We start from the raw sequence: 72,089 nt of genomic DNA on the forward strand, positions 1-72,089 counted from the left end.
GGCGTGAGCCACCGTGTCCGGCCCCGGGGTTACAACTTTCGAAGTGATGTTTGTCCTTGTGAGTTCAGAATGTGGGGAGGAGTACCATTTTAGGTGGCGGAAGGTTATGAAAAGGCACTATTGCATGGTCTTTTAATGCTAATAATAACTGCCATAGAGGTAGATTTATAGGGCCAGTAGGAGTCGCTCCGTACCATTTCTGGCACCTTCCTCCAACACCAATTTGTGTTCTTCGGAGTTCTAGTTATCGTGACGAGAATACAAAAGACTTTTATCGCAAAAGTTTTTTGTTTTTGTTTTTGTTTTTTTTAATTTTTTTTTTTTTCAAGACAGCCCCCTTCCGCCTTGCTCCTGCCCTGTCCCCCCTCCGGAAGCTATAGACACTTCCGATAGTGCGCGAACTTGCAGTGCACGTTGCACGCCTGCCGCAGGTAGGATTGGACGGTTGGATTTGTAGGCAGTTTCTGACACCGAGCTCCCGGCCTCGATTGGTAGGCGATCGCTTTGGGAATCCTCCAGCTCCACGAGGACCAAGTAAGCCTGGTTGGGTTAGGGGAAGTCAGCAACGTGAGTTCTGTCTCTCAGTGCCCGGGCGGGACGTCGCCAGTCCGGAGGTGTTGGGATGCTACCAGAGAGATTGAGGAGGGCCCTTTCCACCCCACCCAGAACTCTCTAGGGGGTGAGGTCACAACTTTGCCGGATTATCTAGGCTAGAAAGTCTTTAAAAGGCACTTGCGGAGGGCTGGCCCCCAGGCCAGGGATGCCGGACCATCACGGCGTGCTTGGCTGGCAAAACGAGTTGCCATCACCCCTCTGTCCCTCCTATCGCTAACTACTGGGTCACACGGCGGAGCCATTTCGCACATCTGGAGTTTTGGGGTCAGGAGAAGCAAGCGGTCCAAGACTGGGAAACTCGTAGGGGTGGCCGATGATCTGGTGCCGCCCTGCGCGTCCCCACGGAGCCGAGCTGGCGGTAACCCTGGGCATTGGAGCCTCCATGAGAACTAGAAATTGGGAATAGTGTGAGAACAAACATCGGAACGCGCACCGATGTTTGCCACTCCTAAACTTCAGTGGTTTTTTATTTCTAGGGCGAACTTTTGGGGAGAGGAAAGGATGCACCAGTTTGCTTCGTTAATTGGCTTTTTGTGGCAGCGCGAGCGTTGTAGGGCACAGTACCTGGCTTGCAAGCCACTCCTATTAGTTTCTCCCTTCACCTGTTTCCCTTCCTCCTCTCTGCTAGTTTTGTTTCAGCTCTGTGACCAGTGTGAAAATACCTTTTGAAGACATTAGCCCGAGGCAAATAGATTTGTTCACTACGTGGCAAAACTAGAGCGTCAAAGCCTAGTTTCTAACAATGAGTTGGAGACCTGAGAATAGCCAACCTATTTTTTTTTTTTTTTTTCCTTCCTATTCTGGGCTCGTGGAAGAAGGGAAAGTGGGGTCTTCTGGTGACTAATGACCTTACACTAAGGAGGCCAATTTCATAGTAGAGTGGGATATAAGAAAAAAGTCTGAAAGTTTAAAACGTGCTAAAAGATTACTGCAGGTAAGAGAAACTGAGTTCAAGGCTCCTGGTGAATTTAGTTTCTAGTACTGAAATGGTATCTTTTTACTGTTATTTAGGAAGGAATATTAAGGAAGTCTTCCAAACTTACTCAAGGATATGGCGTGAGAAAATAATGATTTCAAGTGGAAAAATTAGACCAGCAATTGCCTTCTCTGTGCACTTCCAGGTTTGAGCTTGAGTGGCTCATTTTAGTTTTGTTATTTAGGGCCCTCAAGCCTCAGTAAGTTTTTCATTTGTTAAGACTGAACAGTCATTCATCTTTAGGACCAAAGAAGAACACTAGGGACATAATTGTCCGAAGGATAAATCATTGCCTTAGCTAACCAGTCACATTCTGTGGATTGCGCCTTCATTTCTTGCTGTTGCTATTCCCTCTAACAGTGATATGCCAGTGTCCTGGGACTGACCAGTTAATACTCCCCACTGAGGTTATTTCTGTGGGTTTCCCTCTTTCCTTTTATGTCAGTTCTTTGTATTTTAAAGGAGTCCATATGAAACGACTAAATCTTTCTTTTCCCCACTAAATAGGATCATTTTATGATTTAGACATTGGTTCCAAAACTCTTATCACTATGCTTTTTGGCAAGTTTTTTTTGTTTTTGTTTTTTGTTTTTGTTTTTTTTGAAACAAGAGTCTTGCTCTGTCACCAAGGCTGGAGTGTTGTGGCATGATCTTGGCTCACTGTGACCTCGGCCTCCCAGGTTCAAGCGATTCTCTTGCCCCAGCCTCCTGAGGAGCTTGGATTAAAGGTGCCCACCACCATGCCCAGCTAATTTTGTAGTTTTAGTAGAGACAGGGTTTCACCATGTTGGCCAAACTGGTTTCAAACTTCTGACCATAGGTGATCTGCCTGCCTCGGCCTCCAAAAGTGCTGGGATTACGGGATTATACCATGCCTGGCTGGCAAGTTTTTCATAATTATTTTGGGGAAGGGAACAGGAGCTGCTAGAGGAAGGAGACCTGATTGGAACAGGTGAGACAGAAGTGGCCTGCTGCAGAAGCAGAAGTGTGGGATACATTTGATAAGGATTAAATCTGGATGTTATAAGGGCTCAGTGTGGTGTTCAGTAAAGTCGCCCAGGGATTGCTGTTTTATGTTTTGTGTTTTTAAAAAAGTTTCTAGCATGCGTAGAAAATCAGATCTGCATTTTTTGAAAATTACCTGACAACTGAGGGCAGAGTGTCATGAAAAAAACTGGTTTATGTTTAGAATGGAAGCTGTAACCAGACGCTTTACATCTGCACAGCTTTTCTCCTTTGAGCCACTAGACAAGTGAGAGTGGCTTTTTTTCCTCCAAAAAAAAATACCTTTGTTTTCTTTTTGGCCAGTAGAAATACTCCTAAATGCTATTTTTCCTTACCCACCTGAAGACATATCTCCAGCATGACGCTCTTCTGTAGACTACTCTTCCTACCCTTACTGGTTTTCTACCCTTTATTTTGCTCAGAGTCGCAGTGAAACAAAATCAGGCTGTGCTTACTAAATGCTGTATAAAATGCTGTCAATAGAAAAACAAATTATACTGTCAACAGAAAAACACATTACAAAGGTTGAAGGATGTAGATTCATGGGTTTTTGACATGAAATGCCTTGGCACTTGTCATGTGATAATATGACACTTGTCTAGGATTTACATTGTTTGGACATTACATTTCTTTCTTTTCTTTTTTTTTTTTTTTAAGATGTAGTAGGCCTAGAGCTATTCAAGTTTGCATTTGTACAGAACTGCTGTACAGAACTTGTACAGAACTGCTGGGAGATTTTGTACAGAACGCTGTACAGAATTTGTACAGAACTGCTGGGAGATTCAAAGCATTTAACAAGGCATTTAACAAGGTTTCTAGACAATAAACCAAGTTTTAATCAGACCAAAAGCTGGAACATACATTTTGACTTGCCCAGTTCCACCACTGCCTCTGTTGTTGAAGAAAACAAAAAGACTTGAAAATAATTTCCTGTCCTTGCACTCCCCACCTTCACCCTTTCTCTGAGTACACTCAGTTAAAGCTATGTTTTGATATAAGCAAGGCCCAAGCTATCTACTTCAAAATAATTGTAGTTGGGTAAATACTGTTTATAAAGCAAGGTGGGCATGGTGGCTCATGCCTATAATCCCAGCACTTTAGGAGGCCAAAATGGGTGGATCACTTGAGGTCAAGAGTTTGAGACCAGCCTGGCCAACCTGGTGAAACCCCATCTGTACTAAAAATACAAAAATTGGTTGGGCGTGGTGGCACACAACTGTAATCCCAGCTACTCGGGAGGCTGAGACAGGAGAATCTCTTGAACCTGGGAGGCAGAGGTTGCAGTGAGCTGAGATCGCACCATTGCACTCCATCCTGGGTGACAACAGTGGAACTCCATCTCAAAAAGAAAGAAACATAAAACAAAAACCAAACCTAAACAACAACAAAAACCAAACCAAAACAACAACAGCAAACAAAACAAAACAAAACAAAAAAACAAGGAGCTAAGATGGGAGGTAAACTGACCTGGTAAATTTAATTGTTCAGTACAATGTCAATTATATATCAAAAATATTCTTTAGAGAGAGACCAAGATTTGTGTCTAGGGCAGTTGTATTTCTAGTGAAAGTTTATGATACAAGGTAATGCCTTTGGTAAACCATATAATGTGCCTCATGTAAGTATTTAGTTGAAGTATATTTAAGGACTGACTAGTCTTGTAATTTGGTCTAATAATGATACTATGAAAATGAAGTTAACCAAATATCATAAAGGAGACATTGAGGTGGCCAATTTACAAAACGAATGCTGTGGGCTATAGGACAGATCAGACCTTTGTGACATGCACAGATACCTGTAGGACTTACTTGCAAAACCTCAGCATGTCCAGGGTAGATCAGCTCCTGCTTTTGCTGAGTGTAGCAATCAATCCTAGAGGTTTGAACAACCTTTATTTCTAGCTGAGGAAATGGGCTGTAGGAATCATGCTTTCTTTTTACCACAAGGAGAAAATTCTGGGAGAGGGCTGATAAACCACACAGAAATCTATAAGAAATGGCAGGGTTCTTTTGCTTATGATGTCTCTGGTGAAGCTGACCAGTATGGGACTTGTTTTGAACTGCCGTTAAGGTTTGATCTGTAGCTGTATCACTAGTCTTGGTTTTGACTTTGATAAGAGGAATATGAAGGCTGTTTACATCAATCATGATTTGTAAATAGTGTAAAAGCTATTGGCAAGGATTAGCACAGTGTCTCTAGTCTTCTTTCCTCAGCACTTATAAAGCCCACAGTACGTAAACCCACAGAGGAAGTGCAGAGGTGGCTGCTAGTTTCTGGCCAGAATGTCTTCGACTGAGAAAGCTAAGCTGAACTTCCTTAACACACATCTTTCTGACTTCCCAGAATTGGGATGAGGTGCAAGATGGTTTGTATTTTGTGGTTTAGGGAACTTGTTAGGCGGAGGTGATGGCAGAAGGCGTACAGGGTCATGAGTGTTTCTGCCTGGAGGAGTTTGGCCAGGATCTGTACACCTGGCTTCTCAGCTGCTTGAAACAGAATTTTTAAGATTTGAGAAAATAACTTTTAAGTGGTAAGTAATAAGCCTGCTGTAAGAATTATTAATTTAGTTAAATAAGTATTTAATAATACATTAGTTATGTAATAACAGTCCTGGAAATTGCAGAATACTCTGAAAGTCACTGTTTCCTTCTGAAATGGCCTTGTTATTTCAGACAAGTTGGAAACAGGAGTGTGCTCTGTTCCTTACACTTGACGCTGTTTACCAGATTGGAAATGCAACATTGTAGGGTCCAGGACTCAAAGAGGGTATATTTAGGAAGAAAGAATGCCAGCTGGCTTTTGACAATCTGTATCCCTTATAAGCCTTACCCTTTTCAGAATTATTTTTGCCTTCAATTATAGGATGCAAAAGTGTAGTCTTCAGGTCAGCCTACTGTATCATCCACTCTGTGACTTATTAAACTAGATGTTCATAGTCATAGGCCATTTCCAAGTTCCTGGCACCTCTCCAGGTACTTCAGAGAGGCATCATGTTGGGAAGCAGATCAATTTGCAGTGCTGACTATTCAATGAATCCTTCAAATGCCCAAGTCACCAAAGCAGGCAAAGTGAAGATGATCAGAAATGTGGGTCTGCCTTTTGGCTGGGTTGGGGTAAACTTAGTGTAAAAATTTACCCCTTAGGAACTCTGAAGTTGATAGCTTTTAACCATAGAACCTGGGGTTCAGAGAGTCATTTAGGGCTGACTTAATCTGTATCCTGCCCTTCTACATGACTTTGAATCTTTGGTGAATACCTGCAGGATGCTTGCATTTCTTTGTTACCATTTCCATTTCCCCTCCCTCCAGTCTCCCTAAGTTTTAACATGGGCTTTTACATATACTTAGGATACCTAATGGGGATCACAGAAATGCTTCTGGAGTGATACCTAAACTTCTTGCCAGTTCTATAAATTGGTGTCTTTTTATGACTTATGCCATCTTCTGGAGGACTGTTGCTTCCATTTTACCTGCTTGAGTTTCTTCTGGAGGAAAGGCTTACAGATAAACAAGCCTGTAATGTGAAAACATTAGAGGCCTTTTCCTGTTTACAGCTGGGCTTGTACTTTCAGATTTGATCTGTGCTTTTGAGGAGGGACTTTGGTTGGCATTTTTCTGAAGTAAATGCAAATTATAGAAAAAATATTTTCAATTGTATGCAATGTATTAGTCACTTTCTATTGTGCTCCAAGGTAGGCCTCATTTGTACTAGCATGCTTACATCTGCTTGATGCTCTTTGGAGGTGATTGAATGTGTTATAGTGTGTATAGTCCCATGGAGCAAGGAGGAGTGACTGAACTCTGATCAACCAGAAAAGTAACCATGGGCAGTTGGTACCCTGAAGTTTTTCTAAGGCTTTCTTTTGTGTTTTTAGACTTCTAAGATTAAGTAGCACCCATGGGTTTCTCTTAGTCCCTTGTAAAGAAAATGGATTCCAACTTTGTGCTCTGGCCCTCATCCTGCTTTCCATGGACTCCCAGACTTTGGATTAAGAGCAAAGAATCTCAGAACTCCTGAGTAAAGTTTCTTTATATTCCCTGTATATACTCATAAATGCTGCCATTAGCTTTATGGTAGAGTTTGTTCTATTTTGTTGGATAGAGGGGCTTACTAAGTACATTATTATTATTATTGTTATTATTATTATTAGAGACAAGGTTTTGTGTTGTCACCCATGCTTGAGTCCATTAGTATGCTCATAGCTGACTACAGCCTCTAACACTTGGACAAATGATCCTCCCACCTCAGCCCCTAGAAGAGCTGGGACTACAGGTGCATACCACCCACTTGGCTAAGTGTTTTATTTTAAGTTTTTGTAGATGTAAGTCTTGCTTTGTTGTGCAGGCTGGTCTCAAACTCCTGGGCTAGAGTGATCCTCCTATCTTGGCCTCCTACAGTGCTGGGATTACAGGCATGACTTAGAACACCTAGCTCAAGTGCGTTTTTTTCCTATGATACTCTAATGGAGGCAAGTGCTTTGACAGGCACTCAGGGTTTAAATAAATAGTTATTGTAGATCTGCCTATTTTGGATCTGTCCCTCCCTAAACAAACCCCTCTCACCCATCACTGTGAGTGGGAACAAGCTCTGTTAGGACCAGATCAAGAAAGTGCTTGTGGGAGAAGAAGTAATGCTAATTCACCATGTTTGATACATATTTCTTCTTTTGTGACCTCTCCTATTGAGGGACCCCAACATTCAAATGCTTCTGCTGTCACATAGGCAAATAACTCCCTAAGGGTTCAGCATGTGGCACAATGTGTAAAAAGTGAGAGGAACAAAAAAGCAGATGTAGTAGCTTGAGAGATTAATGGAGAAGAGAGTCCCTCAGCAAGAGTTGATCTGGGAGAAGCACCTGTCCCAAGATGCTTTTGCATGAGGGGTTCTATGGGGAAGCCTGGATTTGTCCTATACTCTCCTTGCTGATTTACTGGCTAGTTCCTTTTCCTCAGTACTTCCCAGGGCCTGCCCTGCCGTCCTCTGCTTTATCCCCAATGGTTGCTTACACCTCACTTGTATCTTTGTACGGGAGGAAGGGCCAACAATGGGAGGCAAAGCTTCATTCAGTTTGGAAGGTTGCCTGAATGACTGTGGAAGTGGAGATGGGGGTGGGTTAAGGTAGAGGGATGGTATCTTCTGTGTCCATTTCCTAGTAAGCTCAGCAGTATTATCAATGAGACTTTTGGTATACTAGAGTCTCCCTGTGGCATGTGGAACTGCACCATTCACCATGTAGTTTCTTTTCATGAAGATTTCAGTGGGGACAGAAGGTACAGGCATGGGAAAAATAAGTTGGATTGCCAAGGCCAATTGGTGTGTAGTAAGTGTTAGAGAACTTTGGTCTACCAAGAGGAAAGGACATTTCTCCTTCTCTCTATATTGCCACTGATGAGAGTCAAGTACTTGGTCACTGAACTTTCTACTCTGAATTTCCAGTTCTCTCCTCTTCTTTCCTCGCTAAGACTCATTTTGTTGTAACTGCAGAACTTGGGAGCGTGGATGTGTGTAGACAAGCAGGAGGGCGATGGCAGCAGATAGCAACAGTGGGTAGTATTTCCCTCTGCAATGCTTCTTATATGATTCTGCTGGCAACCTTGAGGGCATTATTGGAGTGTTCTACTTGATACAGATTAATTTTATGCAAAATGATTTACATGAAAATGATTTTTGTTCTCAGCCTCTCCTTTTCTAGGGACGAGCTCTTTGGTGCTTTCATAAAGAAATGAGAGACATTGATTTGTGTTATATTGGGTGGTTTCTAAGATGCCTTCCATTTTGTCTGTGCTACTTGAGAAGTGTAATGTGTGGACTTTAATAAATCTCAATATTCAGTCTATACAGAGAAGGCAAAGACAGTGGAAGACACCTTGGTGCTAATCATGTCCTCAGTCCAACTTCCTATTTCTTTGTTTCTTTGAGGAAATTTCAGGCTCTTTTCCATTGGGGCTGCAACATTCTTACCCCCCAATAGTTGAGTATTTTCTTTTTTCTTTTTCGGATTTTTTTTTTCTTTCATGTGCTTTAGATTTATTATGGTTATATATACCATATAATATAAAATTTACCATTTTAAGTATAGGTTCTGTGGCATTAGGTACATCTAAATTGTTGTTCAATCATCACTACTCTACATCCTCAGAATTTCTTTATTTTCCCTAACTGAAACTTTAAATCCATTAAAAGCTGTTTCCCCACTCGGCTATATCAACCATATCAACCACAATTCCAATTTGTGTCTACAAATTTCACTATTCTAAGTAACCCATGTAAGTTAAATAAAGTATTTGTTGTTTTGCAAATGGTTTCATTCACTTGCATAGTATCTTAAAGGTTCATTCTTGCCATATATATATATATATATATATATATATATACACACACACACACACATACACACATATACACACACACTCACACACAAAAAACATTTTATTCATTTATCCATCAGTGGACTTTTTTTCACTATTTAGATATTGCAGATAATGCTGCTATGAACACTGGTATACAAAACACTATTCTGGTTTTTGCTTTCAATTCTTCTGTGTTACACCAAAAAGTGGAATCGCTGGACCGGAATGGTAATTATATGTTGAATTTTTGGAAGAAGCAGTATGGTTTTGCAAACCGAGTGTATGATTTTACCTTCCCACCAGCAATTAAAAAGGGTCCCAGTTTTTCCACATCCTCCCCATACTTGTTACATTGTTTCATTTTATTGTTTTCTTTTTGGTAGTAGCCATCCTAATGGGGTAAACCTTAATAGCCATCTTTATGATATCTCATTGTGATTTGGGTTTACATTTTTCCAAAGATTCACGATGTTGAGCACCTTTTTATGTGCTTATTGGTCATTTCTGTACCTTTGTTGGATGCCTGTTTATGTCCTTCACCCATTTTTTTAGTTGGGTTGTTTTGGTGGTGTTATTGAGCTGTTATACTTTATATGTTGAGAATTTTAATCCTTCATCAGATATATGATTTGCTAATATTTTCTCCCATTTCGTCGTTTGCTTTTTAATTTTCCTGCTAGTGTCCTTTTAACAATTTTTTCGGGGGTTTTAAGCTGTGGTGAAAACCCCATTTATTTACTATCTTAACGACTTTAAGTGTACAGTTCAGTAGAATTACCTACATTCATGTTGTGCAACCAATCTCCAAAATTTATTGTCCAAATCAGAGATATGTGCTTACTGAAGACCACCACCCATTTCTTCCTGCAGTGCCTGACAGCCACTTCCTTTTTGTGTCTGAGTGTTGCTGCTTTAGATATCTTATATATGTGGAATCATATAGTATTCATGACTAGCTTGTTTCCCTTAGCAAAATGTCCTCCAAGTTCATCGACGTTGTAGCATATGATAGCATTTCCTTCTTTTGGTACAGAACTTACACTTAAAAATGGTAAATTTTATATTATATATATTTTGCCACAGTAAAACCAAGGCACATCAAGGCAATGTAAATTTTCATAATAATATTTATGTGCATAATTTTCATAATATTTCATTGTGCATATAGTCCACATTTTCTTTACTCGTCATCCATTGATGGACCCTTCATTTGATTCTATGTCTTGATTATTATGAATAATGGTGCAGTGAACATGAGAGAAGAGAAGTCTCTTCAACATACTGATTTCAATTTCTTTGGAGAGATACTGTGAAGCAGATTTTCTAGATCATATGGTAGTTCTATATTTAAGTTTTTGAGGAAACTTTATACTATTTTCTATTCTAGCTATACTAATTTGTATTCTCACTGACAGTGTAAAAGGGTTTCCTTTTCTCTGCATCTTTGTCAATATATTTTATCTTTTGTCTTCTTGGTAATAGCCATTGCAACAGATGTGAGGTGATATCTCATTGTGGTACTGCATTGCATTTCCTGATGATTAGTGATGTTGGGCATTGTTCCTATACCTATTGGTCATTTGTATGTCTTGTTTTGAGAAATGTATTTTAAGTTATTTGCTATTTTAAAAGTCCTGTTTTCAATTTTTTCATATTGATTGGAAATCCTTATATATTTGGCTATTAATTCAAATTAAAAGCCTTTTGGTTTCCAAAAGGGTCCATTGCCAAAGGATTGGGGACCCTGCCATAGAGGTAAAAAGGAATGTAAGAGAAAACTGTGAAATTTGTACACAAAAAAACTAAATAATCTAGAAGAAACAGTTTCCCAGTCTATAGGATCCCTTTAGTCTGCTGATTGATTGTTTACTATGCAGAGACGTTTTAGTTTGATGCAATTCCATTTTTCTGTTTTTGATTTTGTGGTCATACCCAGGAAATAACTGCCAAATTAAGTGTCATGAACCTTTCTGTTTATGATTTTTTTATTTCTTTCATGATTTTAGTACTTACATGAGGTCTTTAATCAATCTTGATTTAATTTTTGTGTATGGTGTAAGGGTCAAGTTTATTCTTTTGCGTGTGAGTATCTAGGTTTATTAAACACCATTTGCTGAATGGGCTCTTCTTTCCCCCCTGGGTGGTCTTATCACTTTTATTCCTTTGACCATATAGTTGAGGGTTTATTTCTGGGTTCTCTCTTTGTTTCAGCACCACACTTTTTTGGTTTCTGTAACTTTGTCATATGCTTTGGTGTCATGGAGTTTGAGATCACCAATTTGGTTTTCTTTTTCAAGATTGATTTCATGACTTGGTGTTTCCCAAGATTCCATATTTATTTTAAGATATGTTTTTGTGCTTCTGCAAAACAACCCATTAACATTCTGAGAGATTGTGTTGTAATTTATGTCAACATAGTATTGACATTTTAACAATGTTAGGTCTTCCAGCTTATGAACATAGGATGTCTTTCCCTTTATTTGTATATTTAATTTTTTTCAGCAATGATTTGTTGTTTCAATATGCCAAGTTACTATTTGTAAAATTTTCTTATGCATGGAATTTTTGTCAGCCATTTTGGTATATTTTAGCTTACAGAAACACAACTTGATTGCTCTGTGTTCTGTAACTTTGCTGAATTCATTTATTAGTTTTAACTGTTTTTTTTTGTTTGTTTTCCACCAGTGGAATCTTTCAGGTTTTCTATATATAAAATCGTATCATCTGAAAAGACAGATATTTTTACTTTTTCTTTTCCAGTTTGGATGTTTTTTATTTTATTACTATTTTGTTTTTGCTTATTTGCTTTGGCTAAGACTTGTAGTATCCTGTTGATATAAGAGTCTGGAGCAAGCATCCTTGTCTTGTAGTTGGTCTTAGAGGAAAAGCTTTTCATCATTTACTGTTGGGTATGATAATAGTTCTAGATTTTCCATATGCGACATTTGTTTTGTTAAGGTAGTTTTCTTATATTTCAAGTCTGCTGAGTATTTTTCTATATCACAAAATGGGGTTAATTTTTGCAAATGCATTTTCTGTATAAATAGAGTTGATATTTTATGTTCCCCCTTCATTCTCTTAGTGAGAATGTATTTTATTGATTGATTTTCAGGTGTTGAACTATTCTTGCATTCCTTTTATTTCTTCATGTTCTGGCATACCCTTGTATTTATGTAGGCGTAAACCCTACATAATTTGGTCATGGTGTATAATGCTTTCAATGTTCTGTTGAACTGTTGCTAGTGTTTTGTTGAGGATTTTCATGTAAATATTATATTGGCCTATAGTTTTCTTCTTAAGCCTTTTCTTTAGTGTTACTATCTGGGCAATATGGAACGAATGAATGTATAAATCTTCACACAATGAATGTGGAACTCTTTCCTCTCTTTACTTTTTTTTGCAAGAGTTTTAGGTTTTAATTCCTTGTTAAGTAGAATTCTCCAGTGAAGCGTTCTGATCCTGAACTTTTCTTTTTTGAAGGTTTTTGATTTCTGATTCAGTCTTTTTACTGTAAGATTTTTCAAATTTTCTCATTCTTTATATTTCATTTTTATTAGATTGTGTGTTTGTAGTAATTTACTTATTTTTTCTAGATTATCTAGTTTTTTGGTGTGCAATTTTCACAGCTTTCTCTTACATTCCTTTTTACCTCTATTGTAGGGGTCCCCAATCCCTTGGCAATGGACCCATTTCAATCCATAGCCTGTTAGCAACTAGGCTGCAGAGGAGGAGGTGAGAGGTTGGTGAGCGAGGGTTACTGCCTAAGCTCCACCTCCTGTCAGATCAGCAGTGGCAATGGAGTCTCATAAGAGTGCAAACTTTCTTGTGAACAGTGCATACAATGGATCTAGACTGTGTGCTCCCTATGAGAGTCTAATGCATGATGATCTAATATATAACAGTTTCATCCAGAAACCATACCATCCCCCTCCTCTTTCTGTGGAAAAATTGTCTTTCACTAAACCTATGTCTGATGCAAAAATGCTAGGGGTTGCTGATCTATGGCATCAGTTGTAATGTCCCCTTTTCATCTGATATTAGTTATTTGAATCTATTAGTTATTTGAATCTGACACTAGTTACTTGAATCTATTTCCTTTTCAAAAACATCTAGCTAAAGTTTTGTCAGTTTTCTTGATCTGTTCAAAGCAATCACCACCTGTTAGTTTGGTGGGTTTTTTTGTATTGTTTTTCTATTTTCTGTTTCCTTTATTTCTACTCTAATTTTCGTTTATTATTCCTCTCTCTACTAGTGTTAGGTTGACTTTGGTGTTCCTCTTGTGCTTGTGCTGTAAAGTGAAGTTGTTGATTTGAGATGCTGTCTTTTTTATTGTAAGTGTTTATAGCTATAAATTTCCCTGTTAGCACAACTTTTGCTGCATTCTGTAAGTTTGCAATATACTCATTCTACTACTATAACCACCCCTGCTCTCTTTGGTTACCATTTGAATGTAATCCACTCATTCATATTTAGCATCATGCCCTAAAGACTCTAAATCAGTCCCTTTGTGGAGCCCATGTTTTATGCATTTAGTCCATTTTTTTTTTTAATTAAGAAACTTAATTCATTAACTGAAGTAGTTACTGGTAGAGAGGGACCTACATATTGCTGCCATTTTGTTTATTGTTTTTATGTGTGTTGAGTTGTTGTTCCTTTATCTTCACTCTTAATGTTTTCCTTTGTGTTTTGATTTTTTGCTAGTGACATGCTTTGATTCTCTTCTCATTCCCTTTCCTCTTTTTTTTTTCTTTTGAAACACAGCTTCACTCTTGTTGCCTGGGCTGGAGTGCAATGGTGCAATATCAGCTCAGCACAATCTTGGCTCACTGCAACCTCTGCCTCCCGTGTTCAAGAGATTCTCCTGTCTCAGCCTCCTGAGCAGCTGGGATTACAGGCATCCACAACAATGCTCAGCTATTTTTCTTTTTTTTTTGGTATTTTTAGTAGAGACAGGGTTTCACCATATTCACCAGGCTAGTCTTGAACTCCCGACCTCAAGTAATCTGCCCTCCTCGGCCTCCTAAAGTGCTGGACTGCTGGTGTGAACCACTGCGCCTGGCCTTTTGCCTGTATTTTGTAGAGATTTCTTTATAGTTAACATGGGGATTATATAGGACATCTTACACTTGCAATAACTTATTATAAATTGATATTGAATTCAACTACGAATGAAAACCACACGTTTACAGCTTCATTTCCCTCCAACTTTCTGTTATTGATATTGCAAATAACATCTTTTATTAAAAAAGATTTGGGATCCTGTATGTTGCCTTGGCTATATGTGAATGCCTAACCTCAAGCAATCCTTCTGTTTCAGCCTCTCAACCAGTTAGGACTATAAGCATATGCCACTGCACCCAGCTTAAATCTTTATATGGCATGTATACGGATGTCTCCCGGGTTTACGCCATTCTCCTGCCTCAGCCTCCCGAATAGCTGGGACTACAGGCGCCCGCCACCTCGCCCGGCTAGTTTTTTGTATTTTTTTTAGTAGAAACGGGGTTTCACCGTGTTAGCCAGGATGGTCTCGATCTCCTGACCTCGTGATCCGCCCGCCTCGGCCTCCCAGAGTGCGGGGATTACAGGCTTGAGCCACCGCGCCCGGCCAGGCATTTGTCTTTTAATGCTTTTAAAAGTATTATTCGTCATCAATCTTTCAATAATATAGGACTCTATATTTGACCATATATTTACCTTATCAGAGAACTTTATGTCTTATAGGGCTTCCTATTGCAGTTTGGCATTCCTTCTTTGAAGTACTCTCTTTAGCATTTCTTGTGAGGGAGGTCTGGTGGGAATAAATGCCTTCAACTTTTGTTTATCTGGGAAAGTCTTCATTTCTACTTCATTTTTTAAGGAATGTTTGCCATGTATTTGTACGTGTATATATGTAATCTTATTTGACAGGTTTTCTTTTCACTGAATTTCTCACTGCCTTCTGGCCTTCAAGGTTTCTGCTTAGAAATTCACTGGTAATTTTTTAAAAGCTTCCTGGTATGTGGCAAGATTTTCTCCTTTTCTTTAAAAATCAACAGTTTGATTGGGTGTGCACTGTGGCACATACCTGTAATCCCAGCACTTTGGAAGGCCGAGGCAGATGGATCACTTTAGCCCAGGAGTTTAAGACCAGCCTGGATCACATGGCAAATTCCCATCTCTACTAAAAATACAAAAATTAGCTTGATGTAGTGGCAGGTGCCTATAATCCCAGCTATTCAGGAGGCTGAGATAGGAGAACTACATGAACCTGGGAGGCAGAGGTTGTGGTGAACTTAGATTGCACCACTGCCCTCCAAACTAGGGAACAAAAAACCCCCTCACACAAAAAAACAATTTATTATAGTGTATCTCTGTATGGGTGTTTTTAAATTCTTAGTGGAATTCGTTAAGTTTTTGAATTTGATACGTTTTCAAATTTGTATGTCTTTTTATCTTTGAATTTGGAAAGATTTTGGTCGTATTCTTCCAATAATGTTTTCTGCCTCTCTCTTACTCTTCCTTTTATGTGACTTTCATAATATGTATATTGATGGTCTCCTCAGTTTATTCTTTTGTTTTCTCTTTTAACTCAATAATTTCAAATAATTTATCTTAAAGTTCACTGATGCTTTCCCACACCTGATCAAGTCTGCTGGTGAGTTTTTAATTTTAGTACTTTGTTTTTCGGCTGTAGATTTTTTTTTTTTTTTTTTTGAAAATCGTTTCCATCTCTCTTGATAGTCTCAGTTTTGTTCATGTACTATTTTTCTTATTACATTTAGTTGCTTATGTTTGTTTTGTTTTCTCAGTGAACAGCTAAGACAGTTATTTTAAACCCTTGTGTGGAAATTCTGTGATCTCAGTTTCTTTAGGTTTAGTTTCCAGTGATGTACTCTGTTTTTTGATTTGGCCATTAGGCCATGTTTCCATGTTACTTGCATGTCTTGTGATCTTTCTTGAGATTTTGGCATGTGAGAAACAGCCACCCCTCCATTTTATGTACTGGCTTCATTGAGGGAAAGATCTTTTCTAGTCACCCCAGATAGAGGTTCTGGGACTTCTCATTACCTTTCCTGGGATGCCTCTTGCCTGTATGTGCTTTTATTTTAACACATATAGCTGATTTAACTGTCTTAATTTCCATTATAGGATTGTCCATGCTATTTCTCAGGTGATTTGGTTTTGGTTTCAATCTGGTCTTGGTCTTCATTTGCCAACAATTTCTTACTTCCTCTGGTTCCTGCCTCTGACATTGCAGACTCATTGTTGCCTGATGTGCCCATGTTTTCAGCATACTGCATCCTGGTATACAAATGATGCTACAGTTTCTTTCAGTACTTCAGATTCAAGTGAGATAGAAACCAGTTTCTTAGGCATCCTGAAGATAAGACAGAACAATGTTGGCAGCAGGGAGGGGTTGCTCTATCCTGAGGGAGGAGTTCCGAATTGGAAGGTTTTCTCCGATCATTCCTCACTATACCAGATAGAGGAAGGGCTAAAGATGAGCAAAATATCATGGACTTGGCTGCTGTTTTTGGTTGCAGTATTTCTTGACAGTGCATTTTACTGGGTGCTGCAGCTTCTTAACGAGTCTACAGAGTAAAATTTGGTTCATATATCCTTATTAAATTGGTGTCTCCGTGGGAGTATGGAGGACTGTAGACCTATCAACTATTTGAATGTTTTTTTTTGTTGTTGTTTTGGTTTTTTTTTTGTTTTTTTTTGAGACGGAGTCTCACTCTGTCGCCCAGGCTGGAGTGCAGTGGCCGGATCTCAGCTCACTGCAAGCTCCGCCTCCTGGGTTCACGCCATTCTCCTGCCTCAGCCTCCCGAGTAGCTGGGACCACAGGCGCCCGCCACCTCGCCCGGCTAGTTTTTTGTATGTTTTAGTAGAGACGGGGTTTCATCGTGTTAGCCAGGATGGTCTCGATCTCCTGACCTCGTGATCCGCCTGTCTCGGCCTCCCAAAGTGCTGGAATTACAGGCTTGAGCCACCGCGGCTGGCCTGAATGCATTCTTTTAATAACTGACTATTCAGATTCTTTGCCTACTTTCACATTGTTTTATTGTTACTCAGTTGAGTTACTTGTAAATTTTGGAAATTAATGCCTTGTAAGATATACAGTTTGCAAATATGTTCTCTTACTGTATGGGGCATTTCTTCCTTTTTCCCCTTTGCTACACAGAAGCTTTGTAGTCTAATGCCATTTAATTTGATATTTTTACTTTTGTTGCCTGTGTTTTTGGGGTGATATCAAAAAAGTTGTTACCTAGTTTGATATTGTTGAGATTTCTAGTAGTTTTTCAGCTTCAGATTATGTATTTGCTTCTTTCATTTATTTTGAATTGATTTTGTATATTGTGTAACAAATATAACAGTCAATTTCATTCATCTGCATGTGGATATTGAGTTTTCCCAGCACCATTGTTTGAAGAACCTGTCCTTTTTCCATCCTGAACTCCTTACACTTTTGAAAAAAAGATAACATAAATGTTTGAGTAATTTGTCAGTTTTCTATTATTCTTAATTGGTCGAATATGTCAGTTTTTATGCTAATACCAGGTGCTCCTGTTAGATTTTCTTTGTAATATGTTTAGTAATCAGGTAATATGCTGCCTCTAGCTTTGTTCTTTATGTTTTAGATTGTTTTGGTCATTCAGTGTCTTTTGTGGTTCCATACAAGTTTAATGTTTGTGTTTTCTATTTCTGTGAAAAGAGACCTTGGAATTTTGACGGTGATTACATCGAGTTTCTAAAACACTTTGGGTAGAATGGATGTTTTCACAGTATTAATTCTTTGATTTTAGGGACAAATCTTTCTATTTGTGTTTAAGTTTATTGGATCTTTTTTTTTTTTTTTTTTGTAGTTTTCAGTATACATGTCTTTTATGTCCTTGATTAAATTTATACCCAAGTTTTACATTTGTTTGCTGTTGCTCTTATAAGTGAGATTGTCTTAATTTTCCTTTTTAGTAGTTTGTTGGTATGCAGAAATGATATTGATTTTTACATATTGATTTCTTTGTCCTGTAACTTTATAGAATTTATTTATTGGTTCCAGCAGTTTTCTTTTGGTGCAGCCTTGGGATTTTCTGAACATAAGATCATGTCATCTGCAAGTAGAGACAAATTCATTTCTTTCTTTCTCGTTAGGATACCTTTTATTATTATCTGCTGTCTATTCTGGCAAAGACTTCCACTACTATGACAAAAATAAGTGGTAAAGAGTAGTCTTGTCCCTGTTCTTAGGGTAAAATTTTCACCTTTCACCACTGAATCTGATGGTAGCTATGCATCTGTCATATGTAGCCTGTAAATTTCCTCTCTTCTTAACTTGTTGAGAGTTACCATGAAAGGGTGTCAAATTTTATCAAATGCTTTTGCAGTTAATATTACAATGATCATGTACTTTTCATTTTTTCTTTTTTTCAGTGTGAGGTATTACATTTATTGGATTTGCATATGTTATACTATGTTTCTCAGAGATGAATACCATTTGATCATGGTTAATTATTCTTTTAATGTGTTCTTATATTAAGTTTGCTAGTACTTTTTGATAATTTATTTATGTGTTCATCAGTCATACTAGCCTGTAACTTTCTTTTCTTGTAGGGTCTTCTCTGTCTAAGCAGTAAATAATTAAAGGTGCTCTTCAGGGAAATGCCCTAATTTTTTTTTGCTGCATATTGGTGATTTTATCCTGGGGATTTGAAAGATGGCACCAAATATTTACTTACTTTTGAAAACAAGTCCCAGGACAGACAAAGCAGCCTGGCACATATGTGCAGCTTCCTGTTGATACTGTAGCAGCTGATGGTTATGTTATAAAATTGTGTGTCCTCTATAATTTTTAATTTTTTTTTTTTTTTTTTGAGACAGAATCTCACTGTATTTCCCAGGCTGGAGTTTTTGTTGTCCACTGAAGGTTGTTTATTCTGTGAAAAATGCCTTCCTGCACTCAGGAAAAATTAAGTGAATATTCATCTTATCTGAAGTTTAACAGGCCTTGTGAGGGTTAGTGTGAGTTCTTTACCCAGTGAGGGTGGTGCTGAGAATTTTGGAGTTGGTAGCTTCTAAGTTGCAGGAAATAGTTTTTGCTGAGAAGGCAAAATTTCCAGAGTGAATAGGCAACTTAATATCCCTTAAATCTGAAAGGATCACTGTGTTATGCTTTTAGAATTACAGTTCAACAGAGGTGTGAGGAAAGTAGGCAGCACAGTGCCCTAAGAAGAAGTCTGCATAAGGGAAAACAGCAGTTCACACAGATACCATCTTTCTTACTTTATCTTTAACCCCTTCTGCTCAGATGTTAGGCTGATGTCATATTGAACTACTTGGCGCTTTATCTTAGGGACTGGTACTGCTGTTTTGCAGGAGTGTCCCAAGTAACATCTGTGTTGTTGCTCTGCCAAGGTGGATGCAAATCGGCTTATCAGATTGACCTCCTGGAAGCACTGATCATAGACCACACAGGCCTGAAACAGGAAGGGCTCCAGTTACCCAGAAACACTGTCTTTCTAGTTTGAGCAGAATGGACTCCAAACAAGATCATGAGGTTGCCATGAACACTGTAGGTAGCCTTGAGTTTTTTTTCAGAAATAAATCCAGAGATGCAGTTCAAACTAAATATACCTGAGATAGTGGAAGATTTTTCTGTCTCTGAAAAACCCCTAGATTGCTTACCTGCTGTATGTAAAACACAACATGGAATACAAAAGAATGCTTTCAGCACAGCAGAAACACTTGCCTTGGACAGGCCTGCAAGCCACAATCAGAAACTTCTCAATATGTTTGATGTTCATTACCTGCAACTACCCTGGGTCAATCCTTACATGGAGAGTGCCACACCAGCCATCCATCCTTCCTTTGATTTGCCAAATATGTATTCACAGAGCATGTTCTTGCTACCTCGGCAGTTCTAAAACTTGGCCCAGCCACTATATTCTCCAGGAAACAGAAACAGGGAGCAATTTTCCTACCTGCCACCACCTCTTGGCATCACCCATGAGGCTTTCGGTGCCTTTCGCCATCTCAGCCATTCTGCCTCTCTTCTGCTGTGCAGACAAAAGCCTACCGTGGAGAATGGCCATCAGTCTCCAGAACCCCCCACAGCTATCCTCATATTCGGAACAGTAAACAACCTAGGATGCCGTCTACCAAGGCAGTTACTAGCGGCTTTCCAGGGGATACAACTCTCGTGTTCCCTGCCTCCCCTCAGCCCTCACCCTAGATCCACCTTGCCACCCAGGCTGTTGCAGACACGTTCTCTGAGTTCCATGAGCATTATACCAGGATCTCCACCCCTCCTTCAGTCATGCTCTCAAGGCTATACATGATAGGTAGCGAGTTTCCCACAGCCAAGCTCTCCAATAGCAAATATCCTGAGACCCTGGAAGTGGGTGAAAGTGCTCAGCCAGTCCCCATGTACACCTGGAAGACAGTGGCTCAAGACAGGAAAGATGGAGGCTCACCGCCTCTGTTAGAGAAGCAGAGTATTACCAAAAGCATCTCAAATAAGCCAGTAGAGTTGTCTTCTAAAGTGATGGAGGTAGATGCTTCCAAAGCTGACCATATGAAAAAGATGGCTTCTATGGGCCTGGTTCACAGCAGGTCTGGAGGTGGCTTAGTGCTCACCAGCAGCAAGGATGCCAAAGCCAGCAACCCAAAACTGAATTTCAAAGCAAATGAGAATGGCCTTCAACCAAGCCCCATATTTCTGTCTCCAAAGGAGGCTTTCAGGCCGCCATCAATTTCCTATCCCAGAAGTTATTTTCCTTACCCAGCATCTAAGGCCACTGCTATAAGACCCTTCTCCTTACATGACAAAGGACCTATCTACCCTCATCCGATTTTGTTGCCCAACAACAGTCTCTTTCCTGGGCACCTTGCCCCAAAGCCTACACTGCCTTATGTGGTGCCTATGGGCTATCCAGAGTTCTGATCTACCAAGATGCCCTCGGATTTGGCATGGTACAACCCATGTTGATACCACACAGGCCCATGGAGATCACTAAAGAGGAGAAACCAGAGAGGAGGTCATGTTCCCAAGAAAGAGCCTACCACAAAGACCCAACTCTCCAGAATCAGCTTTCTGAGGTGTTGGAAGCTAGCAGTACAGCATTTCATCCAGAAGTCCCCACTGACATTCTAAAACTGAACCCCAGCTGGAATAAAGGGAAGATTGTTATCAAAAGTGATAAAGTTGTTTATGTAGACCATCTCCAAGAAAAACCAGATGTTAAAACTGATGCAAATATGTCTAAACCCAGCTTCACAGTGAAAAATGTCCAGAATGCTGAACCTGCCAGTCCCCCAATTGTCAAGCCATCCCTGCAGCAGCATGGCAATTTCGTCACCCTAAGAGAGAAGCTGGGGCACATTGGTGACTTTCATGAACCTTGTACTAGCAAACAGACTCCAGCCAACAAAGAGAAAAAAGAAGAGAAACCAGAGAGGAGGTCTCATTCCCATGAAACAGCCTGCCACAAAGACCCAACTCTCAGGAATCAGTTTTCTGAGATGTTGGAAGCTAGCAGTACAGAGTTTCATCCAGAAGTCCACACCGACAATCTAAAACTAAACTTCAGCTGGAATCAAGGGAGCACTGTTAGCAGAAATGACAAGATTATTTACGTAGATCTTCCCAGAAGAACCAGATGCCAAAACTGATGCAAACATGTCCAAACTCAGCTTTACAGCAAAAAAATGTTGGTCAGAATGCTGAGCCTGCCAAGCTGCCGGTTGTCAAGCCATCCCTGCAGCAACATGATGATTTTGTCATGCTAAGAGAGGAGTTGGGGCACATTGGTGACTTGCCTGAGGCTTATACTCTCAGACAGACTCCAGCCAACAAAGAGAACCTAGGGATGCCAGTTTCAACACCATTGCTGGAGGCAGCTTTAGTGAGTGATGGTCATGCTGTAACTTTTGGTAAAATCCAAGAGAATTCCAAACCATATAGCCTTGGCAGTGCCCCACTGAGTATGGACATAATCTCTACTTACACCAAAGATGGAGCCAATGAGGCCAAATCAAATGATGGCAAACTTCTGAAACCAAAGTCATCTAAGCTGGTAAAGAGAATCGCTACCTCAGCAGGTTACATGGGTGACGGATTCGACAGTGTCACTACTGAACTGTATGCAGATTCTAGTCAGCTCAGGTGGGAGCAACGGGCATTGAAGATGAGCCTCTCCACCCAAATTTTCACAACTTTACCGGTTGTTACAGTTTAAATCTGTAAAGAGGACTGGGTGAGTATGGTAGGACATGGCACTAGGCAGATTGGACTAATGAAGCTTATGGTAATTTGAATGTATGTATTATGTCCAGTAAGGGAATGTGAATAGTAGTACTTAGGATGTACATGTGTCTGGATACTTTAAGTTGTGCTATAAGTTATGAGAGAACATCACCTGAATGCAGTTACAGGTTGAGCATCTATAATCCAAAAATTCAAAATCTGATTTGCTACAGAATCTGAAACGTTTTGAATGTCAACATCATGCCCCAAGTGGAAAAACCCACACACAAGTACTTAACACAAACTTTTTTACATATGCAAAATTATTAAAAATACTGAATAAAATTACTTTTAGGCTATGTGTATAAAGTGTATGTGAAACATAAATGAATTTTTTTGTTTAGACTTGGTTCTCATCCTCAAGATACCTTATTATGTATGTGCAGATATTCTAAAATCTGATAAAAATTAAAATACTTGTCCCAAGTATTTACATAGAGATGCTCAACCTGTAACAGAAGTTTTAATTATTGTGAATAATTTCTAAAAAATGCATGGCATTTACCTAGCAGTTGATTTTATTTTTCTGTTGATAAAATAACCAATATATCTAGAAGTGCTGCTCAGAATACCTTACTTGATACTTGCTTGAGAAGATGTGTAGCAGCTGCGGGTCTGCAGGATGGTTCAACTTACACACACACACACACACACACACACAGACACACACACTCACTCCCCTACCTCTTGCAGAATGGGATATAGCATATATTTACCTTGATAATTATGATACATGTTGTATAGGAATTTTCTAAGATTTTTACTTTCATTTCAAAGATGATAGGCCATTTCTTTTTTGAATGTTAAGAAGAATTTATCTTTACAAAAAGGAATGAAGTTATTTAAATGACCCCCTTGAGTGCCCATTTTAATTACATGACTAGAAGAATTACAAAAGGACAATATTTTATGTCTGCCTAGTGCTTACTGTGAGGTCAGTTCTTCAAATTTCTGTTTTTCATATTATTGTTATTACAATATTATATAAGCCTTTAAAGTTAAATTTTATTTCCAAATACTCAAAAGTTAGTTCATAGCCTATATTCCTTGTGATTTTTTTTCTGCTATTTCTATTTTGTTTTGATTGTGTGTTGTGTTCTTATTCCAAAAGAGAATGTGCACAAAAATGTGTTCACTGATATACACGCTTATAGCTTATGTATCTAGATATATTAAACTCCTTGAAAACAGTGTGGTTAAAGAGTTTATCTCTGTGATTAGTTTTGGGCAAATATTTGTTTGAAAATATTTTTCTTTAATGTAAGACAAAATAACTTTTACGATAAGGTGTTGTTTTCATCCCTCTTTTTTTCTTCTTTTTTCTAGCTTGCAATGATGCGCTTCTCAGAGTTGCAGGTGAGTGAGAAAAAAGGTGGCCATTCAGAAACTAAAGACTCCAAGGCATACAAATTCAGCACAGCTGACTCAGAGAGATGGAAAGGAAATCGGGACAAAAAGCCAAAATGTCTTCTGGAGGAGGATATTGCCAGCCAGAATAACCGTGAGAGATGTAAGTACAGCTGAGCCACCTGCTTGTGTGGCTCAATTACCACATTGGTGGCAACAGGGTGATCCTGCCCCCAGAGCCCAGGGAGGTGAGATAAATCAATTCACATACAAGATTCTGACTTCTGTATGGTGTCTTCTTAGAATAATGGGCTGTTTTTGCCATCTGTGGAGTGAAGAACTGATTGTCTTTTTAATCATTGTGGCAATCAGGAATGAATTATCTGTGAAAGATTATTTCCTTTTAATAATCTGTGAAATATTATTTTCCTTTAGAAAAGGGACACATCTCCTTTTCTAAAAGAGGCCTAGCCCTATAGTTAGAAACAGTACACTTTTCAGTTTTTTAAATTATTGATTTATTTTTGTTGATGCATAGTAGGTGTACATATTAGCCCTTCCTTCTTGAATGTGGGTTTCCTTTCCTTCTGCCAGCCACTCCACTGAAGCAGACCTAGAGTGTGTTCGGTCGCAGTGCCTGGGCAGGAGTTATGAGTTATTGGCTCAGAAACTTCTCTTCCAGGAGAATATGCCTGAATGCTTTGTAGACTACCTTGGATTAGGATCAGAGAAAGTTGATGCCTATGGTGGAGGAGGCATAAGTTATAACAAGGTTAGCCTCAGCTGTGGTGGTACAGTTGCTTACAAAGGAAATGGACCATGGGAAACCCTCAAAAGTCTCAGTCCTCTCCTATCTTGTTAAGGCTCAGCATCTGTGGCACCAACAGTGGCAAAATTTATTTTTGAGGTGGAGACTTGTAAATGTTGCCATGGAAATAATTCTATGAGGTTCTACTTTGACACAACTGTGACAAATTATAGAATGTATGTGCTGTGTCTTATAAGACCATGCTGCAGGGAGCAGGTGGTAGACCTCAAATAACAGAGTCACATTCTTATCTATCAAGGGCACATGGTTTTCTGCTTTTTAGAAGGGCTGAAAATAGCAGCAGTGATAGAGTCTAATGGTTAGGACCCCTGCATCTCTTAATTTATATCCTTTGCCCTGTGATTAATGCTGTGGGTGATGATTGAAATAGTCTAATTTGAGAACATCCAGGTTGAGATGTGCAGCAAAGGAACATAGAGCCTCTAATCTCTATAGCTGATAACCCGTGTTTCTTGGGCTGTCACTGTGGGCGGGATTATTACTGGCCTTTGTAAGGTCGTGTAATATCTTGTGAGGGGAGTAGCAGGAGCTTATTTAGAGGAATGAGAATCTTTGACCTAAGAGATAATAGTGAAAATACCTCAATTCTTTGAAGTTATTGTCCCTTTTTGTAATGACTTGGAGAATTTGGGAAAGGGTGAATGGAACCAGTTTTGGGGAAAAGTCCTTTTAAGAAGTAGGGAAACTCTATGCGTGTAAGTGTGATTGCAGTGAACCCCAAATTTAGCAATGGAGGGTTCTTGATAATAGTTCAGGGTGAGGTCATGGTCCCCTGGGTTTCCTGGTATTATGTGGAGAGTTGGGAGAATGCCCATGAGATGAGTTACAACCTTCCAAGGCACAGTTGTGTAGCAGGCTGGCCATCCTTTCCTGGCTGGACTCCTCATGAAGTGGGGAGTAAGAGGTTGTATGTGAAAGGGAGACCTCCCTACCCTCACTGGGTAGCTTTTACCATATGGGAAATTTTGGAGTAGACAGAGTTGGCCAGGGCTGTCTTATAGAGGTAGTGCCATTCACTGAGCAGAGAGATGAGGTTACCAGTCAGTCATTGCCCACTAACTTCACCTTGTGAAATACTCATCACAACTCTTCCAGTAAAATATGCTCTCAGTTTGGGCAAAAGGTCAGGTGGGTGAGAGATAATTTTGCAGTGGGGATAAAACTTAATTGGAAAACCATTTCCTCAAGAAAGAAGCCTTAGACAAAGTTGAGAGTGTTAGAGATACAGATGACTGTATGCGACCTGTAGTTCAGATATAAGGGACAAAAGTAGAATCTAAAACACTCAGGTTAAGAACTTCTTAGTCTGATACTTGATGTGGGAAAGGAAGTTCATTCTGGGTTGGGTCCCACACTAGCTAAGCCACTGCCTGATTGTGACTCTCAAAGACATTGTGACACCATGCAATCACTTTTTTCAAAACATGTTTTCTATCTTAAAGGAGTTAGGGAGAGGAGACAGTACACTTTAAAAGTTTAAAAGTATACTTTTCCATTTGCTCATGGCATTTCCTAAGGCAATACTTACATTTTTACTCTGCATCCTTAGTCCCTCCCATAGTACTTTCAGGGGAGACTAATTGGATCAAAGAAGTTGAATGGACTAACTGGAAGAATTCATGTCTTAGTATGTTTTCTACTGGTATAAAGAGGGTAATTTATAGTTAACAGAAATGTATTTGCTCATAGTTCTGGAGGCCAAGAAGTACGAGGGCCTTCTCTGGTGAGCTCCATCTTCCAGTTGCATCCCATGATGGAAGGCAGATGGGCAAGAGAGCACAAGGGAAAGAGAAGAAGGGGACTAAACTCATTTATTTTAATTATGAACCCAATTCCACAATAATGAACTCACTCCCACAGTAATGACATTAATTAATGTCCATGGTCATGACCTAATTACCTCTTACAGGTCCCAGTTCTCAACATTGTTGCACTGGGGACTGGGTTTCGAACACTTGACCATTGGGAAACATTCAAACCATAGCATTCCATCTGTGGTCTCCAAAATTCATGTCCTTCTCTTATGCCGAATGTATTCATTCTGTCCTAATAGCCCCACAATCTTAACTCATTCCAGCATCAACTCAAAAGTCCAAAATCTAGAGTCTCTTCTTAATCAGATATGAATGGGACACAAGACATAATTTACTATATGGCAAATTTCTCTTCTACTGTGAGCCTGTGAAGTTATGTGCTTCTGAAATGCCATGGTGGAACAGGCATAGGAAAGACATTCCCATTTAAAAATGGAGAATAGGCAAGAAGAAAGGAGTAACTGGTTCCAGATAACCCCAAAATACAAAAGGGGGAGAAAAACAACAACAATGAGTTTTTTTGTTTGTTGGTTTGTTTTGTTTCTTTCTCTTTTTTCTTTTTCTTTTTTTTTTTTTTTGGAGACAGAGTCTTTTCTGTTGCCAGGATGGAGTGCAGTGGCGCAATCTCAGCTCACTGCAACCTCTGCCTCCCTGGTTCAGGTGATTCTCCTGCTTCAGCCTCCCGAATTGCTGGGACTACAGGCATATGCCACCATGCCCAGCTAATTTTTTATATTTTTAGTAGAGGTGGGGTTTCACCATGTTGGCCAGAGAGGTCTTGATCTCTTGACCTCGTGATCCATCTGCCTCAGCCTCCCAAAGTGTTGGGATTACAGGCATGAGCCAGCCTGCCCAGCCAACACTGAGTTATAAAGCTGGACAATCATATCTTTTGATTTCATGTTGTACATTTATGCACACGGTGGTAAGAGTTCAGCCCTCAAGGCCTAGGCATTCCTGCCTGCATGGTTTTGCTGGGCTTTAGTCCACCCAGAAACTCTCATGGTTTGGAGTTACATTCCTATATCTCTCCCAGGCTGAAGGTACACTCTGGTAGTTCTACAGTTCTGGGCTCTTGGAGATGGCTTCAGATTCACAGCTCCACAAAGCATTACTGTAGTGGGAATCTGGCTATCCCCCTGTGACATGACTCTTCCTGAAGCCCCAGGCTATCCAAAACATCCTTTATAATGCAGGTGAATGTGGCCCTGGCTCAGGGATTATATATACCTGTAGAATCAGAACCATATGGATATCATTGTAGATTAAGGCTTATCCCCTCTGGCAGTGTGACATGAGGCACATCTGGGTCAGCTTGAGCCATCACTGGGGTAGCCAAAGATCACTGCAACAAAATGCAAGGAATAGATACTTGAGGTGGTGTACTTGCCTACAAGGCAATATCTTTCCTCCAAGATCTCTCAGATTCCTTCAGGCTCATTCTCCCATAGTCTTGATGAATAGCACCTGTTTTCCTTATATCTGAACTATCTCTTTAGCAAATGATAGCTTTGCTATATGTTGTTTTTATTCTCTTGAAACCACTTTTTTTCTTTACTTGATATACAGAGTTTGCCAAATATGTTCATAATGCTTTTTAATTACAAATTTTGTCTTTAAATCATTTCTCTTTTCTCTCATTTTGCTGGTAAGTTGCCAAGGAAGCCATACAGTACCATGAATGTTTTAAGACTTAGTATGCTTGTAGATATCCTAGTTCGTTGCTCTTAAGCCTTGCCTTTCACAACATCTTTGGACATGAAGGCAATTCTGCCAAGTTCCTTGAACTTGTTTTAGGAAGGGTATCCTTTCATCCAGTTTCTGGTGACATATTCTTCATTTTCATCCAAAACCTTATGCTGTCCATAGTTCTACAAACATTTGATTAGTCCCAGCTGGTGTGACCAGTGTCCTCATTGTGGTCCTCCTATGTTGAACAGGAAATGGAAGCTCCTTGGTTCCAGTGAAAAGCTTTTCCCTCCACATGTGTTCAACCAGCAGACTGAGTTTTGAAGTTGTCTCTGAAATTGTGCATGTGCTGTCAAACCTTGTCTTTGGCTTTTCCCAGGCTCCTCTTCGCCACATCTTGGGTCTGCCCAGGTTCTCAACCTTCCTCCAGCAGCTGCTTCCCTCTGCTGATTTTGCAGACAGCTGCCATGTCCTGGACCATGGGCCCTACGGGAGAGATGATTACTTGTGCCCAATAAGGCTCAAGGTTTATTTTGACATGCTGTCTCCCTTCCCTCCTTCTTCATGATCTCTGCTGTTGGCCCAAGTGAATATTGGTGTTACCCCTTCAGTAGATGACATTTTGGGCATATTTTTTGTCTTAATCTCATCAGTCTTTTGTTTATTTCAAAATTATGACCTCAGCAAATATTACTGTAGAGATATTTATGCCAGTCGTAGCTTGATTGGATCCTGCTGCTGAAAGAAAGGACTGTAGTTTTTTGTTTTTTTTTTTTAAAGATAACATTGATGTCTCGTCTTCTTTCTTATGTCTCATTTCCCTTATATACAAAGGTGAAAGGAGAGAATTATGAGTGGGGTATGTGCCTAACTCTCTGCTTTGCTTGCTGCTCATCTTCAGTGTACCCTTCCTTTGGAGAAGTCTATTTATGAGATTTTGATATTAACAACGTGAGAACTCCAGTTTCTAAAGAAGCATCTGTCAACAGCAGATTACCTTGACATGGTCCCAGCTGTTCCCTGAATCCTGCCTTCTCATAGTGATTTTTGAATTCATTTATGTGTTCTGGTTTTCTCTCATGCTAGGCAAGTATAGTCCTGGAAACAAACAGCACAGTCCCTTTAAAGCCCTAAAGGATGAAGATCTTCCTGTAGAGAAGTATTTAATGGAAAGGCAGCCTGTGGGTGAGTTAGCTACAGACCAGGTAGCTATGGATGTGCTGCACAGCCCCATCCTCCAGCTAGAAAAGAAATGCAAAGTCTCAAGTGACAGCAGCCAGACTGAGACTACTCCAGAGAAGTTGCCAGAGGACTCTTTCCTAAAAAACAAGCACACACAGGTTTATATAGGTGAGTTTTGTCACTTTTACCTGCCTGCTCAGGGGGCCTGTGCATACAGCCACAGTGGATAAACATGGCATATGGATATATGGCATGCAGCCCCCATAAACAGAATCAGTGAAGGGAAGCCATGACACACAGCAGTGAAGAGTTTTTATTCCCACTCCTCTTCCATAAGATTTCCACCCTGGAGCCCCTGCTTCACAGCCAGATGCAGGCACTCAAGCCCAGAGAGGGTCAAAAACAATTAGGTTCCCTCCCAAAAGCAGAGATGGTAACCACCCTCCTTTCCCTTCTCCCTTCACACTACTAGTGATGCATAAAGTCATTTGTTCCTTTCAAGGCAGAATTTTTGTTAATGTGTAGTTATTTATTCATTAGGTAACTGGCCCTAGAGGGAAGTGACAAATTCCTCTATCCACTTAGAAGACCCACATTATAGTGAGCTGACCAACCTGAAGGTGTATATTACATTTACAGGGTTTCATCCTAAGAAACACCACTTGATGCACCTTAGAGAACAGTGGGAGCAGCAGGTGTTGGCAGCAGAGAGCAAACCTGGTCTGCAAGGCAGGAAGGAAGTGACCCAGACAGTTCAGCCTGAGGTCACTACCTGGGATTATGATATCATGAAAGAGAAACTCTGCAGGAAAAGGGCAGAGGCCAAAGGCAATAGAAACTGGTTGGAAGAATCTCTCAAACCCAGTGACAATGAAGAAGGTATGTAGAGGCCACTTCTTGACTACCCTACCCACTTCCCTGTGGAATGTAGAGAGAGTTGGCTTTCTGTTCTCTTGTCTGAGCACTTTGAAGAAACTTGCTACTTGCAGTTTGATGTGTTAACCTATTTTCCATTTGTATGAGGGATAATTATGTCTGAAAACTTAATTTTAAAACTGAAGTTGCTCCCAGGTAAGAGTTAACAGTGGTATTTTCTTTCTGCATGGGCTACAACTAAGTAATGCCTCCTTTTTTTGCCCTTTTCCCCGTGTCTCTTGCCTGCTAGCTACTCTGCCACCATGCTGCACCCTCTATATTTAGCCTTGCCTATGTTCTCAGGCCCTCCACCAAAGAAGAAGCTTTTATCCAACAATGCAAGCCGCCAAAAGCTGTCTCACCCACGCTGCATACCATCGGTGAGGCTCCCTGATAAGCAGCAGAAAGTTAGAGAGAGCGTTAAGACAGATATGCTGTGCACAAACAAGGAAGAGGATTGCCCTGCTACCTCCCTGCTGGAGAAATACACCAACAACAGTGAGAAGCCATCTGGGAAGAGACAGTGCAAAACTAAGCACTTGATACCTCAGGACCTGAGGCAGGGGTTCCTGCTAACAGGGGACTGCTACATTGAGAATGCTGATGGCAAGGTACCTCTTAGCACTTGTTTTCTTCTTAGGCTTATGTAGGGGTTATTTCCCCTCACCCCAACATTCCCCACCTGCCTGCTTTTCTCAAGGATGTAAAGCCTTTCTTTTATTGTACTCCTAACTTCCCTGTCTTGGAGGCATAGTCTTCCTTGATGGTGATAAAATTGGAAACTATTAAAATTTAAATTCATACCCCAGTCTGTAACACTTTTCCTTTGATATTCCACCTCGAAGGAAGGAAAGGAAACTGCCTTCCCCATGCAGATTTGTCTTGCAGGAAGGAGGAGGGGAAGCAGTGGATGTGGAAAGGATGTAGTCTTAATCTTAACTGTGTATACTAACTCGTTTTGTCATAGTCAGCTGTCCCAAGATTCATAAAGCGGCTTGAACCCAGTTCCAACTATGATCTGACATTATCCAAGCAGGAGCTGAAGCCCTTCAACTGCTTGCAAGAGTTGCTACCAGCTTCCCAGGCCATGAAGTTGCCACACTCATATTTCCCTCAAGAAACCAACCAATCTCGCCCAATGCTGCTGAGAGCAAAGAGAATTATTGTCGATAGGCATGCTGGTGAGACTCTTCTGCAGCGGGCAGCATGGCTTGGCTATGAGGTGAGTGTCCTGGTGAGCACTCCTAGAGCAGCTGCTGCTTCCAGCTAGAGGGCAGGTCATGCTAGCTAGGATGGGATAGTGGGAGGTACTTGGACAGCAGAGCTCAGCCCCTTCACATCAGGGGATTGGGATGGTGTTACAGTAGCATGTTTGTGTTAGCCCCAGTCTGCCTTCTGTCTTGGTGGCTTGTGCAGTCACAGTGTGCAAACAGGCATGCAGTCAGGCAGGCTGCTTCAGCATCCTCCAGTCTGGCTAACTTATTTCTGCTATAAAATTTGACAAAATTCAAGGCTTGGTGACTTGGGGAAATTTAATGAGCCCTTTTGGATTCTGATTAGCAAGAGGAAGAGATATTATTAGCTCTATCTAGTGTTGCTTGTGCTATGGTGGCCCTGTGTGGAGAGCAGGCAGGAAGTGGCAATGCACGTTAGGCACAGGTGTTCAGATATGAGGGTGTGGAGCAGACCTGAGTGGTCTCTTTCTGAGACAGGGTAAGGTGGCCCTAGGGCTGAGCAATGGAGGAAGGATTCAGACTCAGGGTTTCTCCCCAAGTCACTACTCCTTCATCACCCCTCACTCCTGACCCCTACACCCATACTCCTCCAAGGATGGGTGATGACAGTGTTGGCGAATGTCAGCTTAGCACTGGGCTGAGTGCTCTTTCTAAGCTCACATGATCTGGACTAACTTATTTTACTCTTTCATCAGCTTTGCCAACTAGTATCACTGTTTTCATGTGAGGAAACTAACTCCCAGAAGTGTTAAAATGACTTGGATAGGTAATAACCTAGGAATAGTTTCAGTTTTAGCTGTTTGTATAGAGCTGATGGATGTGAGGCCTATACCAATGAACAGCTTCAGTGAATTCCACATCTATACATCTTTAGGTCACAAAGCTTTTGATGGCACGTGTGGTTTTGAGATTGTTTTTGTTTGTGTAAGGACAGCTGATTTTGTTGCTTTAGATTTCTGGTATTTGGATAACTAAAATTTCTAGACTGCCACTTGGATGGTTAGAAAAATAGTAACTTTTTCAAATATTCAGTGAATTTGCAACATGTAAATTAAATAGATCACAAGTTTTTAGTTAAAAAACCTTTTTTTTTCTGAGGCAGGGTCTTGCTGTGTCACCCAGGCTAGAGTGCAGTGGTGTGATCTCAGTTTACTACAGCCTCTGCCTCCTGGGCAGAGTGATCCTTCCACCTCAGATTCCTGAGTAGCTGGGACTACAGGCATGCACCACTACACCCAGCTAATTTTTGTTTTTTGTAGATACAAGGTTTTGCCATGTTGCCCAGGCTGCTGTCAAACTCATGAGTTCAAGTGACCTACCTGCCTCAGCCTTCCAAAGTGTTGGGATTACAAGCACGAGTCACCGTTCCCTGCCTATATGTGATATTTTGATACATCCATACAATTTGTAATGATCCAGTCAGGCTATTTAGTATATTCATTACATCAAACATTTACTATTTCTTTGTTTTGGGAATATTTCAAACCTTCTCTTCTAGATATTTTGAAATATACAATACTCTTGTTAATTATAGTCTCCCTTCTCTACTATTAAACATTAGAACTTATTCCTTTGATATACCTGTATACTTGTACCCTAAATTAACCAACTCCTATTTATCTTGCCCACAACTACACTGGCTTCCAAGCTTCTGGAGACTATTATCTTATACTCTACCTTCATGACATCAACTTTTCCAGCTCCTACATATGAGTGAGAATATGTGATATATCTTTTGCTATGCTTGACTTATTTTACTTAAAATAATGACCTTCAATTCCCTCCATGTTGTTGCAAATGACAGCATTTGATTCATTTATATGGCTTAAAATATTATATTGTGTATGTATACCACATTTTCTTTGTCCTTTCATTCACTGATGGACATTTAGGCTGATTTCATGTTTGCCTATTGGGATTCGCTTTTTTTCTTTTTCGTTAGCCTGCGTAGTCAGATTGCTGGATTATATGGTAGCTCTAATTTTAGTTTTCAAAGAAACCTCCATATTGTTTTCCATATTGGTTGTACTAATTTACATTCCCAAGAGTTTGTTGAACAACCTTTTATCCAAACCCTTGGCAGAATTTATTTTTTTGTCTTTTTAAATAATATCCATTCTGACTAGAGTAATACGGTACCTGAGAGTGGTTTTGATTTGTATTTCTCTGATGATTAATGATGTTGAACATTTTTACATATATGATGGCCATTTATATGTCTTCCTTTGAGAACTGTTTATTCAGATCCTTTGCCTACTTTTTATTGTCTTTTTTTTTTTTTTGCTGTTGAGCTGAGTTCCCTATATATTAGTCTTGGATATGAACAGTTTGCAAATATATTGTCCCATTTTACAGATTGTCTCTTCACTCCTGTTGATTGTTTTGCAGAGGTTGTAGTTCAATTTCCCTGTTTTTGTTTGTGTTATCCATGCTTTTAAAGTCTTAAACATAAAGTCTTAGCCTAGAGTAATGTCCTGAAGCATTTCCCCTGTTTTTGTCTAGTACGTTTGTATTTTGGGTCTTACATTTAAGTCTTTTATTTGAGTTGATATTATTGTCTGGTGAGGTTTTGGGATCTAGTTTCATTCTTCATATGGACATCCAGTTTCCTCAGCACCATTTAGTAAATAGGGTGTCCTTTCCCTAATGTGTGTTATTGGTGTCTTTGTCAGAAATTAGTGGGCTGGTAGGAAAGAAGTAGGCAAAGAAATTTTTGTGTTTTTTATATATATATACAGCAAATATTCTCCTTTTTCTTTTGAGGTAGGATCTCACTGTGTCTCCCAGGTTGGAGTGGAGGCTGCAGCCTCCAGTCTTCTGGGCTCAAGTGATCCTCTCATGTCCGAATAGTGGGGACTACAGGCGTGCGACATCATTCCCAACTGTTTTTTGTATTTTTGTAGAGATGGGGATTTCTGCATATTCCCCAGGCTGGTCTTGAATTCCTGGTCACAAGTGATTCACCTGCCTTGGCCTCCCAAAGTGCTGGCATTACAGGCATGACCCACTGTGCTAAGCCAAATAAATGGTTGTCTTCAACACAACTTTGTAATAACTCGGTAATACAGGCATGACCCACTGTGCTCAGCCCAACAAAAGTTGTCTTAAACACAACTTTCTAATAACTTGAAGTTCAAAAAGCCAAATAAAAACTTTCAAAACTCTAATAAAAAAACTTATAAATTTATAAGACTTATAATATAAATTTATAATATAAATAATAAATTTATAAGACATAAATTTATAAAATCAAAGTCAAAACAAAAATGAAAAACAAAATTAATAACAGAAACATTATAAACTTTACTTAAAATATTCTAAAATTATTTTTCCAATTAAAAAATGTCTTTTAAAGTATAACTTATAGTTTAATAAAATATACTTGTATAAGCAAAAATAAAATTTGTTCTTTTAATTTCTCCAAAATTTAAAATATATTTTATTTATAACAAAATATATTTTATTTATAACAAAGTATAATTAAAAACATTGATTATGTCACCAAAACTTTAACTGTCAGATTTTAAAATACTCATAAAATAACTTCAAGGGTTTCCAGCCTTACAATAAATTAGTAATGTAAAACTCTCACTTCCTGACAGCTCCCAAACCTTAAGGCCATAAGTAAAATCTAAAGTTGGCCTTACATTAGCTATCTAGTCTCAGAAATCAATCTTTAAATACAGAATACATAGTTATGCAGTATAATAAAGTTACATTTCCTAAAAAAAGGTATCATACACTTTTTAAAGTGTAATGCTATACATTATTTTGTAAATTCTTTTAGGTCCTTCCAACCCAACTTTTTTCAATAAAATTGCTAAACTAAAATTTCATTTTTCCCAAAGCTATTAACTAAAACCAAATAAATATTTTTAAATGAATCTTTTTGCTAACATATGAGCCACACAAAAAGTTTGCCAAAATGTCTAATACCATAATCAAAAGCATTCACACTACAAACCAAAGAAAAAAACATTTTCTACATTATAATTGACTTTTACAAGGTATCAGAACAAAACTGCATATCATAATCACACTTTTACCTCCTTAATGCCTACATTTTCACTTGAGAAATAATACTGTAATTACAATTTCAAAATCAATAACTGCTATAAATAACTTGACAAAACCTAACTTAAAAATATCCTTGTAGTGTGCCTAGAGGTAAACTCTCACAATATCCTTAACACAACTTTTTGTTCAAAATTAGACATGTGATCACTTTTATAGAGTTAACATTCTCTGCTTTAATTCAACTCAGTGATAAAACATCACTTAGTAATGACAGCATGTTTTATACAGTGCTCCTAATTTATTTGGTTGATTAACATAGGTTTAAATTGTCAATTCAAAACTATTATGCAAACTAAATTTGTTGTATTGTTGTTAATTATTTTCCCCTTGTTTCTATATAGTGTCAGTTATTTTAATTATAGTGTTTAAATTTTATTATTATTGCCTGTCTAATCTGTATGAAGCCTGCCCTCTCAACAAAATAATGTTAGTTAACACTTCAAAATAATTACTAATACCTGTAAAACTAATAAACTGAGTGTAATTTCAAAATATTTTCAAAAAAAATTTTTTTCTGACTTGTTTGTTACTGAAACGTGACTCTAGTCTCTGACATTTATCCACATACCTTTCCCTTAACTTTAAACAAAGACAGGCAAAACAAGTCCCTCTGAATACCAAAACACAACTATGTCTAATTTTAAGATAGTTGCTCCCAGATAAAGTAAAGCAGTGTTCTCAGAGAAGGATCTTAGATTAAAAAATGGTGAAAGTTGATCATATGAACTGGGTCATTCTTGCTACACCTCGCTAAAACAGTTGAGAGTCCAGAAGGAAAAAATATTTGGATCACATACTATTTCTCTAAGAATGTAACTCTCTGCTATCCTGGCTTCTGAAACTGCCTGCTGTAATGTGAGTCCAGTTTTATTTAATAGCTAGTAAAACAACCTGCTGAAATTTTTACATGAATTCTTCATCACCATCAGTTACCAGTAAGAGCTTGCAGCTCCCTAAAACTTTACTAAGTGCCAATGAACTTTCTTAAAGAGCAATATGTAACATTTCTTTCTACCTTCTATCTCTTTTTTTAAATGAAATCTTCAAGTTTCTTTTTGTTCCTCAGACATACTGAAGACTCCATGATCTCAGTGTATGTCTTGCATTGCAATTCTTGCTTCTCAAAGGGTTTTAAATTTAGAGATCTCTATCTTTATTTTGTTTTGTTTGAATTTGACACAGGCATTGGGTTAAGGGCTTTTGTAGTTGCCTACTTGAATGGTCCAAACAGCCAGTCTGTATAGCCTTTTGTTTTTAAAGAGGAGGATATGGAGAGTTGGAGAAGATGAAGTCTGACTTACTGAGAGCCAGAGAGCTGGGTAGCAGAGCCAGGTTTCACAGTGTCACCAACCTGCAGAGGCATGGACTACACTGTCTATATCACAAGCCCTTCACACATGTGTTGGCCTTTTACCAAGGTCTCCATGTCTTGGGTAAGCTACAGTGGGTTCTTGGGCATAAGAGTATGTATTTTTTAAAGTGGACACTACCAAGCTAGAACAGCCCCATTACAAAATTCATTGTGCAGTGACATGTTTTCTTCCCTACAGGATTTGGTCTTGTACTGCCTGGAGAACAAGCATTGTGATGTGAATCATCAAGACAATGCAGGTTATTGTGCTCTACATGAAGCTTGTGCACGTGGATGGCTCCATATTGTGCAGCACCTTCTTAGATATGGTGCTGATGTTAACTGCAGTGCCCAAGATGGAACCAGGTTAGTGGTATATTTTACTCTCAACCTTGTGGCTCAATTTAGGGGACAGACAATATTTTTCAGGGTATGCAGGAATTCCTGGAGAAAACATGAGTGAGGAGCACATGAATGGTAGAATCATCTAGAACTAAATCAGGCAATTCTGCCAAAGTAAATATAACATGAAAAGTTAATGACATGAGAGGGAAATAGGCAGAATAGCACCAGTAAAGACTTCCTATCTAGACAATTACATTGGCAGAATTTGTATGTTTTAACTATTTTGAAACTCTAAAGTCTGTTCAAATCTTATAACTACCAGGGAAATTGCAGTTAATATTACTATATTAGCTGTCTTAGCAGTTCTTAGCTTCCTTAGGGTACCTTCCCTCCACACTGGACCAAGGGTAGGTAGCCCTGTACACATTTCTGAAGCCCCTTGCATAAAGTTGCAGAAGCCAGGGTAAAAAAGCATCCTGTCCACCAAATATTGGAGATCTATGTTCTGATCACTGATTGTTGCTTCTCATCACAGACAGGAGATGCAGACACTGAGACAGGCAAATATTGTTATCAGCTTCTCTTTTGGATGAAATGACTTCCAGTGGATTTACCATTGTCTTTTTTCCTGCTTTTTATTAATTTTTCTCTTTTGGCAGCTAGACTTATAAATAGTTAAGACATTCAAAACAATCACAAAATAGAAACAGCTTATTCAAAGGGCACAACGTTTAACTTATGCGGGATGCATAAGTCTGGAGATCTGATGTACAGTATGGTAACTACAGTGAATAATAATGTATACTCAAAATTTGCCTATCGGGTACATCTTAAATATTCTTACCATATGTATGTGAAAAATTAACTGTGTGAAGTGATGGAAATGTTAATTAGCTTCATTGTGGTAATCATTTGGCAGTATATAGATACAACCAAAACATCACATTTTACACTTTTTGTATATCAGTTATAATCCAATAAAGTATTGAAGAAATAAAGCAAACTGAACAAAAGTGACCACATGTACAAGGGGCCTCAGAAAGTCATGGGCTCAGAAGAGAACTGAGAAATCTAAACTTCAAATTGATGCTTGGCACAGAGACACTCTGCAATAGTTTTAAAAAATTATTGTAACTATTTTGAAACTCTAAAGTCTGTTAACCACACTGTAAGACTCAAATGTCAGCTGGGTGCAGTGGCTGATGTCTGTAATCCTAATGATTTGGGAGGCTAAGTTGGGAGGATCACTTGAGGCTAGTAGTTCATGATAAGCCCGGACAATATAGTGAGATTCCGGCTACACAATAGAAAAGAAGTAGAAATAAAAAATTGAAATGTCCCTGATTCAACCAAAAGAGAATCACAAAACATAAAAAGGAAACAGAAGTATGTTTCATTCAAGGAAAAATAAACAGAAATTGCCCCAAAGACCAGTTGGTGGACTTACTACACCAACACTTTAAAATGACTACGTTAAAGGAACTCAGACACACAAAGAAAGATGTGAAAGATGTGAAGTCAATAAAATGATGTATTCGTGATGTGGAAATAGCAATAAAGAGGTAACATATAAAAAGGAACTGAAAATATCTTGGAGCAGAAAGTAAAACCGAAATGAAAACTTCACTAGAAGAATTCAAAGGAGACTTGGATTGGCAGAAGAATTAGAAAACTTGAAAAATAGGGCAATTGAAACTATTGAGTCTTGGGAAAAGAAATAAAAATGATAGATATGAACAGAGCTTATGGGAACTGTGAAACATCATCAGGCAGACCAACATATGCATGTACAAGTCCCTGATGAAGAAAATATACAGATAGAAAGAGATAAGTTATTTGAATAAATACTAGCAGAAAAATTTCCAGATTTAATGAAATACATAAATGTAAACATCCAAGAAGCTTGATAAACTATAAAGAGATAAAGTTTGAGAGCAACAAGAAAGAAGGCATTCCTAAAGGGATTCTTATCAGAAACTTTGGATGCCAGAGGGCTTTTTGCAATCTACTCATCTGACAAGGGGCTAATGTCCAGAACCTACAAAGAACTCAAACAAATTTACAAGAAAAAAACAAACAACCCCATCAAAAAGTGGGCAAGGGATGTCGACAGACATTTCTCAAAAGAAGACATTCATACAGCCAACAGACACATGAAAAAATGCTCATCATCGCTGGCCATCGGAGAAGTGCAAATCAAAACCACAATGAGATACCATCTCACACCAGTTAGAATGGCGATCATAAAAAAGTCAGGAAACAACAGGTGCTGGAGAGGATGTGGAGAAATAGGAACACTTTTGCACTGTTGGTGGGATTGTAAACTAGTTCAACCATTGTGGAAAACAGTGTGGCGATTCCTCAAGGATCTAGAACTAGAAGTACCATATGACCCAGCCATCCCATTACTGGGTATATACCCAAGGGATTATAAATTATGCTGCTGTAAAGACACATGCACACATATGTTTATTGCAGCACTGTTCACAATAGCAAAGACTTGGAGTTGGCCCAGGTGTCCATCAGTGACAGATTGGATTGAGAGGGTGTGGCACATGTACACCATGGAATACTATGCAGCCATGGGGAAGGATGGGTTTGTGTCCTTTGTAGGGACATGGATGCAGCTGGAGGCCATCATTCTTAGCAAATTATCGTGGGGACGGAAAGCCAAACACCGCATGTTCTCACTCATAGGTGGGAACTGAGCGGTGGGATTGCTTGGACTCGGGAAGGGGAACATCGCACACCGGGGCCTGTCATGGGGAGGGGGGAGGGGGGAGGGATTGCATTGGGAGTTATGCCTGATGCAAATGATGAGTTGATGGGTGCAGCACACCAACATGGCACAAGTATACATGTGTGACAGACCTGCACGTTATGCACATGTACCCTACAACTTAGAGTATAATAATAATAAATAAATTAAAAAAAAAAGAAAATTATCTATCTATCTATCCATGCATCCCAATGTACATAGAGATATGGAAATCTATACACATAAAGATCTATATGTGTGTCTATAGAGCTATCTATATATAGAAATATCTGTTGGTCTGTATATAGATCTATATGTAGAGAGAGAGAGAAGAGGTATAAAATTCATATGCTGAAACCCATTCACATATTGTTCCTCTCAGTCTAATTGTATCTGGAGATAGGATATTTAGAAGGTAATTAAAGTTAAATGAAGTCATATTGATGAAGGCTTACACTGATAGGATCACGTCCTTATTTATAAGAAGAGAGAGATATCTCTTTATGTCATGTGAATATGTAATGAAAAGACATCTGACTGCAAGCTACAAAGATGACCTTCATATGAAACTGGATTGGCCAGAGTCTTTATTTCAATTGGCTAGGACTTATGTCTTGGAAATGCAACCTCCAGAATTTTGAGAAATAATTTTTCTGTTTTTTTTTTAGTCCACCTAGTATTTTGTCGTGGCAGCCTGAGCTGACCAAGAGACCATCTGAAGAGTACCTTCAGCATTCTGAGTCAGGCAGACAGGAACCAGTCTCTCAGAGATGCTGTGCGGGAAGCTAGATGTTGAATGCACACACTCTTGTTCTCTACCTAGGGAGAAGCTGGAAGGAGGAGTTTTCTTCCTGTTGCCCTGCATTGTGCTAGATGTGGGAGGATAATCATGGGTAAACTTTGTGTCAGTAAAGCTCTTCTTGATGTTGGGCTTTCTTAGGGTACTTCAAATTAACTGATTTCTCAAGTTGTTGTTAAGACTTTTTCTCCCTGAGACTGTGAGGCTTCCCTTACTACCGTCTTGCTAATGTCACATTTTTCTACAGTCTTAATGCAATTTCTATTATATTTCAACAGTATATATAGCAGAAATAGAAAACTCTATAATAAAATTCATATGGAATCTCAAGAAAATCTGAATAGCTAAGACAATCTGATCAAGAAAAACAAGTATATAGAAATTCAAACCTCATGGGTTTAAAATATTCTTCAAAATAGCATACGGTCCTAAAGACAGATGTAGACCGAAGGAGCAGAATAGAGATCCTAGAAATAAATCCTCATGTGTGTGGTCAAATGGTGTCTAACAAGTGTGCTAAGACTACATCATGGGGAAAGGGCAGTCTTTCCAACCACAAGTGTGAGGAAAACTGGGTATCTACATGTAGAGGAATGTACTTCTTTACACCATATGCGAAAAAGAATTCAGAATGGTTAGAGACCTAAAAGTAAGATGTAAGACTATAAAACTGACAGAAGAAAAGATCAGGGTCGTGCTTCATAACATTTGGTTTGGTATTGATTTCTTGACTATGTTATCAAAAGCACAGGCAATAAAAGCGAAAGTAGATAAGTAAGACATCAAACTTTAAAACTTTCTGTGCATCAAAATATGCAGTCAGCAGAATGAAAAGTAAGCATATGGAATGAGACAAACATTTGTTAATTATGTATCTGATAATGGTTAATATCTAAAATATATGAACTCCTGTAAGTCAACATCAAGAAAAACCTAAATACCCAAATTAAAAAAATGAGCAAATGACTTTAATAGATATGTCTTCAAAGAAGAAACACAAATGGTCCACAAGGAACTGAGCATCTTTAATTATCAAGGAGATGCAAATCATAACCACAATGAAATATCAACTCACACCTGTTAGAATAGATGGAGTGTTTTTTAAAAACACAAACAGAAAATAGCAAATGTTGGTGATAATGTGAAGAAATTGGAACTCTTCTACACTGCTGCTAGTAGTGTAGAATAGTGCAGTCATTATAGAAAACAGAATGGAGGTTCCTCAAAAATTAGTAACAGAACCAGCATATGATCCAGCAGTCTGACTTCTTCGTATGTGTATACTGAAAAGAATTGAAAGCAGGCAGCCAAGAAGTAATAACTACTCCAATGTTAATCATTAGATGAATGGATAAGCAAAATTTGCTAGGTATCTATAAATGAATTCTATTTATTTATTTAAGATGGAGCTGCCCAGGCCAGAGTACAGTGGCACGTTCTCAGCTCACTGCAACCTCTGCCTCCCGGGTTCAAGTGATTCTTCTGCTGCAGCCTCCTGAGTAGCTGGGACTACAGGCACCCAACAATATGCCTGGCTAATTTTTATATTTTTAGGAGATACGGGGTTTCACCACGTTGGTCAGACTGGTTTCGAACCCCTGACCTCGTGATCTGCCCACCTCAGCCTCTCAAAGTACTGGGATTATGAGAGTGAGCCACCACACCCGTCGGAAATATTATTTATTTTTAAAAGGAAGGAATTTCTGACATATGCCATAACAGGGATGAACCTTGAGGAGGTTCATTTATGCTAAGTGAAATATACATATCATAAAATGACAAATACTTTACTATTCCACTCATGCAACATGCTAAGAGAAGTCAAAATCACAGAGACTGAAAGTAGAATGTTGGTTGCCTGGGTTGCTAGGAAAGGTGAATGGGGTTACCGTTTAGTGGGTACAGAGCTTGTTGAAAGTTCTGCAGATGAATGATGGTGGTGGTTACACAATAATGTGAAAGATTTAATGGCCATGAACTGAATACTTAAAAATGGTTAAGATGGTAAATATACATTACATATATTTTTGCCACAAGTAAAAAAATCAGTGCTTCAAATTTAACAAGAGTTAGGATATAACCTTCGTAAATGTTCAGCCTCATTTTAGTTACTCCTTTTCCACACTGCTACTTTAAAATGTTATCACTATAACCTCTACATTGTTAGAATGATAATACTGAAAAAAGAACCACACATGGGGCTGGGCGTGGTGGCTCATGCCTGTAATCCCAGCACCTTGAGAAGCCAAAGGAGCAAATCACTTGAGCCCAGGAGTTTAAGCCCAGATTGGATGACATGGTGAAACCCTGTTTCTACAAGAGAGAAAAGAAAGAAAGGAAGAAAGAAAGAAAGAGAGAGAGAGAGAGGGAGGGAGGGAGGGAGGAAAAGAGGGAGGAAGGGAAGAAGGGAAGAAGGGACAAAGGGAGGAAGTGATTAACCAGGAATGGTGGCACACACCTGTAATCTCAGCTACTCAGGAGACATGTGAGAGGATCACCCTAGCCCAGTGAGGTTGAGGCTGTAGTGAGGCAGGATTGCACCATTGCACTCCAGCCTGGCAGACAGAGTTGAGATACTGTCTCAAAATAAGCAAACAAAAATCTTGTGGTTACCTTGGTAGGATTAATTCTGATTTTTAAGTTACGGTGTGTATATATATTTATACACATGTATATGTGTGTGTGTGTGTAAGATGTGTGTGTGTGTGTTTCCCTGCACCAGATAGGGTTTATTTCAGTATTAAGGTCACATTAATTTTCTTGTTGTGGTTTTATAATAGTGTTGTTTTAAAAAAAAAAAACTAACCATTTTTTTTCTAATTTTCTTTTTAATTTTTTTTTCTCTCCAAAAGTCAGTGACCAAGTCATTCTTGTACTCAAAAGCAAGAACACAAATAGCATTTGGTTGAGATAGAGTAGTGAGATTATTATTTTGACCATTTTTTCCTTGAATTGGCATAACTTTCCTTCATGGCCCAACAGAACAAGTTTTCTGCTTCATGAGGCCTTGTGCAGCTTCAAAATCCTTTTTCATACCTCGTGTATGGTCTCCCAGAGAGTCCAAGCTCAAACTCCTCATTGCTTTCAACCTTCACTTTCAGGGCCTTTCTTGGCCATTGGATGGCATTTGGAGCCTTATTTCTTCCTATTCCTGTGTGCGTAGGTTTATATCTTTCTCTCAGTTGGTAAGTAGTGAGGGCATGGAGTGTTGGACTGTTCTTCAATGTTCTCAGTGGCAAAAGCCCCTGAAAATGTCAATAATTAGTGGTGAATAATTAGTGAATAATTAGTGGTGTTGCTTTGTAAGACTCTGCACTCTTTATTGTGACTACATGCAAAACGTATATTTGAGTATACGTTTGAGTCCTCAGAGTACAGATGTCCCACAGCTGGTTCAGAAGGACCTGTCATCACCATCCACATCCCCAGACGTGGACTTCATCCTGCTTTTGACCTTAGTTTATTGGTCAGAAACCACGACTTGTCTGTTGTGGAATCCTCTGGTGGTATAAATGTGGTGGCTGCCTGAGGACTGGGTATTAGGGTTTGCTAATAGTTAAAAAAAAAAAAACGAAAATGTATTTTGGTTTTTCACACATTCCAAACAGCATTCCATCAGGAGGGCACTGTTGGCAGTGTTCCATCTTCCAGTAGACATGGGTGAGAGAACTTGGTATTTTTTCGGATCTCATCCTGATTCTAACCACCCTGGTTCTGAGCCACAAGTTTGATCACAGATCTCTGAAAGGTAACAAGAGAGGCTTTTAGGAGAGTCTAAACTCACCATTTATCTTTGCACACAGGTTCTTTATATAAACAAACAGGCATATTTAAAAATTTTTTAACAGTTGTTTGTTGTATTAGCTTTCATAATGGTAATTTTTTTTTTAGTTATGTTTTTATATCCTGTCCCTGCTTCCTTCAAAACTTTTAAAATATTTATTCTGTCTTCAGTTTTTCAGGCCTTGGATTGAGATAGATTTTCATTTGAGAGTTAGTCCTGAAATAGTCCCTGCATGGGTCCTGTTAAAAGGATTATGTGTATAATAATAATTTGTCATTTGATGATGGGTCAGTAATTACGTCTCAATTTTACTATCTGTGCATGGCAGTGACATTCTTCATCAGTTGAATATTGTGTCTATGAGGGTCACATGTTACACATATATCCAATTTTGCCTATTGTTAAAGAAAAGTCAAGAAATGAGCAAGTGTGCATGAGTTTAATCCCACTGCACATCTCTTACTAGGCCTCTCCATGGTGCAGTTGAAAATGATTGTTTGGAAATTGTCCGCCTGCTCCTTTCCTATGGCGCTGACCCCACTTTGGCCACCTACGCTGGCAGAACCATTATGAAAATGACCCACAGCAAAGTTATGGAAATATTTCTAACAGGTAGGTCACATTAAGGAACAGGAATAACAAAGTTCAAGATATGTTCTTTATTCATATATTAGATGGGGACTAGGTTATTGAGATTTGAGTTTTACTGGGTACAAATTAAAAAGCTTGAGACTTTAAAACAGCAGCAATGTGGCTTTTTTTGTATTGCATAATACAGTAGTCTAGTGAAGCTAATTATTTCAGTGAGTAGCCATTGATTCTATATTTCCTTTGATCTGTTTCTACCACTAACACTGTAAAAGATTTCCCCCAATTATTTGGATTTCCTACCAAGAATTTTTAAACAAATAAATATTTTTACATCTTGATTCTGGATAATGGAAACCTCAAACTTCCCACAGTAGAGGTTATTTAGAGTCGTCTGTGTAACTCAGTGAAGAACTTATCATGCAAGCCCCAGGCATTACTAGACTACATTTCCATACACAAGTATGGAAATGGATTACTTCCATACACTAGTATGGAAATATAACTGTTTTTTTGTATGTTGATTTAGTATCCTGCAAATTTGCTGGAATTACTCATCTTAACTTTTCTTAAAAAGCTGATCTTTTTTTTTCCTCTCTCTCCAGATTACTTAAATGACCTACAGGGTTGCAGTGACAATAAGCTGAATAGCTCTTGGGAGTTCTATGGCAGCTCTGTCTGTGGTGAGCAATATTATTCTTTTTAATTCAGTGAAAAATAGGAAGAGGACATTTTTCTTTGGTGTGGGTGAGGGAAGATAGGTTGTGCATGCTATAAAACAGACTGTGTTGGAAAGGAATCTATTTTTATATTTTTATTTAGAGTTCTTCATTTCATGACAGCTGAAATTCCACTATTGCTTACTAACACCTTTATCTCTTTCTTTTCTCCATTAGAACCAGATAATGAAGGGGGATCCAGTGTTTTGGCAAACCCCCCAGGACAAGAGGACCAGGATGATGACAATGAGGCTTGCAGTGATGTGTTTGAATTTGAATTTTCAGATAGCCCTCTCTTACCTTGTTATAACATTCAAGTTTCATCTTTGCAGGGGTGAGCATGGCTGCCATGTCACTGAAAATTGGCCGAGCTGCTTTTGTGGGTAGTAGCAGGACTTAAAGCGCTTTTGAAGTAGATGAGGGTGGGTGAGTGCTAAATGCCCAAGGGTTTTACCTGATGTAGCAAATAGGTTTTTTCTTAGAAGATTGATTATACTCAGCTAATTAATTGGTTTTATAGTATAGTATAAATTATCCTCAAAAGAACACCACCAATGCAAGTAAGGCTCCAGAACCTGAAGCACAGAAGTTTCTTATACTAAATTCTTTGGGAAGGAGTCCTAGGAATGCTTCAACAGATCATTACAAGGGCTTCTTGGGAAGCAAATATCAGGATTCAAGTTATTTTTTGGTGGACTAGCACTCCATTATGTAAATATATTCCATTTTAAAATCCACTTGTCTGCTGATGAACACTTAGGTTGATTCCATGTCATGGTTATTGTGAAGAGTGCTGTAGTAGATATGAAAGCGCAGATATCTTACTGACATGCTGATTTGATTTTTTGGGATATATACCTAACCATGAGATTGCTGAATCACATGCTAATTTTATTTTTAGTTTTTGAGGAATTCACTAACAGCATACACACATTCTCTTTTCTCTGCATTCTCACCAACATAATGTTATTTTTGTCTTTTGATGATAGGCATCCTAACTAAGAGAAGATGATATTGTGGTTTCGATTTGAAGTTTATTAGAAATAGAAATAGTAAAGTTGTGTTGCAGAGTGTGTGAAAGGAATGGACTTGGGGAAGAAGAAAGATCAAAGAGGTGTTTGTAGTTATCCTTTTGGGTTGGGGTACAGACTCACTTATCTCGGTAAGCCTAGTGAGACATATTAAGAGTCATTACCCAAATTATGGTGAGAGCTGAGTCAACAGGAGTTTAATATTTTTTCATCAGCAGTGAGAGCAGTGGAGTAGGTGTTATGATAAATCTCACTAAGGTGTTTCCCTTGCTTTGTATAATTCAGTTTGCTCTTCTACAAATGTCCAATAACCAGATGAATCCAGAGTTACCCTGATTAGAAGTAGATACTTACCCTTACCTTGAAAGAATGTTGTTCTATGAGTGGATATGGTGAGAAATGGCAGGGGTGTTGAAGTGAAAGTAAGTGACTCCTGTTATGCCTACAAGGTAGTTTTTTCAAGATGATAATTAATGGTTGGGGGAACTCTTATTTTTGCCAGAAATTGGAACTACTTTTCTTTTTATTTTGCAGACCACGAAACTGGTTATTGCTTTCAGACGTACTTAAGAAACTGAAAATGTCATCCTGCATATTTCGCTGTAATTTTCCACATCTGAAAATTATCCCAATTGCAGAGGCAGAGTTTTACAGACAGGTTTCAGCAAGTATCTTGTTCTCTTCCTCCAAAGACTTGGAAGCCTTCAATCCAGAAAGCAATGAACTACTAGATTTACTAGAATTTACAAATGAACTTCAGATTCTTCTTGGCTCCTTTCTGGAATGCTTAAATCCCAGGGATATGGCCTTAGAGAAGGACCACTGAGGAGAAGTCAAGTCCCACTGTATACTGTGTGTTGTAGTGTTCATCCTTGTTTATGTTTCTCAAAGTACAACTATTTCTTTGGAAAAGGGACATTATGACATATGACAATATTTCAGCTTTATGTAAGATGAGCACTCTAGCTAGAAGACCTAGAAAGATGTCTTTTTATTTTAAACTTTTGTTACGAAATTACTGAAATGTTTCTTTAATTTTAAATGTATGGAAACTGCTTTGAATAAATTTGTTTACATTTGGAACATCTTTTAAAAGGAAACTAGAATAAGGAAAAAGAGCCTTATGTATTCACTTTTTTCCACACAAAGCTCTGATGACAGAGATCATTAACATTTATAAATAATGTCATCAAAATTGAGAAAGTGTTTGGGATAATAAATTTGGTAAAAGCATTTGATATTGTAACTTTTTTGTTTTGTTTACTGTATATCTTCTCATGCCAGGTATAGGCTATTGGGTATATTTCAACTTAAAATTACATTGAAACACAACTAATTATATGAAATTTATAACCTAACTTAAAGGTTATAAATTAATTTCTATGAACCAAACTCAAATATTTTATGATCTTTTAATGAAGAAACTTCGATTTATTTTTCTCCTCCTCCTCTTCCTTCTTGTTTTCCTTTTTTTTTCTTTTCTTTCTTTTTGAGACAATGTCTCACTGTTATCCAGCCTGGAGTGCAGAGGCGCAGTCAGAGCTCACTGCAGCCTCTACATCCCTGGACTCAGTCGTCCTCTCATAATCAGCCTCTGGAGAAGCTAGGACTATAGGCCTATGTCAACATGCCTTGCTAATTTATTTATTTTTATTTTTATTTTTATTTTTTTGTAGAGACAGTGTTTAGCCATGTTGCCCAGGTTGTTCTAAAACACCTGGGCTCAAGTGATCCGCCTGCCTCTACCTCCCAAAGTGCTGCGATGACAGACATGAGCCACCATACCCAGCCTGTTTTTCTATTCACTATAAAATTATGAAAATTAATGACAGTTGAGTTTGCTTGAAAATGTAAATATTTTAATTCTGTGCTTATAATTTCTTTCAACTTTGTTAGATTTATGCTTTTGTAACACTGTTACAGAAATTTTCTGAAGATGCAATAAAACTGTTGAGGAAATGAAAATATTGAACTGTCCTGTGTCCTATGTGATCCTAAAACATATTGTTACTTTTTTTTTTAAGTTGACAAATTTCCTTGGTGGCTTAATTTCAATTATTTAAAACTTTTTATTTCAATAGCTTCTAGGGGTACAAGTGGTTTTTTGTTACGTGAGTGAATAATATAGTGACAAAATCTGAGATTTTAGTGCATCTGTTACTCGAATTGTATATATAGTACCTAATGTGTAGTTCTTTCATCCCTGGCCCCACAGCACTCTTTACCTCCTGCATCTCAAGTTCACTGTATCACTCCGCATGACTTGTGTACTCATAGCTTAACACATGTGAGAACATGGTTTTTGGTTTTTCACTCCTGTGTTATTTCACTTAGAATAATGGCCTTTAGCTCTAAGTTGCTGTGAAAGACATTATTTTATTTTATTTTTTGTTTGTTTTTTTGTTTTTTTTTTGAGATGGAGTCTCGCTCTGTCGCCAGGCTGGAGTGCAGTGGCGCGACCTCGGCTCACTGCAAGCTCCGCCTCCCGGGTTCCCGCCATTCTCCTGCCTCAGCCTCCTGAGTAGCTGGGACTACAGGCGCCCGTCACCATGCCCGGCTAATTTTTTGTATTTTTTAATAGAGATGGGGTTTCACCGTGGTCTCGATCTCCTGACCTTGTGATCCGCCCGCCTCGGCCTCCCAAAGTGCTGGGATTACAGGCGTGAGCCACCGCGCCCGGCCTTATTTTTTTTTTATAGCTGAATTGTATTCCATTGTGTATATACACCACATTTTCTTTATCCAGGATTAGTCAATGGGTAGCATATACATTGATCCCTGATCTTTGCAAGTGTGAATTATGCTTCTATAAACATACATGTGCAAATGTCGTTTTTATATAACAACTTCTTTTTCTTTGGGTACACACTCAATAGCGGATTGCTGGATCAAATGTTAGTTCTACTTCTAGTTCCTTAAGGAATCTCCACACTGCTTTCCATAGAGGTTGTACTAATTTACATTTCCTCTGACACAGAGTGTAAGTGTTCCCTTTTCCCCCCATCCATACCAATGTCTGTTGTTTGTTGACTTTTCAATAATGTCCATTGTTGCAGGAGTAAGGTGGTATCTCATTGTGGTTTTAATTTGCATTTCTCTGATGATTGGTTATGTTGAGCATTTTTTTGCAAATTAATATTTGTTGGCCATTTGTGTATCTTCTTCTGAGAAATGCCTGTTCATGTCTTTTGCCCATATTTTGATGAGAATATTTGATTTTTTCTTACTGATTTGTTTGAGTTCCTTGTTGATTCTGGATACCCTTACTGTTAGATATGTAGCTTGCGAACATTTTCTCCTATGGCATATTTGCTGATTATTTCTTTTGCTGTGCAGAAGATTTATAGTTTAGTTAGGACCAATTTGTTTACTTCATTCTTTTTGCATTTAGTTTTGAGATATTAGTCATAAGTTCTTTGTCTAGGTTAATGTCTAGAAACTTTTCCTACATTGTCTCTAGAATTTTTATAGTTTCCAGTCTTAGATTTAAGTTTTTTGATCTATCTTGTGTTGATTTTCGTATTAGTTGGGAGATACAGATCCAGTTTCATTCTTCTACATGTGGCTTGCTAGTTTTCCCATAACTGTTTATTTTATAGGGTATTCATTCCCCAAACTATGTTCTTGTATGTTTTGTTGAAGATCAGTTTACAGTACGTATTTGGCTTTATTTCTGTGTTTCTCTTGTGTTCCATTAATCTGCATGCCAATTTTTATACTAGTATTATACTGTTTGGTAACTGTTCAGCAGTGCAAAGGCTCCAGATTTATTCTTTTCCCTTAGGATTGCTACTGATTCATAAATCAAAACTGTAGCATTCAGCAGTTTCTATTGCTCTTCCTAGGAACTTAGAGAAGCCAATTTCAAGATTGCAAAAGTTTTTAACTGCTTAGGAAAAAAAATTTAGTTCCATCACATGGGCCCCAAAATTCCTGTCCTCTGGATGGTGGAAACTCCTGCCTTCTGGATGGTGGAAATTAAAGTGTCCCCACAGGGTCACAAGGTTAAACTCTTAAGGAGACAAAACAAGATAGAGAAATTTCATACAATATTGGTTTCAGGGACCCATAGCAAAGTTTGTACCTGATCAGCTTGCTGAACTGGCTTAAAAAGTAGGCTCATAAGAATGCTAAATCCACATTTCATTCCATGATATGCCATCATTCCGTGATATGAGAGTCAAAGGATCCATGAGGGTCATTTCTTCTTTTACAATTTTCTTTTTGATCATGTTGACAGTATGCTAGGGTGAAAGGGATGTCCAATTGGACTAGGGCACAAGTGTCACTCCAGTTACTTGCAGAGTGTACAGTAAGGGTCCACCACAATACCACCATGTATCTGCTCCAGGATGAACAAGGGCGGATTGGTAAGCTCTTGGAAGACCTGTAGTTCACTGGAACCCTTTAGGTTTCCAAGAAATGCCAAATTTTCCCCTTGTTATGAGAAATATGAGATAAAATTGGTGTCAGGAGATGGAGGCTGAATGGCTCTTGGGGCCTGCCCCCAGGGTGTTGGACTTTAGGGAGTAGTGGAGAGAACGTTTGGCAGGATTTATTGCCCCAAACTGTGGGATCTTGGAAAAGAGCTACATACCTGGTTAGCTGGAAGACCATCCAAGTGGAGAGGGGACGACCTGCACCTCTGGTCTACCATATGAACAAGCATAACAATCGCTTTTGTTTAGAGTTCAAACGGAATATTTAATCCATTCCAACCAAGCATTTGCATCTTGATATCCTATTTTGATGGCTACAGTTTGTTTTAAATCCTTAACTTGTATAATAGCCACTTTGGTTTCATCATTGTGTGGAGGAAGAATTGTAGTTTCATAGGGGTATAGTGTAGAAGGAAGTGTAGGAGGTGAAGGAGTAATAAAACATATCTTGAAAGATCCAGTAAGATTTGTCCCTAACATTTCAGCTCCCATACCATGTAAGTGACTTAAGGTAAGTTTAGGGTTGGGAGAAGTGGGAGCAAGATAGAAATTCGCACTGGATTAGATTGGTTATACTGGCAGTTGAGGGTGGGGTGCTTCCTTTAGCAAAGTGAATGTACAGTTTTAAGGACATACAACCAGCTGTTGATGAGGTCCAGCCTTGATATTTGGTTGTTCACATAACGTCATTTTCCCTATTTCAGACTTGTTTTCCTGCATTTGTAATAGGACAGGGTTCTTGAGAGGGAGAGTCTTTTGTCTTAAAGGAGAAGAGATCCTTCTGTGAGGCTGTTGCCTTTGACTTTGGAGATTTCCACAGGGTATAATAATACAAGCATCAAAGATAATAGTTTGGGGTGAGCTTGACCTGATTACATTAATAAAGAGAGGACAAGCAATAGCAAGGGAAAAGAAAGAAATATAAGATCAAACCTTTAACTTGGTTGGAGTTGACCCTGGAACAACTGCCTGGAGGGCCACCCCTCGAACTTCTAGTTCACCACACCAGTCCAGAGACCATGCTCTCTTCAAAGGTTGGAAAGATGGGAAGTTCGATCCTACCTGGGAGGGACCCTATTTGGTCCAAATTCTGGAAGATGTGGTGCTCCTTCGATCTGAGTGTGATGAATCCATCCCATTTTGGTGGCACGGATGGCTATCTTGGTTGTTAGAAGCACCAAATAGGGTCCCTCCCAGGTGGGATCGAACTTCCCATCTTTCCAACCTTTTAAGAGAGCATGGTCTCTGGACTGGTGTGGTGAACTAGAAGTTCAAGGGGTGGCATCTGTGCTAAGAGTCCTTTGGTCCTGAGGGAAGAGAAAGTCAGGGATATACCAAATATATAGTTTTTGAGGAACTGATCCTTTGTTTTGAACGTTGGGATGTCAGCACTGGAGTGTAGAGAAGGGAACCCACACAGCATTTCATAAGGGGATAAGCCAATACCTTTCTGAGGGACAGTTCAGATTTTTAACGTGGTGATGGGGAGGCATTTAGTCCATGGCAACCGAGTCGTTAGGACTGATTTAGTTAGGCAGTTTTTGAAAGTCTAGTTCATTCTTTTTACTCTTCCTGTTGAAGGTGGGTCCCAGGGCATATGGCAGTTCCAGGTTATATCTAGTATTTGAGCTAGTTTTTTAATGACATATGCAGTGAAATGAATCCCATTGTCTGAATTGATATTTTCTATTAATCCAAACCTGGGTATAATATTTTAAACTAATGTCTTGACTACATTATTAGCAGTTGCACTTGAAAAGGGAATAGATTTTATCCAATGAGGAAGGTGATCTACTGTCATTAATAAATATTTTAAGTGGCCGACTGGGGGCATTTCGATGTAATCAACTTGGACACTTTGAAACAGCTTAATCCTGGATTTCTCCCTCCAGGAGATAGTTTTCTGAGGGTTTGCTTATTAATCTTTTTACGTACAAGTCAGCTATTTGTAAATTGTTTTGCTAAAGTATAAATTAGTGTACATCCATGAACCCTGAGGGCTGCATCATCCATAGCTTGAGGTCCCCAGCTAGTCCCCTGATGCAAATAAGAAAGAACTTCTCTCATGAGGGGTTTGGATAACATTTCTCTTTGGTCTGGTAATACCCGTAAAGGTTGTCTAACAGTAGCTTGAGCTCTCTTTTTAAGTTTGGATGTTCGAGTTGGTTAAAGGAGCATTTATAAAACCAATGCCTCCTCCTCCTATGGGCACCTCTTTTAAGGAGAAGAGAGCTAGAGCTGATTCTCCTGAGGTAGAGGGGAAAGGGAAGTTCTGAATATGTATTTTTTACATTGCTCTATCTCATGTTGAAGTCCTTTCAGAGAAGGGTACTTAGGCTGGTAATGAACAGGCTCTTGGGATGATTTCCAAGAGGCAGGGTTATAAGCAGGGGGGACAATATGAGTAGGAGAAGGGTCTGAGACAACTGCCTCTGCTTGACGGGAAGGTAAATTAGGGTTAGGAGCATTGGATGGGGCAAGTTTGTCTAGCGGGGTTCCATGTGTTGGTGGGCTGTCTAGGAATAGGCACTTTTATCTTTTTCAGAGGAATTAGTCTCTGACTTTCTCCCTCCAGTCTTTAGAGTATAAAGGAGGACTGGTCCTTGCTGCCAACATAGGGCATAATTTTTCTCCTCCTGGTAGACAAGGCTTTTGTCATTAAGTTCTATTAAAAACTGACAAATCTAATCCTCATTTGACCCAAGCTTTGGCCAGAAAACTCAGGGTTTGAAGATTGGTTCCTGGTTCCAAATGACACAACAATATTTTATCCTCTGTTGCTTTTTCTTGTGTTTAGTCCTTTCATTGTCTTTCCAATATTTTAGCATGAGTTATTGGGGACTATCAGGGGGAATGTTATTGCTGCTAGTTTTATCCTTTTTACCTTCTACCTTATTTGGGGTATTTCCCATCTTGATGGTTTTGAGGTGAGGCTCAATCTCCCCTATTGGAAATGTCTTGCCTTCTCTATTACCAGACGTTTGTGTTAGGCTCAATCCCCCTACTGGAGATTTCTCTCCTTTCTTATCCTAGAGGCTCAACTCCCACTGCTGGAGGTATCTTACACTCTTTTCCTTCTGCTTTGTCCTTTCTGGCAACTTCCCCAGAGGGAATTTAGGTTCCTTTTAATATTGGCAGGTCAGTATAAACCCCTGACAGGACCCCCAAAGGGGTGCCATAGCAAACCTCAGATTGCACTCACTCACTCCACACTCAGTGTAATTGAATCTCAATCACACTCTTTCAACCTCCAAGATACCCTGACCACTAAGGAAGGACTTTGTTGCTTTTGTGATGCTTGCTACCTTGGTCTGTACAGAGTTACCTGGTTGCCAAGGTACGTGCGGATCCTTTCTCCCAAGTTGTTGACCCATTTCGTTCCATGTTGCTGAGAGTCCAGGTTTATTTGTCACACTGAGTGGGTCTCAACCTGTCACCTTGGGGCCACCACAATAAGGCAGTAGGATGTGTCTCCTCATGAGAGGTGACCAGAGACCTTTTCTCTGGAGGAGAATGGGAATCCCTGATGAGCTCCCAGATTGTTACAAAGAAGTACTAAGTGCTGCAAAGAAGAACTAGCATTTAAGCAAAAAATTCTCAGCAAGGAAATTTACTTGTGCAGAAGGGTGCTGCCTGCATCAGTCATGATCACAAGAGCACACCAAACAAAAGAGGAAAAGGGTTGTTATTCCTAATGCAGTCCTTACCCATGTGTCACTCCCCCAGGGGCTGGGGTCAGATCGCACAATCTAAGCTGACCTGACTGGCTATTTGTGAATACTTTCCCAGATAAGGAAGGGAAGGGGGATGTAAGTGGCAGAACAAGTGGCTTCGGCAGGAAGAATAGCTGCAGAGTGGGTAACCAGGAGAATGGATGTGAGTTATTGATTAGAACTGGCAGGAATGTTGTTTACCATAACTAGGGGCAAGGAGGCCAAAGAATGAGGAAGCTGGGCTTTGAAATAGAAAACAAAGAACAAGTAAGTTGAAAAAGCTGACTCTTTGAAGAGGAACTTACTGTACCTAACAACGAGGCAAACAGAAGGCCTTCCAGATCAGATGATCTCTAACCAAAACCTCTAAGAGTATCCCGTCCAAACTTTACTCCTATTCTCCATCTGAGAAATCTACTTGAAATATTCCTGACTGAGAAGTCTCCTGAACAAAGACTCTTCCAACTAGTTAGAAAGAGTCAGTCAGACCAGCCCCTCTCTCGAGTAGCTGAAGAGACACCATGCAATGGGGCTACAGACAAAGACATCCCATAATGGAGCTACAGACACCCCATAATGAGGCTACAGATACCACACCACAAGGCTAGAGAAACAGGAGAAGGAAGGTAGCATTGGCAGCACCTAGGACGCTCATAAATCTAGGCACCCCACAATGGGGCTACAGACAGACACCCCATCATTGTGCTTTTGAACCAAACTGTGAGGAATTGAGCAACTATTCACCACAGTTCAATAATGAAATGCAGATCAGCTGAGGAAGAAGAGTTTTTATTTCTGTAAATGGTTACAGGAAGAAGGCCTGGAAATTATTACCAGAACAACTCAAAATTAGAAAGTTTTCCAGAGCTTATATGCTTTCTAAGCTATATGTCTATGTGTAAGTGTACATTCATTTAAAGACATAAGTGATTAGCTTTTTAAAATTTATAACTAAGGTCTGAGTCTTGAAGAGCTTCTTCTGGAACCTCAGTAAGTTTACTTAATCTAAATTGGTCTAGGGGCTACGTTGATTATCCTTATTTTGTCTCCTGCTAAATCATGGAGGTTTAGAGAGTTCCTTCAACCCCCAATAAATTTGTTTGTGGAGGTCTGGGGAGTTTTCCCAAACCCACAATAAAACTTGTTTAATTCTAAATGGGTCCTATTTAAAAATCCCTTAATCATTTTGTCATGCTTTCAGGCCCAGGAATGGCCTAGTCAGAACTCTTGGTGGGCTTTTTTTTTAAACCCAGCCTTTTTATAAGGTCACTGGCTTTTTTTTAAAGCTTTTAATATTTAACTTAATCACTCAGTCAGTACTGAAACAGTTGTTATGGAGACCTGGTCTGCCACATTCTCTACTGTCAATTTGTGCATGGTTTCAATTATGCTTGTACACAGGGAGATGGGGTATCATAATGTTTTTGGCTACTTCCTGCTGAGATAGGAGACATCATTATGGGACACCCAACCCAGTGCTGGAGTATAAGAGGGTGATTTGTTTCCAGTAGCACTCTCTGTTTCAGTGGGTTAGAGGAAGCACCTGCTGAAACATCTAGTCTTCAGTGCACAGAGCTTTAAGAAAGCACAGAATAGGTTTTAGTGATTTCCAATTAGGAAAAAATGGGGAAAAAGAAAAAGGAAAAAAGTTGAAAATATTAGTTTGGAACTTAACTCAAACTGTAGAAAGTAATACAAATTTAAAAACACCAGGCAAGACTAGATTTAACAACAGATAAACTATAGTTTTGGAAACATTTTTCTCTCCCCCATTTCCTATTTTTATTAAAGACAAATCATGATAGGACCTATTTGCTTTATTATACTTGGCCAGATTATTTTAATAAAGTGCAGCAAGAATAGTTGTTTTTTACATAGGCCTTTTAAATTGGCATTGATGGAACTTTGTTCCATAGAAGGAATCTGAGATAAGACCTTTTCAAAGCTGAGCCCAGCCGTGGATTTCTACCATCAAATACCTATGAGTTGAGTGAATTCCTCTCCTCTTGAGGTTCCAAGATAACATGGGATTCCTGTCTGTAAGAAAGTGACATTCTTTATTTAATACAGATCAGAATCCCTCTATAGGGACTGTGTACATGAAACATGAGACCAGTTTTCGGAGGGCTTTATTGGCTCCATAGCACAAGTTTGATTCTTTAAAAGACAGCATACCATTCCAATCAAATATTTGGTAAAATAAGCTGTTTCTCCAATTGTGTCCTGTTACAAAACAAAGCAGACTCTTATTGCTCTTTTGCAAATAACTTTACTGCCATAAGTTAAGAATACTCACAAATAGTTTCCAAATTCTGGAGAATCAGGTAGAGAGAAACAAATACACTCCAAATTGTGTTTATAGGGGTACATTTTGCCTAACTGTTAAAAGCTGTTAGTAGCTCAACAGAAAAATTTCCTTGATTCTAAAAAACAAACCAAAGATTAGCATACTCAATAGGCTCTTGGCATATAATCTGGTTAGCTCAACCTTTTAGCATGTTTGTTCCTGATCTCTATAGTAGTGAAAGAAATGTAGAGACTTGTGCATGGAACAGCTCTCTGGAGGGTCCCTATCATCACAACCTGTCAGTCAATGAATTCAGCATGGTCCTTATCTCCTCTCTGGCATGCCAAACTTGTTCCCAGACCAAAGAGAGGGTTGGACAGCTATTTCTTATGGTCCAATAACAAGATGCAGATAAACTGAGGAGGGGGAGAGTTTTTATTTCTATAACTAGTTACAGGGAGAAAGCCTGGAAATTATCACCAGATCAACTCAAAATTACAAAGTTTTATAGAGTTCATATATCTTCTAAGCTATATATCTATATGTCAATGTGCATTCATCTAAAGATATAAGTGATTAATTTTTTATTCTATAACTGAAGTCTAAGTCTTGAAGACCTGCTTCTGGAGCCTCAGTAAGTTTACTTAATCTAAATGCGTCTAGGCGCTGGAGTAATTACCCTTATCTTGCCTCCTGCTGAATCACGGAGGTTTGGGGAATTGCTTCAGACCCCCAATAGACTTGTTTGTGGAGGCCTAGGGAATGTCTTCAGACCCACAATAAGACTTGTTTAATCCAAAATGGATCCTATTAAGAATTCCTTGATTATTATGTTATGCTTTCAAGCCCAGGAAAGGCCTAGGCAAAGCTCTTGGTGGGCTTTGGTTACATCAGCCTTTATATAAGGACACTGGTGTTTTTTTAGCTTTTTGTATTTAACTTAAACACTTAGCCAATACGGAAATAGTTGTTATGGAGACTTGGCCTACCACAGTGGGGCTACAGAACCAGTGGAGAGAAGGAAAGAGTCTTTGGCAGCACCTAGGATACTCACCAATTCAAACTATTTACTATGGGACTACAGACAGAAACCCCACCATAGGGCTACAGAACCAGTCGGGAAAAAGAAAGGAGGAATTGGTAGTGCCTAGGATACTCACCAATCCAGACACCATGTAATGGAGCTACAAATAGACACCCCACCATGGGGCTACAGAAAAACATCCTGTGATAGGGCTACAGTTAAGAGACCTCTCCCCATGACTCCCATTTCAATTAAATCCATGAACATTGCATCAAGTGGTGCACCACTAGTAGAGTATCAGAGCCAATCCCCAGCCCAAGAGAACCAGGTAGCCACTTGGGATAGCTTTTAGATCCATTGCTGGAGGGAGGCCACCAAACCATGGGCAGGTAGCCACAAAGGGCTTTTCCTGAACTATGCACCATATTTGTAACTGCACAATGAGGTCACCTTGCCAACTAGACAGAGCTGACTTATCAAGACAGGGGAAATGCAATAATAAAAGAGTAATTCATGCAGAGCTGGCTGTGTGGCAAATCAGAGTTTTATAATTACTGAGATCACTTTCCTCAAACATTTGGAGATCAAAGTTTTTAAAGATAATTTGGTGGATATGGACTTGGGAAGCAGGGAGTTCTTATTTGTAAAGTTGGAGATAGAATTACAGGGAGTGAAAGTTAAAGTTTTCCTAATATCTTCTGTACCTGGGTGTGATGGTAGAACTGGTTGGGCCAGATCACTGGTCTGGGTGGTGTCAGCTGATCCACTGAGTGCACGGTATGCAAAATTTCTCAAGCAATGATCTTAGGTTTTACAATAGTGATGTTATCCCAAAGAGCAATTTGGGAAGTTTCAGACCCTTGGAGCCAGAGGCTGCATGACCCCTAAATTGTACCTTCTAATCTTGTAGTTAATTTGTTAGTCCTGGAAAGGCAGACTGGACCCCATTTAAGAAGAGGGTCTTTTCAGGAAAGAGCTGTTATTAATTTTGTTTTAGAGTAGAACCATGAACTGAATTCCTCCCAAAAGAACAAGGACAGCTTAGGGGTTGAAAGCAACATGGAGTTAGTCAGGTCTGATTTCTTTCACTGTCATAATTTCCTCAGTTATAATTTTGCAAAAGTGGTTTCCCTGGCTTTAGAGTTTGTGCTCATAAAGGTTTTTATAATAGTACTGAATGATCTTTTGAATTTCCGTGGTGTTGATGTAAGTGTTTCTGGTTTTATTTCTAATTGAGCTTATCTGGATATTCTCTCTTGTTTAATCTAGCTGAAAGTATAACTGTTTTTCCCCTAAGTAAAACAGCTTTTTGTTTCATTTCTCTTTTGTCTTGTTTCTTTTGTTTGAATTTCGTTTATTCAGCTCTGATTTTTGTTATTTGTTTTCTTCTTCTAGCTTTGGGTTTAGTTTGTTCTTGTTTCTCTAGTTCACTGAGGTATGACAGGATGTTGTCAGTTTGTGCCCTTCAGGCTTTTCAACACAGACATTCAATACTATACACTTTTTTCTAAAGCACTGATTTCATTGTATCCCAGAGCTTTTTGTAACTTGCATCATTATCATTATTCAGTGCAAAGGATTTTTTAACTTTTATGTTGATTTGATCATTAACCTAGATACCATTCAGGAGTAGATTATTTAATTTGAATTTATTTATGTAGTTATGAGGGTTTCTTTTAGAGTTGATTTCTGTTTTTTTCCACTGATATGTGAAAAGATACTTGATATAATTTTTATTAAGTATTTCTTAGGTAGAATTTTTTATGAATATTTGTTAAGTCCACATGTTCTAGCGTGTCATTTAAGCTTATTGTTTCTCTGTTGACTTTCTGTCTCAAAGATCTGTCTAGTGCTGTCAGAAATGTATTGAAGTCTCCGTTATTATTGTGTTGCTTTCGCTCTCATTTCTTAGGTCTAGTAGTAATTGTTTTATGAATTTGGGAGCTCAGTGTTAGATGTATGTAATTAAAGGATTTTAATGGTTTCTTGATGGATTGATCCTTTTATTATACAATGACCATCTTTAACTTTTATTTTTTGTTGTTGTTATTTCGTAGTCTGTTTTCTCTGATATAAGAAGAGCTATGATGATGGCTCATGCCTGTAATCGCAGCACTTTGGGAGGACGAGGCCGGCAGATCACAAGGTCAGGAGATCGAGACCCTCCTCGCTAACATGGTGAAACCCCATCTCTACTAAAAATACAAAAAGAAATTAGCTGGGCGTGATGGCAGGCACCTGTAGTCCCAGCTACTCAGGAGGCTGAGATAGGAGAATGGCGTGAACCTGGAAGGCGGAGCTTTCAGTGAGCCGAGATGGTGCCACTGCACTCCAGCATGGGTGACAGAGCGAGACTCTGACTCAAAAAAAAAGCTACTGAGGTGAGTGGATTATTTGAAGTCAGGAGTTTCAGACCAGCCTGGCCAACAACGTGAAACCCCTTCTCTACTAAAAATAAAAAAATTAAAAGCACATGCCTGTAATCCCAGCTACTGGGAAGTATAATGCAGGAGAATTGCTTGAACCTAGAAGGTGAAAGCTGTAGTGAGTCAATATTGTTCCATTGCACTCCAGACTGAGTGAAAAAGCGAGATTCCGTCTCAAAACAAAAACAAACAAAAAAGGAATAGCTACCTTTGTTTTCTTTTGGTTTCCATTTGCATGCAATTTTTTTTTTTTTTTTTTTTTTTTTAACCTAGAGTTTACATGAATTCTTCCATGGTAGGTAAGTCTCTTTAGGACAAAAGATATTAGGATTGAATTTTTTTGTTGTTGTTGTTCATTCTTCCATTCTGTATCTTTAAGTAAAGTGCTTAGGTCATTTACATTCAATATTAATATTCAGATGTGAAGTACTGTTGTCTTCCTGTGTTAATTGTTAACCTAGATTGTTTATTATTGTGTTATTGTTTTTCAGGTCCTGTGAGTTTTAAGCTTTTAAGAGGTTCTATTTTTGTGCATATTGAGCTTTTGCTTCAATGTTTAAAACTTATTTTAGCATTTCCAGTTGGCACTGCTATTGTGGTAGTGACAAATTATCTTGACACGTATTTGTATGAAAATGACTTTATTTTTCAATTATAAAACTTAATTTTGCAGAGTATAAAATTCTTGGCTGATAGTTTTTCTTTTTAAGAAAGTTGAAGATAGGACCCCTAACACCTTCTTGCTGTAAGTTTCCTGCTGAGAAGTCTGCAGTTACTCTGATGGTTTTTTTTTTTTTCTTTTGGAGATTATCTGAAGTTGGATTTAAATATCCTTAAGACTAAATGCCTTGGTGAATATCCTTTTGCAATAAATTTCTCAGGAGTCCTTTATGCTTCTTGGATCTGGTTATCTCTAGATAGCTCAGGGAAGTTTTCCTCAAGTATGATATGATGATAATATCTCTATCACAGAAAACTTTTCATTTACATCCTGAATTGCTTTTATATTTCTTTATGATGGTTTGCTTTTCACTTTTCTCTGATATCTCCCAGAGTAGCTTAATAACTGACCTTCTGAAACCTTTATCTGGTATTTAAAATATTTTATGATGACTGATTCATTGCTGAAGAGCAAGTGTGATATTTTGGGGTTTTCATAGAATGCTGTTTCGTTGTATTACCCGAATTACATTTATGGTTGCTTCTCATTTCCGTATACTGTTTTTTTTTTTTCTAATTGTTCTCAAATTTACGTTTAATTTGACTGGTTTTTTTTTCTGCTTGTTTGTATGATTTTTTGTTGTTGTTGTTTATTACACTTTAAGTTCTAGCGTACATGTACACAACATGCAGGTTTGTTACATAGGTATACATGTGCCATTTTGGTTTGCTCCACCCATTAACTCGTCATTTATATTAGGTATTTCTCCTAATGCTATCTGTGCCCTAGCCTTCATCCCCAACAGGCCCCATGTGTGATGTTCCCTTCCCTCTTTCCAAGTGTTCTCATTGTTCAATTTCCACCTATGAGTGAGAACATACAGTGTTTGGTTTTCTGTCCTTGTTTTCTGAGAATGCTGGTTTCCAGCTTCATCCACATCCCTACAAAGAACATGAACTCATCCTTTTTTATGGCTGCATAGTATTCCACAGTGTATATGTGCCACATTTGCTTAATTCAGTCTATTGTTGATGGACATTTGGGTTGGTTCAAGTCTTTGTTATTGTGAATAGTGCCACAATAGACATATGTGTGCATGTGTCTTCATAGTAGTATGAATCATAATCATCTGAATATATACTGAGTAATGAGATCACTGGATCAAATGATATTTCTAGCTCTAGATCCTTGAGGAATTGCCCCACTGTCTTCCACAATGATTGAACTAATTCACACTTCCAGCAGTGTAAAAGCATTCCTATTTCTCCACATCCTCTCCAGCATCTGTTTTTTCCTGACTTTTTAATGATCACCATTCCAACTGGTGTGAGATGGTATCTCATTGTGGTTTTGATTTGCACTTTTCTAATGAATAGTGATGATGAGCATTTTCCCATGTGTCTGTTGGTTGCCTAAATGTCTTCTTTTGAGAAGTGTCTGCTCCTATACTTTGCTCATATTTCGAGGGGTTGTTTGTTTTTTTGTTTGTTTTTTTTTCTTGCAAATTTATTTAAGTTCTTTGTAGATGCTGGATATTAGCCCTTTGTCAGATGGGTAGATTGCAAAAATTTTCTCTCATTGTGTAGGTTGCCTATTCACTCTATTGGTAGTTTCTTTTGCCATGCACAACCTCTTTAATTAGATCCCATTTGTCTGTTTTGGCTTGTGTTGCCATTGCTTTTGGTGTTTTAGTCACGAAGTCTGCCCATACCTACATCCTGAATGGTATTGCCTAGGTTGTCTTCTAGGGTTTTTTATGGTTTTAGGTCTAACACTGAAGTCTTTAATCAATCGTGAATTAATTTTTGTGTAAGGTGTAAGGAAGGGATCCAGTTTCAGCTTTCTACATATGGCTAGCCAGTTTTCCCAGCACCATTTATTAAATAGGAAATCCCGTCCTGATTTCTTGTTTTTGTCAGGTTTCTCAAAGAAAAGATGGTTATAAATGTGTGGTGTTTCTTCAGGCCTCTGTTTTGTTCCATTAGTCTACATATCTGTTTTGGCACCAGTATTATACTGTTTTGGTTACTGTAGGCTTGTAGTATAATTTGAAGTCAGTTAGCATGATGCTTCCAGCTTTATTCTTTTTGCTTTGGATTGTCTTGGTAATGCAGGCTCATTTTTTGGTTCCATGTGAACTTTAGTTTTTTCCAACCCTGTGAAGAATGTCATTGGTAGCTTGATGGGGATGGCATTGAATCTATAAATCACCTTGGGTAGTATGCCCATTTTCATGATATTGATTCTTCCTATCCATGTGCATGGAATGTTCTTCCATTTTTTGTGTCCTCTTGTATTTCATTGAGTACTGGTTTGTAGTTCTCCTTGAAGAGGTCCTTCACATCTCTTATAAATTGGATTCCTAAGTATTTTATTCTCTGTGAAGCCATTGTTAATGGGAATTCACTCATGATTTGGCTCTCTGTTTGTCTGTTATTGGTGTATAGAAATGCTTGTAATTTTTGCACATCGATTTTGTATCCTGAGACTTTGCTGAAATTGCTTATCAGCTTAAGTATATTTTGGGCTGAGATGATGGGGTTTTCTAAATATACAATCATGTCATCTGCAAACAGGGAAAATTTGACTTCCTTTCTTACTATTTTAATACCCTTTATTTCTTTCTGTTGCCAGATTGACCTGGCCAGAACTTCTAACACTATGTTGAATAGGAGTGGTGAGAGAGTGCATCACTGTCTTGTGCTGGTTTTCAAAGGGAATGCTTCCAGTTTGTGCCCATTCAATATGATATTGGCTGTGGGTTTATCATAAATAGCTCTTATTATTTTGATATACATTCCATCAATGCCTAGTTTATTGAGAGTTTTTAGCATGAAGGTCTGTTGAATTTTGTTGAAGGCCTTCTCTGCATCTCTTGAGATAATCCTGTGGTTTTTGTCATTGTTTCTGTTTATGTGATGGATTTTGTTTATTGATTCGCATGTGTTGAACCAGACTTGCATCCCAGAGATGAAGCCGACTTTATCGTGGTGGATAAGGTTTTTGATGTGCTGCTAGGTTTAGTTTGCCAGTATTTTATTGAGAATTTTTGCATGAAGGATTTTTGCATCAATGTTCTTCAGGGATATTGGTCTAAAATCGTCTTTTTTTGTTGTGTCTCTGCCAGGGTTTGGTATCAGGATCATGCTGGCCTCATCAAACGAGTTAGCTAGGATTCTTTCTTTTTCTATTCACTGGAATAGTTTCAGAAGGAATGGTACCAACTCCTCTTTGTACCTCTGATGGAATTCTGTGAATCCTTCTGGTCCTGAACTTTTTGTGGTTGGCAGGCTATTAATTAATTATTGCCTCAATTTCAGAACTTGTTATTGGTCTATTCAGAGACTCAACTTCTTCCTGGTTTAATCTTGGAAGGTGGTATGTTTCCAGGAATTTATCCATTTCTTCTAGATTTTCTAGTTTATTTGTGAAGAGGTGTTTATAGTATTCTCTGATGGTAGTTTGTGTTTCTGTGGGATTAGTGGTGATATCCCCTTTATCACTTTTTATTGCATCTATTTGATTCTTCTCTCTTTTCTTATTATTCTTGTTAGTGGTCTACCTATTTACTGATCTTTTCAAAACACCAGCTCTTGGGTTCATTGATGTTTTTGAAGGGTTTTTTATGTTTCTATCTCCTTCACTTCTGTTCTGATCTTAGTTATTTCTTGCCTTCTGCTAGCTTTTCAATTTGTTTGCTCTTGCTTCTTTAGTTCTTTTAATTGTGAAGTTAAGGTGTTGATTTTAGATCTTTCCTCTTTCTTTTGTGGACATTTAGTGCAATAAGCTTTCCTCTACACAGTGCTTTAACTGTGTCCCAGAAATTCTGGTATGTTATGTCTTTGTTCTCATTGGTTTCAAAGACCATCTTTATTTCTGCCTTCATTTCTTTATTTATCCAGTCGTCATTCAGGAGAAGGTTGTTCAGTTTTCATGTAGTTAGGTGTTGTTAAGTGAGTTTCTTAATCTGAGTTCTAATTTGATTGCACTGTGGTCTGATAGTTTGTTGTGATTTCTGTTGTTTTACATTTGCTGAGAGTGTTTTATTTCCAATTATGTGGTCAATTTTAGAATAAATGGAATGTGGTGCTAAGAATAATGTATATTCTCTTGATTTAGGGTAGAGAGTTCTGTAGATGTCTATTATGTCCACTTGGTGCAGAGCTGAGTTCAAGTCCTGGATATCCTTGTTAACCTTCTGTCTCATCAGTCTGTCTAATGTTGACAGTGGGATGTTAAAGTCTCCCATTATTATTGTGTGGGAGTCTAGGTCTCTTTGTAGTAGGTCTCTAAGAACTTGCTTTATGAATCTGGGTGCTCCTGTAGTGGGTGTATATATACTAAGGATAGTTAGCTCTTCTTGTTGAATTGATCCCTTTACCATTATTTAATGAACTTCTTTGTCTTTGTCTCTTTTGATCTTTATTGGTTTAAAGTCTGTTTCATCAGAGACTAGGATTGCATCCCCTGTTTTCTTTCTTTCTTCTTCTTTTTTTCTTTCCATTTGCTTGGAAGATCCTCCTCCATCCCTTTATTTTGAACCTACGTGTGTCTTTGTACCATTTATTAAATAGGGAATCCTTTCCCCATTTCTTGTTTTTGTCAGATTGATCAGATATTTGTAGATGTGTGGTGTTATTTCTGAGGCCTCTGTTTTGTTCCACTGGCATATATATCTGTTTTGATACCATTATCATGCTGTTTTGGTTGCTGTAGCCTTTTAGTATAGTGAGATGGGTCTCTTGAAGACCCCAGCAACTTATGGGTCTTGACTCTTTATCCAATTTGCCAATGTGGTCTTTTAATTGGGGCATTTAGCTTATTTACATTTAAGGTTAATATGGTTTTGTGTGAATTTGATCCATCGTTATATTAGCTGGTTATTTTGCCTGTTAATTGATGCAGTTTCTTCACAGAATTGATGGTCCTTAAAATTTGGCATTTTTTTTTTTTCTTTCAGTGACTGCTACTGTTTTTTCCTCTCCACGTTTAGTACTTCCTTTAGGAACTCTTATAAGGTAGGCCTGGTGGTGAGAAACATCTCTTAATATTTGCTTGTCTGTAAATGATTTTATTTCTCCTTCACTTATGAAGCTCTGTTTGGCTGGATATGAGATTCTGGGTTGAAAATAAATAAATAAATAAATAAATTAATTAATTAATTATACTTTAAGTTCTAGGGTACATGTGCACAACATGCAGGTTTGTTACATGTGTATACATGTGCCATGTTGGTGTGCTGCACCCATTAACTCATCACTTACATTAGGTATATCTCTTAATGCTATCTCTCCCACCTCCCCCCACACACAACAGTCCCCCATGTGTGATATCTCCCTTTTCTTTAAGAATGTTGAATATTGGACCCCACTCTCTTCTGCCTTGTAGAGTTCCTGCTGAGAGATCTGCTGTTAGTATGATGGACTTCCTTTTGTACGTAACCTGACATGACCTTTCTTTCTGCCTGCATTTTTTCCTTAATTACAACCTTGGTTAATCTGACAATATGTGTCTTGGGGTTGCTCTTCTCAAGAAGTATCTTTGGGGTGTTCTCTGTATTTCCTGAATTTGAATGTTGGCCTGCCTTGTTAGGTTGAGAAATTTCTCCTGGATAATATATTGAAGAGTGTTTTCTAACTGGTTCCCTTCTCCCCATCACTCAGGTACACCAATCAAACATAGATTTGGTGTTTTCTCATAGTCCCATATTTCTTGGAGGCTTAGTTTGTTTCATTTTACTCTTTATTCTATAATCTTTTCTTCTTACTTTGTTTCATGAATTTGATCTACAATCACTGATATTTTTTCTTCCATTTAATCAATCTGCTATTGAAACTTGTGCATGCATCATCAAGTTTTCATGCTGTGGTTTTCAGCTCCATCAGGACATTTAAAGCCTTCTCTATACTGTTTATTCTAGTTAGCCATTCATCTGACTGTTTGTCAAGGTTTTTAACTTCCTTATATATGGTTAAAGCATGCTCCTTTAGCTTAAAGAATTTTGTTATTACCGACCTTCTGAAGCCTACTTCCGTTAACTCGTCAAAGTCATTCTCTGTCCAGGTTTGTTTCGTTGCTGGCGAGGGACTGCAATCGTTTGGAGAAGAGGCACTCTGGTTTTTGGAATTTTCAGATTTCCTGCTCTGGTTTTTCCCCACCTTTGTGGTTTTGTCTACCTTTGGTCTTTGATATTGGTGACCTACAGATGCGTTTTTGTGGGGATCTTCTTTTTGTTGATGTTGATGCCATTGCTTTATGTTTGCTAGTTTTCCTCGTAAGAGCCAGGGCCCTAAGCTGCAGATCTGTCAAACAGCAAATATTGCAGAGTAGCAAATATTGCTGCCAATCCTTCCTTTAGAAGCTTCATCCCAGAGGGTCGCCAGCCTGTATGAGGTGTCTGTCAGCCCCTACTGGGAGGTAGTTCCCACTTAGATTACATGGGAGTCAGGGACCCACCTGAGGAGGCTGTCTATCCATTCTCAGAGCTCAAATGTTGTGCTGGGAGAACCACTGCTCTCTTCAGAGCTGTTAGACAGGGACATTTAACTCTGCAGAAGTTGTCAGCTGCCTTTTGTTCACCTATACCCTGCTCACAGAGGTGGAGTCTAGAGAGACAGTAGACCTTATTGAGCTGTGGTGTGCTCCATGCAGTTCAAGCATCCTGGCTAGTTTGTTTACCTACTCAAGCCTCAGCAATGGCAGACGCCCGCCTTCCCCTGCCAGTCTGCAGTCTTGCAGGTCAATCTCAGACTGCAGCACTAGCAGTGAGCAAGGCTCCATGGATGTGGGACCCTCTCAGCCAGGCAGGGGAGGGAATTTCCTGGTCTGCTGGTTGCTAAGACTGGGGGAAAAGTGCAATATTTGGGTGGTATTTTACCATTTTTCTAGGTACATTCGTCACAGCTTCCCTTGGCTAGGAAAGTGAAATCCCCCAACACCTTGTGATTCCTGAGTGAGGCAACACTCCACCCTGCTTTGGCTTGCCCTCCATGCACTGCACCCACTGTCCAACCAGTCCCAATGAGATGAACCCAGTACTTTCAGTTGGAAATGCAGAAATCACCTGTCTTCTGCGTCAATCTCACTGGGAGCTTTAGACTGGAGCTGTTCCTGTTCTGCTGTCTTGGAAGCAACCATGGATTTGATTCCACTGCCATGACGCTAGCTGGTTATTTTGCATCACTTGTTTATGTGATTGCCTTATAGTTTCACTGGCTTGTGTACTTCAGTGTGTTTTTATAGTGGCTGGTAGTATTTTCTTCTTTCCATATTTAGTGATTCCTTCAGGAGCTGTTGTAAGGCAGGTCTGGTGGTTAACAATTTCTGCTATCATTTGCTTGTCTGAAATGGGTCTCATTTCTTCTTCACTCTTGAAACTTCTATTGGCTGGGTTTGAAATTCTGGACTGGAACTTCTTTTTTTTAAAATAATGTTGAATATTGGCCCCTAATCTCTAATGGGTTGGAGAGTTTATGCTGAGAGGTCTGCTGTTAGTCTGATGAACTTCCCTTTGTAGGTGACCTGGTTTTTCTCTCTGGGTGATCCTAACTTTTTTAAATTTCTCTTTGACCTTGGAGAATCTTTGATTATGTGTCTTGAGGATAATCTCCTTATGAAGTATCATATTGGGGTTCTCTGCATTTCCCAAATATGAATCTTGGCTTCTCTAGCTAGATTGGGGAAGCTCTCCTGGATAATGTCATGAAATATGTTTTCCAACTTGGTTCAATTTTTCTTGTCTTTTTCTTGTTGAACTTTCCTTTAATAAAAAGCAATCCCAAACCATTTCTTTTTTAACAGAAAGCAGCCTGATAAATATGCAAGCTAGAAGCTTTTATATCTAAATGCAGCTGTACCTGGAAGTCAGGTACATTCAATATGGTGATTCCCACTTATTTTTTTCTTGTCACCATGTTTACTAGTGTCATTGCAAAATGCAGTTAAAACCATATGTGTGCTGGTATCATGGCAACCTCCAGGTAGATGCCATATTTACATAATAAAAGACTGGGGTGGGATAGCCAGTCTTTTTGTTGGCTATATGAATGGCACACCTGATCAAACTAATCCCCTGTAGCCTATGTAAATTAGACACCACCTCCTAAAGGCTCTCTACAAAACCAGCTGCATGCCACTGCAATTGGGAGACCCCCTTGTGGTCGACCTGCTTTGGCAGCATGAAGAAGCCTTTTCTCTCTCTTCTTTTCTATTAAACTTTCCACTCCTAAATGCACTCCTTTTGTGTGTCCATGTCCTGAATTCCTTTTCGACCATGACTAAGAACCAGGGTACATATACTCCAGACGATGGAGCCGCTTCATTTTTGGTGTTCTCACCTGGGATCAGGATCAGAACAGGAACTAGAAACATCAGAGTTGTGAGTTTGGAGTGAACCTCAAGTCTGTCCTTTAATCTCAAGGCTCTCTTCTAAACAGTTTTCTTCCACAGAAGTCCTCATCATTGCCTGAGGCTCAGAAAAGTCCTGGGGCAACTGAGAATTGCTGGCCAGGGCACATCCTGGTGTGATTCAATGCCTTCTGGACTGAACCCAGACTCCGACAGACAGTCTGGATGTTTGTAATGGAGCTCCAGCTATCCTGTTGCAAAATTTTACTTCCTTTTCTAGTCTCAGTCACTGTGGCTCATATTCTCTCTGTGCCATGTGAAGGGAATTTAACAGTTCAGGGAAAGAGTTCTGTTAATAAAGACTAGCAAACACGTATTACTCAACAAGCGCCTCGCTCGCTCTCTCTTGTCTATCGTTTCTCCGATGATCCCATTGAATTTCTGTGCCAACATCGCCACTTAGTGGAAATACAAATCCTCTTCATTAGGCACGTTGTCAGTCTTCTAACACTGAAGTTTCCCAATTTTTGCGTTGCTAGAAATCAGGCTCTAAGACCCTTCTGGGGAAAGGAAAGCTTCAACAATTAGGAGTTAAATGTCCTCTATGTCATATTTTAGTCCCAGTAATATCCCAACAGCAGGAATTAAACGAACACCTGTTCATTTAAGATACCTGTTCTGTCTCCGATTAGAACAGTACTTAATTAGTAAGTGGATTTTAATGGTCCGGAAGTTAACCAGAACCGTTTTTCTAAGGGTAAATGTTTTAGCACGGACTGTAATAGCAGGCAATCTAGCACACTGCCTCCATTAAAGAAGCCTCGACTAAAGACAACATAGTTTCTTTGGAGACTCATTTTTCAGAGAGCCAGGCAGATTACATAGGAGGATAAGCTAAGCTTGCATAGGTAAAGTGTGGCTAATCCCATCACTTAGTTTATCTCATTCCATGGCTTGGAGAACCATGCTCACAACTGTGAGCAGAACATTTACCCCAGTGCGGAGACTCAAAATTCAATGAGAGAAAATAGTCGGGGACGTGGGGAGTGCGGGGGATGGGCACTTCCACTGCCTTCCCATCCCTCTTGGGTCACAGTAAAAGAATTGGGGAATAATTCTCACTTCTTATTCCTGATGGGTAACAGACCAGTTTTAGCTTGTACCCCTCTGAAGTGCACTCTGAAACGCTGGAGATTTTTAAACCTCAGGAATTTGAAAAGAAAAGCAACTCATTTTCTTTTGCTGAAGGCCATGGCATTTTCACTAAACCTTTGCAAGCTTGCAAGATCAACTGCATATAGAGAATAATTCAGTAATTCACCAGAATTAGAAACAATTTCCATGGAATCATCTGAGTATTTTCCTTATTTGGGGCCACCTCAAATTCCCTTCTCATTATAGGATGTTAGACAAATAAAGGAAAACTTAGGCTAATTTTTTTGACAACACCAGTAGGCATGTAGAAGCTTTCCAGAATTTATCTCAGGTGTTTCACCTCATATGGAAGGATGTTATGCTGCTCTTAAACAAAACCCTGACCACAGCTGAAAAGGAGGCAACTCTGTAGGCAGCAGAGAATTTCAGAGATGAGAAATATATCCCCTATATTACACTGAGAAAGAAAAGGCAAATAGGAAAAGCAAATAAATAGCAGAAACACCATTCTCAACAGGAAGGAAGCAGTTCTTTTTGATAGCCCTGACTAGTACGCTAATAGCTTTACAGATAAATGGAAAAGAAGTACTTTTTAATATGCATTTTAGAGGGCCTATGAAGAACTAAGTCCAAACCTCTCAATTATTCTAAACTGTCTATGATAGACCAAAAACCAGATAAGAATCCTGCAGCCTTTATGGAAACGCTGAGCAAGGCACTCATAGAGTACACCTCCTTACCCCCTGATTCAGTCAAATAACAGCTCATTCTAAAGAATAAGTTTATTACACAGGCAGCTCCAATATTAGAAGGAAACTACAGAAGCAAGCTACAGGACCAGGCAGCAACTTAGAGAACCTCCTGAAGGTGGCCACTTTGGTCTTTTGTAATAGGTACCAAGAGGAGGCCCAAATAAAAGAGAGAAAGCTCAGGGGAAGGACAAATCTTCTAGTGGCTGCTTTGCAGGGTTGCAAAGGGCAAGATCCCTGAGGTACATCCACTAGGTGGTCTTGGTTTGGCAAGCCAGGGTATTTTAAGAAGGAGTACCCAAATAGTAAGAAGAAGCCAGCTTGACCCTGTCCAGCCTGTGGTGAAGGCAACTGGAGATCAAACTGCCCCCACAGGAGGAGGTCAGTGGGTTAAAAATCAGTCTCACAGATGGTCCAGCAGGACCAATGGGTCCTGGGTTTCAAATTCCTGGTGCCAGTGACTCAAACTGCCAGTATAGTGCAGGAAGCCCCAGATGATTCTGGAAATTGAAGGAAGGAAAGTAGACCTCCTTCTAAACACTAGAGCCAGTCTCTATTTTTCTACTCTCTAATCCAGGCCTCCCCTCTTCTCATAGT

General features: G+C 39.0%; 1 protein-coding gene across 1 annotated transcript; it reads left to right on the forward strand.

The window, feature by feature from the left end:
* The first annotated feature begins 18,870 nt into the window (after window positions 1–18,870).
* On the forward strand, window positions 18,871–47,662 carry LOC126947223 (BCL-6 corepressor-like). The gene is given in 19 exon segments (XM_050777930.1): window positions 18,871–18,940; window positions 19,301–19,438; window positions 19,441–19,502; window positions 19,504–19,916; window positions 19,918–20,031; window positions 20,033–20,862; window positions 20,865–21,202; window positions 21,625–22,114; window positions 23,114–23,163; window positions 23,556–23,739; window positions 28,995–29,258; window positions 29,730–29,969; window positions 30,291–30,616; window positions 30,973–31,227; window positions 36,868–37,034; window positions 44,821–44,966; window positions 45,548–45,625; window positions 45,839–45,995; window positions 47,227–47,662. Coding segments are annotated over 19 exon segments (4,614 nt in total). The 3' UTR covers window positions 47,519–47,662.
* Window positions 47,663–72,089: the final 24,427 nt, after the last annotated feature.

Source organism: Macaca thibetana, chromosome Y (assembly GCF_024542745.1).
Source record: "Macaca thibetana thibetana isolate TM-01 chromosome Y, ASM2454274v1, whole genome shotgun sequence".
Lineage (NCBI taxonomy): Eukaryota > Metazoa > Chordata > Mammalia > Primates > Cercopithecidae > Macaca > Macaca thibetana.